This window comes from Tachypleus tridentatus, chromosome 13, assembly GCF_004210375.1.
Source record: "Tachypleus tridentatus isolate NWPU-2018 chromosome 13, ASM421037v1, whole genome shotgun sequence".
Lineage (NCBI taxonomy): Eukaryota > Metazoa > Arthropoda > Merostomata > Xiphosura > Limulidae > Tachypleus > Tachypleus tridentatus.
In genome coordinates this window covers 253,497,407-253,569,495 of record NC_134837.1, presented here as the reverse complement: position 1 = coordinate 253,569,495, position 72,089 = coordinate 253,497,407, and the positions used below count along the sequence as shown (strand labels likewise).

General features: G+C 33.1%; 1 protein-coding gene across 1 annotated transcript; it reads left to right on the top strand.

Moving 5' to 3' along the window:
- Positions 1-29,134: 29,134 nt before the first annotated feature.
- On the top strand, positions 29,135-67,839 carry Adsl (adenylosuccinate lyase). Its single transcript, XM_076484558.1, has 11 exons — positions 29,135-29,819; positions 32,586-32,789; positions 34,814-34,858; positions 38,088-38,167; positions 39,507-39,678; positions 46,298-46,344; positions 47,594-47,684; positions 51,737-51,954; positions 61,825-62,005; positions 62,616-62,792; positions 66,762-67,839. The coding sequence occupies exons 1-11, from the start codon at positions 29,685-29,687 to the stop codon at positions 66,846-66,848; spliced, it is 1,437 nt and encodes a 478-aa protein (XP_076340673.1). The 5' UTR covers positions 29,135-29,684; the 3' UTR covers positions 66,849-67,839.
- The last annotated feature ends 4,250 nt before the right edge of the window (positions 67,840-72,089 follow it).

The following is a 72,089-nucleotide window of genomic DNA, read 5'->3' as shown; positions in this document are numbered from 1 at the left end:
AAAATGGTACTTAATATTTAACCCTAAAGCTACTACCAACAAAGCAACTTTTAACTATTCAAACTACTAACATATCACAACATACAGTAATTTATTCAATTTTTTTAAAAATTATTCGAGATCTGTACAATGGACCTATAAAATTATGTCACCTCATAAAAAAATAAATTATAAATGACTAGCATAACATAACCTATAATTATGTTACCTCATAAAAAATAAATTATAAATGACTAGCATAACATAACCCATAATTATGTTACCTCATAAAAATAAATTATAAATGACAAGCATAACATAACCCATAATTATGTCACCTCATAAAAAATAAATTATAAATGACTAGCATAACATAACCTATAATTATGTTACCTCATAAAAATAAATTATAAATGACTAGCATAACATAACCCATAATTATGTTACCTCATAAAAAATAAATTATAAATGACTAGCATAACATAACCCATAATTATGTTACCTCATAAAAAATAAATTATAAATGACTAGCATAACATAACCCATAATTATGTTACCTCATAAAAATAAATTATAAATGACTAGCATAACATAACCCATAATTATGTTACCTCATAAAAATAAATTATAAACGACTAGCATAACATGACCCATAATTATGTTACCTCATAAAAATAAATTATAAATGACTAGCATAACATAACCCGTAACGATATTTTATCACGAATCAACAGATATAACAAAGTGTTTTTCTTTTCTGTCGCTACCTCAGTTCACACTAAGTTCATTAATTACATGTATCAGTTGTAGAACATGATATGAGTGTGTATATATATATATATCCAGATAATTCAGTAAAATTATATTTTTTAAAAGTTAACCTAACTACTGTGGTAAGCTCCTTTTCATAACTTTCCATTCAAAAGTCACGATTAACTGAAACCAAGTGTAATCCAGAATCGCGTACATAGACAGTATGACATACGTGCAAGAAATTTGATTAGTTTTTTGTGTTTTTTTCGAAATCTGGACCAAGTCCTAATTCTGGCATCGGGTTGATAATGCTTTGAACAACAAATTTCGTACATTCAATTCACTGCAAACGTGATGGATAGGTAACAGACCATTCACCACAGATGACACGTCACTACCTATCGCTCCGTATCCTAGGTCCCAGGCGACGGTTTGTCATATAAGTTAATCTCGACTCTGAGTCAAACATCAAATTACTTTCAGAGTGTATTGTCATTATTCTCTACTCCTAAGCCACGAACTGAGATTTGCTGTCAAAGTTGGTCTCTAATGCGATTGTTTCTGAGGTAATTATTTCTTCACTTCAATGGCCGAGCCGAATTGCATTTTTTTTCCACAGGTAGCGCTTTTCTACAATAATCATTTATATATTATTTGTCTCAAAGCAATGCTGACCCATAGGTACCTTCTTGTAATTAGTTTTTTTATTCACTAGCTAACCTAAAGTAATTATTTCTTATATTTCTATAGCCAAGCAATATTTTCATGTAAAGGTCTTCACTAAAATAACTATTTATTATATATTCTTTGTGTCTCCACAACAAGCAGTTGCCGTCCATTCTACAAAGTTTCAACTATTTATATATTTATATAGCAGAATAATGTCATTCTATATGTATCTTCACTGAAATAATTATTTCTATTTACCAAACCAATATTGTTTCACACATATCTCGTCTTTGGAAATAATAATTTATTTTTCTCTATGGAAAAGAAAACTATGCAGCACCTAGTGGTTCACTCATAAGCCTGCAAGGTTGCAATGCTAAGGTTTAGGTTTTGATATCCGTGGTGGGCAGAGCAGAGATAACCTATTATGTAGGTTCATGCTTAACAACAAACAATAGAAAATCACAATGTTCGATGTCTGCTGTTGTTTTCCAAAGTAATCATTTATGTATTTGTTTGGCAGTAAAGGCTACATCTGTCGGAGTCTAAAGTAATTACACTTTTGTGTTGTGGTTGTCCAACTACAGTGTTCCAAAAGTGCTATATACCGTAGAAATTCTTCTACTAAAGTTTGTTTTTACTACGCGTGTAATTGAATTTCTCGACTGCTAGTACTGAGGAAATAAAAGATTTTATAGAAGCTCAATAACCTGATAGAATTTTAACAAAAGACTCAGTCTCAGCAAAGATTGATTTCATGGTGTTTGATCACGTTTCGTCTAACATACTATCGCTCACGTTTCATCCAACATATCACCGCTTATATGTGTAATAGCTTGTATTTCATACTATTGGCAAAGAAGAATTTCAGAAATATTTGATTGTCTACATTAATTTAAAATGAATTCAAATATGAATTCACTGTAAGCCCATTAGTAATACGGATTTTGATGTACTATCAACAAAAGAATAAATTACAATTCTAAACTCATCAAACTGAAAGATTTTTAAACATAGGATTTCAGTCACTCCATCCGCCGTTTAGATATTTCTTCAGATAAAGTACACTATATTACAACAGCCAATAGTTTGTACCTTCGTAGAGAGTAAATACTGAAAATTCATGACAAAAATTCTGTCACACTTTTATTAAGTAAAACACAGAAGTTTATGTCAATATTCAAGGCTTGGTCTCCGAAACTTTTCGGTTCTGTAATAAATTAATAAAGCAATTGATAAATTAAAGTTATAAACATTATTATACTGTTACATTAAGAATTAACAGTAAAAACAACTATATATATGTATATATTATCAAATGAAACATAACTTACGAAACTCGTGTATGTAATACCTGCAGAGAATTGAAGGCAGTAAATACCTTTACATTAAATACTGGTGTGTATTTCTACACAGTCACTGTTTTTTAACACACTTGAGAAAAATATTTCTGCCTCCTTAATTGAGGTTCGATTCCCCTCTGTGGACTCAGTGGATAACCCAATGTGCTTTGCCATAAGAAAACACATACACGCCTCTTTAGTATCGTAAAACCTGATTCCACTGAACACCATGGGTTAAATATAATGTTGTTGTTCTTGTTTTTTGAATTAAACACAAAGCTACACAATGGGCTATCTGTACTCTGCCCACCACGGGTATCAAAACTCGGTTTTTAGCGTTGTAAGTCCGCAAACATATCGCTGAGCCACTGGGGGACATTCAATATATATAATTCTTGTCGATTATTCTCAATCTAAGTTCACGAATGTTAAATTCTAAAGACTTGGTATATAGGTTTAAATAATCCAATTTAGAAATAGATGTTTTAGTCTTCCCTTACCGTTCCGTACCTGTTGGAGGGTTACATTCTGATACTGTAGCAAACATATTCGTGAAATAGCCATTTAGGCTAAGCCACTAAAGCTCCAGTTTCAACGTCATGTCTTACCTTTTTTTAACACTCGTTCGTAATCGAGTACTGGTATAAAAGCTAAGTTCTGCTCGTGTAACGTTTTGAAATATTAAATGTTGACGTTGTCATAAACGAGGACGAAAGTAGCTTGATATACCGGATAACAATATGTATAAGTCACATTGTAAACATTAATAACTTAAAACCATTTAAAAACGGAATGTAATTATAATACAGTTATAAAATGCCTGACGGGATCTAGTGGTAAGTATTCCGGGCTGCGGGTCGGTAGGTTCAAGGTTGTTTTTTTCGCTCTTCCAGCTGCATTATTTGGTTTAAAGCTCTTGGGTGATACTTATTAGCTGCTTTATTTCTAATTAGTAGTTCGAAATTAGGGTTATCTTTACCTCAACATTAATGGCGTCTAAAAGTACATATTGCTACTAGTTTTCCGATGTTTTCTGTAAACTCAAAACATCGTTTTAATATAATTCATTTAACTTAAATTGTAATATAAAGGTTTCTGAGCGCCATTCATTATTGCTTTTTAATTACGCACGGTCATTTCAGAACAAAAGGTTAAAGTTCAAATCTTGAGTTTAAGCAGATATTATTCGACTTGTTCTGAGCGTCAAACCGAACCATAGTTTTTTTTTCTAACTGTAAATTAACTATTCTTTCGATATAATGTAATAAAGCTATGTTTTTCCTACTTCGTCACCATAAAATCTGTCTCTGTTGTTCAAAATTAGTTTGAATACGTTAATGGTGGTTCTAGACAGCCCACCAAGTGATAAAATAAAGTTGACATCCGGTCAACTAAAATGCAACTTTTCAGAACCATGCCGACAGAGGACGCTGCTACTGATAGAACGAACATAGAGAATACTTATTCCATATGTATTAAATCATTTGCAGTTTAAAAAAAAAACAGCAACAACATACATTTGAAATATATTTTAACATTACTCTGTACTCTCGTATAAAGTACTTTAATGAATGCACTTCTCACCTCATTAACTGGGCTGAGTTTCCTACGACGAAATGATGCAGTTAAGAAACAAAATCATTTATTCTGAAATAACAAGGTACATTCTGTAAATAACAGAGAGAGGTTTTGCCCATTAGAAAAATACCGGATCATCAGAGCCACCTGGAAGTTCAACACTCTACCATTCCCATACTTGATGAACAGATACTTCGCGTGAGAGGGTGGGGCTATCTCCAGTCACGTCCTGCTATCCCGGTAATTAGAAAATCCGATGAGGCCCCTGTGGAGAGCATGTGTCTGATGATGCTCTTCGAGTTTTAATCGTTACTTCTAGCTATATGTAGACACTGGACAGCAGAGGGAAAGATGAAGACGTCAAGATGATTGGCAACTGAAGACACGCCTACGTCACGTTCTGCAAATCTCACCTGTTTAGAAACTTTTAGGTATATTTCCATTCTAATTACTGCACATTACTGTTTAGACAGTTCTCAACACCTATTACGTTATTTACCTTTATATGTTTTTGTTCCTTCTCCACCCGTTAATAGCAGACACTCGTCTGTTGAAATGAGTTCTAAAATTTACCGAATAGATAAACTTTCGTTAGTGTTTTTTTTTTTTTTTTTACTTTTCACTGTTCAAATTCAAAGCAATAATATCTAATGATAATTGTTGTAGTTTATTCGTTATCCTAGTTATTACAGTTATGCTAGCCCTTCGTGGGAAAATATTTCGTATATATCCGGGCAGTTTCTCAAATATATATATATTTTTATGTGTTGTTTGTTTTTCAATTTGGCGCAAAGCCGTCTCTACTTCAGCAGTGTAAGACTAAAGTGAAGGCAGCTAGTCTTCACCACCTACTGCCAATTCTTGGGCTATTGTTTTACCAACGAATAGTGGAATTGACCGTCACATTACAACACTCCTACGCCTGAAAGGGCGAGCATGTTTGGTGTGATGGGGATTCGAACCCGCGATCCTCAGATTACGAATCGGGTGTCTTAACTACCTGGCCATGCTGGGCCTCTTATTTATGTAAACTGAACCATTTAGTTGAACGTATTCTTTAGTCTATAATTGAGTGTTAAACAAATAATTCAACTTATCAGCATGACCTCAGAACTGGCCCGGCATGGCCAGGTGATTAAGACACTCGACTGGTATTCCGAGGATCGTGGGTTCGAATCCCCGTCACACCAAACACGCTCGCCATTTCAGGCGTGGGGGCGAACAACAACAACGGTAATAAATACAAATAGTACAGAATCATGTATTCGTGTATTTTATTTTGGTATTTCTCTTGTATCAGGGCCTGGGATGGCCAGGTGGTTAAGGCACTCGACTCGTAACCTGAGGGTCGCGGGTTCAAGTCCCCGTCCCACCAAACATGTTCGCCTTTACAGCCGTGGGGACATTATAATGTGACGGTCAATGCCACTATTAGTTGGTAAAAGAGTAGCCCAAAAGTTGGCAGTGGGTGGTGATGACTAGCTGCCTTCCCTCTAGTCTTACATTGCTAAATGAGGGATGACTAGCACAGATAGCCCTCGTGTAGCTTTGAGCGAAATTCAAAAACAAACAAACCTCAGAACTAAACATTGCCAAATAACTCCAGCGTTCCTCCCATAAAATAGCAGTAGTTCTCAAAAATTAAGTAGTTTTAAATAGCAAATTAAAAATAGCTTTTACTTATGACATCATATATAGATTTGAATGCGATATGTCCATAGAGTTTGTCATTTTTATCTTATGACCCGCTTTAAAAGACAGCTGTCGCTTATCCAATACTAAAAATGAAAAATTCACAAGATATTGTATTAGGTCCCCCGCTAGTACGCTAAAAATCAGCGGTTCGATTTTCCTTGGTGAACTTAGCAGATTGCTCGATTTGGTTTTGCTACAAGAGAAAACACATATTGTATTGAAAGGTGTACATATATTTCTATCATGCCCAGAAGGAAGAGATCGTTTGTCAGAGCTAATACCATTGGATAGCCAATATTACTATGTAACACAAATTTTGTTCCTGGATAGTATGTGTCATTTCTTAATTGCTTATGTTGTAAAAGTAAAGAAAATGACCATTATTCACTTCAAATTTTGCTTTTGTGACCTGGATAACGAAATTTAGAAATTAACCTATTTGCTATGTAAAAACGGGCAAATTTGCACATTTTCATTTACATAAGGTCTGAATAAAACAACATATGAATCAAGATTTACATATATTTATACTAAAGCTATAAAAAATGTTTAGAAGTGAGCAGTTTTTCGAGATTTGCGACTGTAATGTAAATCACTTTCACGTACCAGCTCCCAAACATAGTCGTCCATCATGTTTTCCTTATACGCTTCCAAGTCACAAGCGTAAAGTTTGAAGAGCAAAATAGGCCTTTTCCATTTACTCTAGTCATAAGCGATTGGGAAATAACACTTTCTGGCCAGGAACAAGAAAAAGTAAAAAATGTTGTCACATAGTGAAGTATACAGTGCTATTATTTTTCTATTTTACTCTATATAGTTCATTTTGTGCTTGTATTTTGCTTACTTTTGTTTTTTGCAGAAAAAAATAGATTATGCTGATTTTGATTAATTTGCTAGAAAACTTAAGGCCCCTTTTTCCCTCGTGAGAAAATGAGATTTATATTAACACGTCACTCTCTCAACAGTTTGATACTGCCCACAGACTGTGGTGAGTGATACACGAAATAAAGGGAGGGTAACTATCTATATATTATCTATACGTCCAAGATCGATACTGATTTACCTGGAAACGTGTTTCAATTAGAGTAAAGCATTTAATCAATTACGAACTAATTTACAAATCTAATAGAAGCCCTTGATATAGGTTATGTGTCGTAAAACTAAGACGGCGCAATTAATTTTTGCTATCTCAAGGATTTGAAACTTATTAATCGTATTTTCAAACATTGATAAACTACATAAAAGGTTTTGTAGCTCGGGCCTCACGCGAGGACCGCCTCCTCCTATGTAATTAAACTTGCACGTGTACTTTCAAATCATAGTCAGCGAATATATGATGCTCTACAGCTGGTTGAAGAGCGGGAAGATATAGATAAGTGCGTTTTTTAAATGTAGGTTTTAGGTACGTACACGTACACCTTTATTAAGATGTATCTCAAAATTAAACGAAACCACTTTTCCGCTCCCTAAAGCAATGGAAAGTTCCCTTGAGTGGCGCCCTCTGTTGTCATCTAAGAATGGCTTATGAGAGTAAAAGCTAATCGAAATGGAATTTCCAGCTTGACCCGGTAGAAGTATTTTTAATTGCCTCAAATCAACTTATCTTTTCTTAGTTTACTAGTTCTTTGTTGTTGTTTTTTTAGTGTGACGAAATCCACAATTCTTGTTTTAGTAAACACCAGTTTATTCAGGTTAGTAAATCTTGTGTTTATTTGTTTCGAAAAATCACAACGAAACTACACAAGGTTTACCTGCGCGCTTTTGTGACAACATGACGTGATCCATTGACGTACAAATTCCTTGCCCGGTACATCAGCTGCTGGACTGCACATGGCGTTTATGTCAACTAACTTACGTAAAAAAATATGCAGTAACTATTAGAAAAATGGTTTCCATCTTGTAGTTAATATATTAAATATCTGATGCTAATAATGACTGGATTATTCTCGTAATGTAGTCCTGCTCCATGGAAAGTTTTATTTAAGAAAGCATTAGATGTATCAGTAATCTCAGCATGCTTTAAAAACCAGACAAAATATACGATACAACAAATGAGAAAAGTTACATTATGCTGTAACAACTGTTACAGCAGAAGGATATATCTCTTTATAAACTCTCTCAAAATCAGCTGATATAGTTCTCTGTAAACTCTCTCAAAATCCTCTAACATGTCTCTTTATAAAACATTTCAGAATTCTCTGATACATATTTCAATAAACTCTTTCAAAATAATTTGGTATATTTCTCTATAAATTCCTTCAAAATCCGATGAAACATCTTTACGTAAATTATCTGAGAATTCGCTGATATATATTTCTATAAACTCCCTCAAAATCCTTTGTTATATCTCTCTGTAAATTATCTCAAAATTCTCCAGTAATTCTCAATCGAATAATCTTGTCTGGTTTAAAAGATTTTGAGAAATCGATTTAAAATGAATTTTAGATTAGTGATTGGTAAAGCCAAAGAGAGTATCTTTTAATGTCAGTACTTAAGAATGACTGTTACTGTATACATTCAAGTGCTTGTATGTGATTTAGCATCCACAGTATCATATGAAATATTGAAATAAATTACTTTTAGTAATGCTTATACCTAAGAGAAGACTTAGATTTCACATTAACAAATTTGCTAAATTATAATCTCTGTACGTGCCAATTGGCTGCAGTAACAAAGCGGACCATCACAAACTGTTTCGCCGTCCAATAAGTCTTAAAAGCTTCATTTACCGTAGGTTCTCATTTGGTTTACTTTCAGCGGCACTCCCGAGTCGCTCGTTTATTTAATGGCTCATATAAGTAATAGTTTTCAATTTATTTAACTTAAGAGTTTACACTTTGTCGACTGGCATAATACGCTTAAGAGATCTCCAGAACGGTAAACGTACAACTCAATACGCAGAAACAAAGCAGTGCTTGGTTGTTTATATTGTTTATCTTAAACATTAAAACAGGGCGTTTTATGAGAAATAACCACTTTCTCCTAAATAGTCTTAAAAATGGAATCTCGAATATAAGTGTTTAGCAAATCATTCAAATAAACAAAAGAAGGATTTCGTGAAGGAAGACTCGTCATGTTTGTGTAGCAAATAAAGTCATAAAGGAAGACTCGTCATGTTTGTGTAGCAAATAAAAGTCATAAAGGAAGACTCGTCATGTTTGTGTAGCAAATAAAAGTCATAAAGGAAGACTCGTCATGTTTGTGTAGCAAATAAAAGTCATAAAGGAAGACTCGTCACATTTGTACAGCGGAAAAAACTCATGAAGGAAAACTCGTCACGTTTATGTGGAGAAAAAAGGAGTCATGAAGGAACGCTTGTCACGTTTGTGTAGCGAAAACAGTCATGAAAGAAAACTCTCCACGTTTGTGCAGTGAAACATTTGAAGAAAAACTCGTCATGCTTGCGTTTCGGAAAATAAACAACTCATGATGGAAGACTTGCCATATTTGTGTAACAAAAAAAAAAAAGAAATCATCTACAAAATACGGTGAAATAAGTGAGTAATTTTAGGAAGGTCGACAGGAAACAGCTTGTTTGTATGTAAACATATGCACCTAAACGCCTACCTATAGGTGCGTTATAAGAATGACAATCAGTTCCGCTATTCCATTCAAAAACAAGAAAAATAAAACTTGTGGTGAGAGGGACTGCTGGCTGCATACCCTCTGGTTAATAGTTAAAACCTACTAAATTTTATACCTGAACCCTAACGGTTTATTTACTACAAGGCGTCATTCAGGTTGAAAATTGCAGTTCAACAGAGTTGTTAATGTTGTTCTCCAGCTTAAACACATAGGCAAACAGATGTAATGAATGATTCTAACCCTAAATAAAAGTACGGGTTCGTAACATGATAAATGATTGCAACAACTGACCAGTCTTTTTGACTCGATTTAAAAAATTGCATATACTTTTCAAAAACGTGAATTTAACGATAATTATCATCCGAGTACCATCTCACATGAACAAACGTTGCAGCTTTTCTGTTTCAGCAACCAGTCGTTGTTTTCCCCGAAGTCTTGTTTGTTTGTTTGTTTTGAATTCGCACAAAGCTCCTCGAGGGCTATCTGTGCTAGCCGTTCCTAATTTAGCAGTGTAAGACTAGAGGGAAGGCAGCTCCGACAGCCCTTGGGCTACTCTTTTACCTACGAATAGTGGGATTGACCGTCACATTATAACGCCCCCACGGCTGAAAGGGCGAGCATGTTTGGCACGACGGGGATGCGAACCCGCGACCCTCAGATTACGAGTCGCACGCCTTAACACGCTTGGCCATGCCGGGCCACGTCGAAGTCTTGCAAACAAGGTCACAAAAAGGATATACTAGCGATTCCTTAGAAATAATTTGTTTTTGAATTTCGTGCAAAGCTACACGAGGGTTTTCTGCGCTAGCCGTCCCTTATTTAACAGTGTAAGAATAGATGGAAGGCAAGTAGTCATCGCCACCCTCCGCCAGCCCTTGGGATACTCTCTTACCAATGACTAGTGGGATTGATCGTGATATTATATCGTCTCAAAGGCTGAAAGGGCGAACATATTTGGTGCGACGGAGATTCGAACCCACGACCTTCAGATTAGAAGACGATCGTTCCTAATCCCTTAGAAACAGAAATAGCTAGCTCTTATTTTGATCCGACAATAAAGTAAATATAAAAGTGAAAATAGCCAGGGTGATACTGACCTTCGTCTTAAAATATTATAAAAAAAACAACAACAACAAGATTCTTAATTGAAATTGGCCCGGCATGGCCAGGTGGTTAAGGTACTCGACCACCAATCCAAGGGTCATAGGTTAGAATCCCGCTCGCACTAAACATACTCGCCCTTTTAGCCGTAGGGGCATTATAATATGCGGTCAATCCCACTATTCGTTGGTAAAAGAGTAGCCCAAAAGTTGGCGGTGGGTGGTGATGACTATCTGCCTTTTCTTTAGTCTTACACTGCTAAATTAAGTTCGCTTAGCGCAGATTGCTCTCGTGCAGCTTTGCGCGAAATTCAAAAAAAAAAAAAAAACAAGTTTATTTTAAAATAAAACATAAAAAATGAACGTTCACACCAATTTTTTCTCATATGATTTGCACACGTAGATGATACTGTCATTATTCAAATAAGTTATTCCTGGCCTGATTAGACCCCAGTTTCAAAACGATACTGAAATGGAACCCTGGGGTGATTTGTTGAAAGTTTTAACGGCTTGTACCTCGTCGGTAGTAAGCCACTATTACATAGATTAGTTTTGCCAACCAACTTGCATTTTTCACTTTTCACGTCGTCTGCGTGCAACTTTCGTAGCCATTCAACACCTGCAGTTGTCAAGAGTTTAAAAATATTACAGGCGTCCCAGGGTTTTCCCAAATCACCTGACGCGCTTTATTAACAATACCATACAATGTAAGCTTGTGGCGAAGAGACGTGAGAAACGTGAATTGAAAAGAAACAAAATTAATAAACGAGGAAATGTCTCAATTGGTAAACTGTGGGTGGCATCTTGGCTACTTAACGAAGACGTTTCGGTCGAACATACGATCACTTTTGTTCCGCCATGATATATACTCCACTAGATGGCAGCAGTAATCAAATTGGATTTTCAAGAAATAAAAAAATGTTATATATAATGCAGCAAAAACATGTAAATAGCATAAATTTTTAATATATTTGTTTTTGATTTTCGCAAATTTAACGCCGAATCAAGTGTAAGTCAAACAATAACGTAGTTAAAGAGAATATTCAATACCAGTTTAAAATATTAAAACTTATTACACATTTCTTTATACTCAAGGTAAACTGAATAACTAAGCCTCAGGTTACATGTCTTTACACCGATGTGATAAACACATTGCATCATATTGAACAACTTTACGTTGCAGCCGGTTACAACGGTTAGCCACAGGAAAAAAAAATGTAAATGTTCAGAGTGTTCCCATGTCTTGGTACTGTTGTGAAACAAACAATGCCATTATTATGACCTTTCATGTCGTCCTTTTTCGTACTCTTATTTTCTAAGTGAAACGTTTGTTCATACTGCTGCAAGTAATACGAAAAAAAACATTGTTTTGTATCATTCTTGTGATATTCAAACAAAACATAGTATCTCCTTCAATCCTAATTATTGAAATATTTTGTTTCATTCTTGTGATATTAAAATGTTTTGTTTCATTGTTGAGAATTGAAACATCGTTTTGTTTCATTCTTGTGATATTGAAATATTGTTTTGTTTTATTGTTGAGAATTGAAACATCGTTTTGTTTCATTCTTGTGATATTGAAATATTGTTTTGTTTTATTGTTGAGAATTGAAATATCGTTTTGTTTCATTGTTGAGAATTTAAATATCGTTTTGTTTCATTGTTGAGAATTGAAACATCGTTTTGTTTCATTGTTGAGAAATGAAACATCGTTTTATTTCACTGTTGAGAATTGAAACATCGTTTTGTTTCACTGTTGAGAATTGAAATATCGTTTTGTTTCATTGTTGAGAATTGAAACATCGTTTTGTTTCATTGTTGAGAAATGAAATATCGTTTTGTTTCATTGTTGAGAATTGAAATATCGTTTTGTTTCATTCTTGTGATATTGAAATATTGTTTTGTTTCATTGTTGAGAATTGAAATATCGTTTTGTTTCATTGTTGATTATTGAAACATCGTTTTGTTTCATTCTTGTGATATTGAAATATAGTATCTCTTTCAATCCTTATTATTGAAATGTTTTGTTTCATTCTTGTTATATTGAAATATCGTATTTATTTCAATTTCGTGATGCTGAAATATCATTTTGTTTCACTTCTGGGACATTGAAGTATCGTATTTATTTAATGAAATAGAGGATATATATATAAATAGGTGTATTGTGATTTTATATCCAAATTTTAAAAAAATATTTTCCAACCAGATCATCTAAACTTACTTTGGTATTTTGATATTTGTTCGTTACATTTCCCAAAACCACGTTTTTGCTGTTACTGTAAAAGCGATATCCTTTTCATAATGAGAAAGTAAAATATCCAGAGTGAACAGTAATGGAATGTCATTGTTTTTGGATTTTGTGTCCGTAATTCTGGAGGGAAGAGAAAACTGATCCGTTATAGAATTCTCACAAGTTTGTCCATTACGCAAACTTCATTTGGCACGAGCTAAACTGTATTTACACTCGATCGACATTTATTTAACACGCCTACGTATTTGTCTCACTTCTTTCTAACGAACTCGGACAGCTTACATTTATCAACTAATACCGGAATTGTATCCGTTATTCAGGTGTTGTCTCCGCTAGAGTGGTACTCACGATCTTTAACACAAAACTAAACACGTGTTATGCTTGATATTTATTCTTCAGATCGGTGCATTTCTGGTTTTAAAAAAAATCCTTTTGGTTATCTACTTGTATATTATTAACAAAAATTACACTTATTTAGTGTAAAAATCTGGCTAACAGTTACAATAAGTTTTAACTGCATAAATTCAGAAGAATCGCCACGTTATTTTCTTATACGATCAAAACATTTAAAGAAGAGGCCGTGATGTTCATATCCTTAAGATACATGTAAAATATCTCAGTGTATGTAGTAACTAAGGTGATCCTTGACTTGTTGTTAGAAAGTTAAATTCGAGTACAATTCGTATAAGAGCAAAGTGTGTTTAACATGTTCGCACTGTGAATCCAAGGGTTTTCGTTCTCGACCTGCTACCACCATCTTGGAGGCGTGGTTTGGTTTGTTTTGAATTTCGCGCAAAGCTACTCAAGGTCTATCTGCACTAGCTGTCCTTAATTTAGCAGTGTAAATCTAAAGGGAAGGCAGCTAGTTATCACCACCCACCACCAACTCTTGGGCTACTCTTTCACCAACGAATAGCAGGATTGACCGTCACTTTATAACGTTCCCACGGCTGAAAGGGCAAGCATGTTTGGTGTGACGGAGATTCAAACCCGCGATCCCCAAATTATAAGTCGAATGCCCTAGCCACCTGGCCATACCGGGCCAACCTGGGAGCGTGAATAACAACCAATTTCCATCACTATTCGATCACACAAAAACAACCCAACGATCGGCAATGATGCTATTGACTGGCTGCCTTCCATGTAATCTGTGTTCAGAGTGTATTGGTATAGCTCTGCGTGAATCTAAATTTTAGAATGATTGTTGATTACCGTTCTACTCTTCAGTTGTTAGTCATTTTACAAGTAAACTAATAACTTAAGTGGTTTGAGCCAAAACAAAATTGATGCTGTAAGTGATGTATTATACGTCTGTTGAATCAACAAACTACCTGTAAAAATTTCTTTGGTTTACTAACTAGAATATTTAAAAAAAACTGTTTTTATAAAGATCGATTGCTTAAAAAATAAATTTTGATTTCCATTATTATTCTAGTAATAAATTCAAAAGTACACCATTCCATTCAGTCTATTAATAAAACATATTACAACTTCAGCTTTGTTTATTAATATATATATAGCACTTTTAAGATTGTCCCCGTAACCCCAAACATGTTCGCCCTTTCAGCCGTGGGGGAGTTGTAATTTGACGGTCAATCCCACCATTCGTTGGTAAAAGAGTAGCCCAAGAGTTGTTGGTGGGTGGTGACTCTAGTCTTACACTGCTAAATTAGGGACGGCTAGTGCAGATGGCCCTTGTGTAGCTTTGCTTGAAATTAAAAAAAAAAAAAAACAAACAAACAAACAAACAAGCTTCTATAAAGTGCTACGTAAATTAATTTTCTCACATTCAACAACTCGTACATCAAATTTTGTTGTGTTTTTGGGTGTTTTTTCCATAAAAAAATCTGTCCTCATGAAATGAAGATTGGCCTTTATTTTTGACCAACTCTAAAATAAATAAATAATTTAGTGTATTAGTTTGTTGAAAGAGCTGTCCTTCAAATGTATGTTTCGATATGAAGAAACATTCACAAATTCCCATTATAATATTCTTTCTGGACCCGGCATGGCCAAGTGTGTTAAGGCATTCGACTCGTAATCCGAGGGTCACGGGTTCGCATTCCCTTCGCGCCAAACATGCTCGTCCTTTCAGCCGTGGGAGCGTTATTAATGTGACGGTCAATCCCACTATTCGTTGGTAAAAGAGTAGCCCAAGAGTTGGCGGTGGGTGGTGATGACTAGCTGCCTTCCCTCTAGTCTTACACTGCTAAATTAGGGACGGCTAGCACAGATAGCGCACGAGTAGCTTTGAGCGAAATTCAAAAACAAACTAAACAAACAAATAATTTTCCTTGCTTGTTTGTTTTGAAGTTAAGCATAAAGCAGCACAGTGGGCTGTCTATTCTTTGCCCACACAAGTATTGAAAACTGGATTCTAGCGCTGTAAGTCCACAGACATACCGTTGTGCTACTGGGAGGTGTTATTCCTAGCACTGTAGCTCAACTGTTTAAATTAACAACAACAAATGTGCAGACAGAATTCTTTAGATTGCTTATTTTATTTTTATGATGTTGGTTATTGTTGTTTTTTCAGAGCAAAGCTACATTGAGCCATCTGCTGTGTCCACCGCGAGTAATCAAACCCTGGATGTTAGCATTGCAAGTCCGATACATTTATCGTTATCCCACCAGAAGATTTTGTTTTTAATTATATTTATATTGTTAGAACCATACATATCTCATGATAAAAAGTAAATAGAAACATTACACTGCAAACAACGTAAGTGACCAACTCTAAAATCAGGGGTTCGATTCTCCTCGGTGGGTGGACTTAAGCAGGTAGTCTGATGTGGCTTTGCTATAAGAATATACACGCATGTAAGTGACTTCTGGATGGCCAAATTAATATGTGCTCTTTGCTATTAAAGCACAGTTTCGAGTGTTGGGAAGTCTGGCGACTAATCAGAAATTAACTTCAAACTGAACATGTCAAGCTTCATAGTACCAGACAAGGAAGACTCGTGCACATTTAAAATGGTTCCCTTTTCTAATGCCCCACAGGGGAGCCATATTCTTTCTCAGCTCATCTCTATAAATAAAAACTCCTTCAGAAAATGCTGCCTACAGAGTATGGAACGTCTAAAAGAGCAGGTGATTTTTATAAAGTCTTATTCTGTGTTAGAATGTATACCGATAACACTAATATCGAGATCATAAAATTAAAGACCAATCCATTCTTTCGGTGTCACGTAGCGAAGGTAAATAATAAAAGAAGTGTGTTTAAAATAAGAATTAATAAAAACACAGATTTCACAGAAGAGAAACAAACAAAAGGGTTTTAGCGTTTTATATTATTTCATTCTGAAGTAAAATTTTGCTTTCATGTATTTTATTTGTAGTATTTGTCTACATAAATTTATTTGTGTCTTCGTTTGTTCTTGTCCCCTGCTAGTACAGCGGTAAGTCTGCGGACTTACAACGCTAAAATCAGGGATTTGATTCCCCTCGATGGACTCAGCAGCTAGTCCGTTGTGGCTTTGCTATAAGAAAATACACGCGTACTCGTTTGGTCTTAAGCGCAAAAATTCACAGTGGGCTATGTGTATTATGTCCACGGCGAGTATCGAAACCTCACTTTTAGCCTCAGACTTAATATTGAGCCGCTGGGGGTCTTTTTCTTTGAAGCAAATAAAGTTATTCTTTCGTGAAATAGTTGTGTTCCTGGTTTGCTAATAACATTTTTGTAATATTTTGCTAAAATAATTGGTGCGTATAAATGAATTCTGTTTGAGACGAGTACCAACCATAAAGTGCAACGATATGTAACTTAAATAATAATATATCATAACATAATAATAACAATAATAATAACATATCATAACATAATAATAACAATAATAATAACATATCATAACATAATAATAACAATAATAACATATCATAAAATAATAATAACATATCATAACATAATAATAACATATAACCTGGTTATCATCATTTGTAAAAACAAAGTACAGTTTCTAACCTTTGCAACGGTTTGTCTCGTTTCGATTGCATATAACATTGAAATATTTATTTTCCTTATGGAGACATATGATGTGGGAATCAACTATAGTATACGATGGATAGCCAGCTACAGTATATGATGGATAACCAGCTATAGCATATGATGGATAGCCAGTTATGGTAGATGATGTGATAACCAGCTATAGTATATGATGGATAGCCAGCTATAGTATATGATGGATAGCCAGCTATAGTATATGATGTGATAACCAGCTATAGTATATGATGGATAGCCAGCTATAGTATATGATGTGATAACCAGCTATAGTATATGATGGATAGCCAGCTATAGTATATGATGTGATAACCAGCTATAGTATATGATGGATAGCCAGCTATAGTATATGATGTGATAACCAGCTATGGTATATGATGTGATAACCAGCTATAGTATATGATGTGATAACCAGCTATAGTATATGATGGATAGCCAGTTATAGCATATGATGGATAGCCAGCTATGGTATATGATGTGATAACCAGCTATAGTATATGATGTGATAACCAGCTATAGTATGTGTTTGTTTGTTTTTTGAATTTCGCACAAAGCTACTCAAGGGCTATCTGTGCTAGCCGTCCCTCATTTAGCAGTGTAAGACTAGAGGGAATGCAGCTAGTCATCACCACTCACCGCCAACTCTTGGGCTACTCTTTTACCAACGAATAATGGGATTGATCGTAACATTATAACGCCCCCAAAGCTGAAAGGGCGAGCATGTTTGGTACGACGGGGAGTATATGATGTGATAACCAGCTATAGTATACGATGGATAGCGAGCTATAATATATGATGGATAGCCAGCGATAATAAATAATGTGATAACCTTCTATAGTATATTATGGACAGCTAGCTATAGTATGTGATGGATAGCCAGTTATAGAATATATAATAGATGGCAAGCAATACTAAGTAACATTATATGGTAACCAGCGCTAGTATATAATGTAACAACCAGCTATAGTATATAATGTGATAGTTATAGCTAAATCTAACAAAGTGAGACGCGCCATTCCCAGTTTCAGTTTATGTATGTGATAACATACCAGTTGTTATGCACAGTTATTGTCGTGTTAATTTCCGGGATTTACTTTGTTTCTGCCGAGTGCTATTTCTATATCGTGTTAATTTTCATACATGATACTTTCTCAACAGTCTACCACATCGACAAAAATTGTCTACAAAGAGACAAGACAACAATTAAATATTAACCTAAAAAAGGCCTACATTATCAACAGATACAGGGAATATAAATAACTTCCTCTGTTGTCTTCCCTGTTCGTGTATACTGAAACAGAGTCAGTATTTCCTTGTAGGTGAAACCCAAGTCGTCCTAAGAATATCATTCTGAAAGGTTGTCCTGTTAATTTGTTTTATTACAAAGTCACATTCGGCTGTATTCTGTATCCATCGCAAAGAATCGAACCCCGGGTTTAGCGTTGTAAACCCGTATACTTACTGTTGTCCCACCGGGATACGTCCTAGTAAGTACGGTCCGGCATGGCCGGGTAGTTAAGGCTCTCAACTCATAATCCGAGGGTCGCAGGTTCCAATTCTCGTCACACCAAACATGCTCGCTTTTTCAGTCGTGGAGGCGTTATAATAGCGGTCAATCCCACTATTTGTAGGTAAAAGAGTAGCCCAATAGTTGGCAGTGGATAGTGATGATTAGCTGCCTTTCCTCTAGTCGTATACTGCTAAATTAGGAACGGTTAGCGCAGATAGCCCTCGTGTAGCTTTGTGCGAAATTCAAAACAAAAGAAACTAAACCTAATAAGAAACGGAATCGTAACATTTTGTAAAGTGTACTTACTATACGCGGTAATTGTCAGCTTTGTATCCAAATAATCTACTATACAGTTAATTCTGTGTATTTACAGTTCTCTCATGTAAACACTTGTCTGTGTTCTTGTCTTAAGAGTTCTGATATGTGTGACTATTTTATAAGCTTCAACCACAAGTAACAATTAACACGGAACAATATTTTACTTGTTTCTTCCTGTACTACGTTAAACTGTCTTGGTGTCAAAGATATTCGTATTATGGCCAACAGCCTTCTACAGATATTTACCATTCAATGTTGCCTTTTATTTGTATCATGAAAAGTACACAAATATGTGATTATTTCACTCTTCAATATAATAACAGATATAAATAAAAAAACATTTTTAGTTATGAGCTATAAACTCCCGATTATGTCATAAAGCGTGTTGACGGATTGGTAGGTGCTGTCAAAAATATTCACCAGATGGCGTAGTTCCAGTTCCATTAAGCCTTATCAGCATTATCATTAGATATGATCCCTTATTTCAACTAATCAACACCACAGTTTACTGTGTCATTAATGTTAAATTACATCAAATGTGCATCGTATGTGTATATTTCTTACCTCGTTCTGGATCGTCACCGAGTTTCACAACCCATATAAGTATTAACAAGCACCCTGTATCGCTACAAAATTACACAATATAATATCTGTGCTCTGTACGCTAAGTTATCGAGTTCCGATTTCTACATTTAAATGCCCTCAGACTTGCCATTTAGCTACTTATAGGACGGGTGGAGATTTAATTTAATATTTAATTATTTAGTTTACAGTTTTTAAGAAGTGTGGCGCAACGAAACATTTTGTCATCTGTCATCAGTATGGTAGATGATAGAAAAGAAAATAGTTTTTAAATTTTGTATTTTAATTATATTTGTTTGTGTGAAAGCTACACAGTAGGCCATCTGTGCTCTGCCCACCACAGACACTGAAATCCTGCTCTTTGCACTATAGCTCAGCAGACATACCGCTGTGTCACTTGGGGAAGGTAGGAGCTTCTTACTTACTCATGACTGATTGGTTCACTTTTAAGATGTTGAATTGTTTTAAAAGAAAAGGAAAAATCAACAGATTTTAGTACAAGAATATTTCATTATCCCCGTATTTTTCAGATTGGTCTTTTCAGTGATGTGGGATCTATGGTATCAACTCAGATTTCGATAGATAAATGCAGTTTGGGTTAAATATTAACAAGACATATCGATGGAAAATCACTCTTAAGATTTCATTAGAACGTACTCCCCTTTAATAAGCTGAACTTCTGTTTCATTGTGTGGGGATCCAATAACAGTTCCTCCACTGAAATTAAATATAAGTTTGTTTGTTATTAAACACAAAGTTACACAATGGGCAACTTGCGGATTACCCACCCGAAACGCCATTTTTAGAGTAATAAGCTTTTAGACTTCACGCTGAGACATCGAGGGGAGGGTCTAAAAATTTAAGAAATGAAATTTCCATAAAGTGGAAGTCACTTCAAGTATTATCTCATGCCTCAGTTAACATTAGCTTCCTTAATTTCTAATTTTTAAGGTCTGTGAATTAGAACGGCAATACTCTAAGTCCGTGTTGACAGCTGTCAACTCTCTGATGGATGATGACGGATAGAATGGCTCATACATCTTGTACACATAACCTAACTCGTGACTTTGATTGATTCAATTTAAATTGTGAATTTGGTTTAACGATATGGGGTGAAAAGATGCTAGTACAAGAGTTTCTAATTATATCCTTTTTCTCCTGATAAGTTACTCTCGTCACAGAGTGGATATATATATAATATCTATATAAAAGCCTCGAGTACTTAAAGCTGGTCAAAAACGGTATGACTCTTCAGTTATTTGTAATTAAACACAAAGCTACATAAAGGGCTATATGTGCTCTGCTCACCACAGGTAATAATTATCCAAGAGAGTATTATTATTTCTCCCATAATCTGGTGTCTTGGACCACTATATTTGAAAAAATAAAACAAACACTTTTAACATGTAAAAAAAAAAGAAATATGCATCGCAAAACGCCACCTATATTTTTCAATGATGCCATATTTTATGCTGATTCTGGTGTGAAAATAGTCGTAATTGTAAAATTTATTGTCGCAAACTATTGTTCGTTTTTATTTAAAGACAACTTTCGTTCAAAAAACGGACTTTTAGAATGTAATATGCTGTATTCTTCAGTTTTAAAAATGAAACATTTATAATGCTCTAATTATTAAAATCATAAGTAAAAGTGAAAACAATATTTCCTCTGATCCTGTACAAGATGTAATTAATGAGATTGTCATTTTTTTTTATTCCTTAGTTATATTAGACAGAGTACTTTAAGTGAGCAAACGGGAAATCCCCTTAGCTAGATGGTCAAGAGATGGCGCCATGAAATAAAAGTTTATACTTAAAAAAACAAACTCAGAGCTATTCTATAAGCCGTTATTCCTCGGCTAAAAAAAATGAATATTTTTCTTTACTCTCTGTCTCTTATCACCTCACGTCCAACCTCCCCATCCTTAAATTTTTTTGAAATTCAATTATCACCATCATAAAAAACGTGAAATCTCATTCGCCATTTTGAACAGCCTTCGAGAATTCGTTTTCAAGTGAAAACAAAATAAGTTAACAAATATATCAGGAATTCAGTTTTTGTTTTTTTATCTGACCAAACACATCCCTCTAACTATAGTTATTCTGGGTTATAAGTCAACGTACTCACTATGTTGGATTACTCTCGAAATTCATCACATATTCACCTCGTGGTTTATCACCGTTGTCTATTCCTATTAAACCTCACCATTTAAACAATTAATATTATTTTTAAATAAGACCTTATTACTAATAATTTCACGATTACTTTTGCCATATTGATATTTTCTTTAGTATTGAAAAAATTAAACCGAATTTTCTTTCGAAGTATAGCGAAAGCGCTACCATATAAGCAATACATTAAATAAACGAGACCGTCTTATAACATAAAATATGCGTGTGTGTTTATGTGTGTAAGATTTAGAGTAGTTATAAAAGTGATATAAACGTGCTTTTAAATCTGTTATATTATTTTAAGTAAATTAATATAAAATTTTATATCGAAATATACGTGTAAAATGCAATTCTTAACAGGTGTGATTAAATTTCATTTTTGTGTAACCTAAAGCATTTCTTTGGATAATCTGTTTCAATACGGCATCTGAAATCAGTCAGTAGTAAGTTTTATAGGTGTGTGTATATATACAGATTTAGTGTGGTTAATTTTGTCTTTAATTGTTACATTAGTATACAATGAATAAATACTCTAAATCTCAAAACTTTTCGATATCCGTCTTTAACCAATCAAAGAATACATACATTTTAAAAATCAAGTCTGGCTCTAGAGAAAACAGCTATTATCAACAGTTAACTAGTGTTAGAAACTTGCGTAAGCCTAGGATAAGCTGGACCCCAAATATTGAGACGTTATGATGAACAGACATGGCATTAGACTTTTTTGTAGGAGTGTGGTGGGAGCTGAGGTAGACTAAACAGAATATTGGGGATGGAGGAGGTGGGAGAGGGCTTTTCTACTAAAATATGCAGATCACCAGTGTGTTGTATACGCTGGTTCAGGTACTTAACCCACGTTTTGAGGTGGCTACAGCCCCCTCTTCCAAGTCTCCCTTTAGCAACATACCTACCTGTAAGCATTCCTGTTTATTATGGATACGATAAGCAAATTTTTAATAGAAATATAGTTAATAAATAAACATTATGAGTTGTTATTAGTATTACTTATGTGTGTAGTGAACTCGATATATGTACCTAATATGAAAACAAAATCTTCGTTTGGTGCATCGTCGACTTTGAAATGTTCTAAAAAACACACCGGAATAAAAACAAACACAAGTTGTTTTTATAACGTATTCTAACCATACTACGTTTTTTAGAATTTTCGATTTTAAAAAGTTTCTCTCTGCACTGCCATAGGTAAGAAGCCCTTCTGTTTTCAGAATTTCTACTTTCCCTGTTTTTCGACTTTGCATTTGTCATTCATCTCTCAGCACTTTTGTTCCACGAAAAACGAAGGGGGGAGTAATATTAAGATATCAAGGTTTTTGAAAGGCACTCAATCAACCTTCCCTAAAGAAACGCCCACTGTGGTTCCAGATATATATTCATCACAGTCGTTTCGTAAAGTGTACATCTTCCTAAGCTCGATAAAGACGTCATCTCCATGTTATCACAGTGTAGAAAGGATATATCACTGTGTCCATGCCTTTTCCAATATTCCAATAATAAAACACTGCACGAAAACTGCAGTGATGAGAATTATGTGCGGTAATTTTTGATTAAAGATTAAAATATTCGCTTTAATGAATACAAACACGTCTAGTGTACACAGGTGTATATCTGCATAAAAATGAGGAAAAGTGAATTAACTTCGAAAAGCGGGCCTTTGTTTCTGTTTAACTAATGCACTGTGGGAATTTTGCCAGGCGTTACCACGCCCTCTGTGCGTCGTTTATCGTTTAACAGCGGGCATCACGAGGTGGGCGGATTCTGTTCCAGTGTGGATAATGATTCCTGGATGGTAGAACGGGTTTCATGCAAATAGTTTCACATACAGAGCCTCATTTTAAATCCAGAACAGTAATTACATGAGACGTTTGTAAGAATAACTCTATAAAAATGGAAATTTGGTTGTTATTTCCAGGACAGCGTTGTGCGCAGGGAATCACCAGCTCCATAATACATGATTTAATGATTAAACTGGTTGGTAGAGAAAGTTTGAAAAATGACAGTTTATTAAGCTATTTTTAAGCCACTCATTTTCATACATGGGCATTATGGAAAAGGAATTACATTACAAGAGAAGTAACTGTATTGATAATTTAAAGAATCCTATTTTATTTACGTGAAATATGAACTTATTACACTTCATTTGTAAAAGTTTAAAGTAATAACTTGAACAAAGAGTTATAAATTTTAAATCAACTACAACATTTATTGGTCCTTGATAGATATCGAACAGGTTATAAAGGCAATTGGATAAATAAATAAAACCGCTAATGAATTTGTAACTAATATTAGCTTAGAATTTAATTATTTGATCGATAAAAATATTCGAGAATAATCTATTTATTTAAATTCTCAAATTCTAGATGGCGAGGCTGAGGAAGTCATTTGGGCCTACAGATAAAAAAGTATTTCGGTAAACCTTTGTGCTATAGTCACATCCATCGCAAACTTATATATGTTATGAATATTGAATGAATACATAGAGATAAATAACTGTAACCCACCTTCTTCAACTGTGATTTGTCGATGTTTCTAGAATTATCTTGTAAAATTTGTCAATACATTACAACTGGCAAGAAAATGGGAGAAAAAAAACAGCCAGTTGACTCTAAACCTTTGGATAGAAAGACCGACGAATTTTATACTGGTGAATGACCAACTATATTCCAAAAGAAAACGACCTCTATGTTTAACATCAATTAAATGTGAAATAAATTGTACATTCATCAGCAAAACATCTAAAAGAGTTACTGGGTAGTAGGATAGGGAGTTATAAGGAAGATTATGTGTCTTTGTCTACTGTCTACTTAAGCCTAAGAAGAACCTCAATTCGAACGACTTTTTTATTTATTCAGTTTTTATACGTAAAGTGCAAATTAGAAGACTCGGCCATATTCTACATCACATGGTTAAATAAAACACGTGCATTTTTACTGGAAAGTCTTATTGTTTATTACATCACAGTACATTACGCTCTTCTGTTAAGTTCGAGTTGAGAAAACTGTTTTAATGGTAATAAATCCGTGAAATGTGCTGATTTTGATCAGTGAACTTCCTAATTGTTTTCAGGTATTCATGACACAATTCAGTTTGTTTGTTGTGAATTCCACGCAAAGTTGCACGACAGCTATCTGCGCTAGCCTTCCCTAATTTAGTAGTGTAAGTCTGGAGAGAAGGCAGCTAGTCATCACCAGCCCCCACCAACTCTTGGTCTAATCTTTAACAACAAATAGTGGGATTGATCTTCACATAATAATGCCCCTCATGGTTGAAATGGTGAGCATATTTGGTGTGACGGGGATTTGAGTCCGCGACCGTTGGATTACGAGTCAAGCACCTTAACCACCTGGATATGCTGGGCTCCAAATGAGACCATGTCCCAATATCCTTGCTGGAGTCTTCATTTTTTTTTGTTTGTTTTTCGAATTTTGCGTAAGGCTTCATGAGGGCTACCTGCGCTAGCCATCCCTAATTTTATAATATAAGAATAGAGGAAAGGCAGCTAGTCATCACCACCCACAACCAACTCTTGGGGTACTCTTCTATCAACAAAAAGTAGGATTGACTGTAACATTATAAAGACCCCACGGTTGAAAGGGCGAACATGTTTTATGATTAAGTTCGAACTTGTAACTCAGAGGTTACGAGTCGATCGCCCTCACCAACTACTCATGTCAGGTCAACTTGTTCAGAAGATAGAGGAGCTGAGCACTGCCCAGTTATCTGGATTTTAGTGTTGATCTAAGACTTCTTGGTTTGCTTCCTGTTACCGCCAAAAATAAAATACGCTCCACACTTTGCGTCAAATGGTATGTTACATAAAAGACGATTAAACCTTACTACAGGTTTAACATGGGGCTATCTACTGTGACCATCGAGGAAATCGAACCCTCGATTTTAGCATTTTAAATTTGTAAAGAATCCCGATGCAAGTAAAATATAGTAAATCAATACGACGTGTCAGGTAAATAGCCAGTCAAGTGTCGCAGAAATCATTTTTATCTCATTTCCCATACCAAATTTATCCTAAAGTCTAAGACATCACTGACTTAATAATAACAAACTTGGTCCCAACACCCGCGTGCAAAACATTGAAGTTGATCAGAAAACAGTTCATTTACAAAATGAGTAAAATTAATGATAAAAAAACACAATATATTGACTAGTCAGTAAACAACTGCTTACGTATAAACATTAATGAACAGGTTTCATTCAGATGAAAAAAACCCAACGTTAACCATCAAATATTAACATTCAAAACATAGAAGTGAAGACAAGTTAATGAAGTAAATTTTGGAGCAAAACATATATTTTTGGGTTTAATCCGTCTTGGCATTGAATATTAAAAACTTATTGGTGTATATGTTTTACAGTTTTACGTCTTCTGCAATTATATGATCATCCAAATCACTAGATATAAAAAGCAGCAGAGAATACTGTGTACTTACATGAAACTCACAGAGTATTTCGGTGAGAATAAATATACATGACTTCTCAAATCATTTAAATCAGTAGCAACAATATTTTATGAGGAAGTATTTAAAAATTACAAAAGGAATTCCTGCACTACAAAACATAGGTTAAAGCTGAATTATTTAAGTTACTTACCGAATTATTTATGTTTTATACCATACAGCATGCTGTTCTAGATACACTAATTTCCGAAAACACAACTCAGTTTAAAGCTATAAGAGAATGAAACTGGACATAAAGGTTGTTAAGTGAAACAATCTTTGTCACAAAAAAAGCAATAAAAACAGCGGGCATACTTGCACAGACACAAGGCTACTACCTCAGTGCCGGACGTATGAAAAGATGGACAACTTCCTTCTTTCAATATACTCTTCTGTAAAATTATTTACTATGAGAGCCAAGTAAAACTGTGAAAATAGCAAAGGTCTGTATTAATATTGGTAAATTCTTTTGCTTACTTTGCAATATCATTCTCACATGACCGGGCACTTTCTCATAGTAATTCATTGGCTGTAATATAAAGACATCATCCGTTCGGCCAACGAAGGACGTTGCAGTCATTGACCATTTTCCACACTAATATGCAATTTTCTGTAGCATCCTTACGAACGCAGTATATATTGACTGTTATTAAGAACAATGGAAAAATAATGGCAACTAGAATAAAACAATTTAAACATATTTCTGGGCCATATTTTTAGGTTAGAACTGCAAAGAAACATATTGAAAAGGAAATTCCTATGTTAATAAAGGTGATAGAAAATTTATAATGTAGCTATTATTACAAAGAAAATCAATTTCTCAAGTTTATTAATTTACAATAAAATTGTTTTTCAACCTAAAGCTGATAGAGTATTTCCTAAAAGAAATTCTCCCATGTTATTTGGCTTTGTAATTATAATCTCTAATAAAGGTTTGTTTTGTTTTAAATTTCAAGCAAAGCTACGCAAGGGCTATCTGCGCTAGCCGTCCCTAATTTAGCAGTGTAAGGCTAAAAGGAAGGCAGCTAGTCGTCACCACTTACCGCCAACTCTTGGGCTTCTCTTTTACCAACGAATATAACGCCCCCACGGCTGAAAGGGTGAGCATGTTTGGTGTGAAAGGGATTCAAACCCGCGACCCTCGGATTACAAGTCGAGTGCCTAAACCACCTGGCCATGCCGGGGTATATTTAGAAGATTGTCTCATCTGCACTGAATACACCAGATACAATGTCATTAATGTATTAAGCCAAGTTAAAAAAATACATGGTTGGTGTTCTCCCACTTTTGTTTGGGCGACTTTGTTTTTTTTTGTATTATAGTTTTTGAACATACAAAGAAAACAAAGAAGACTTCTGAATAAAAAGTTAAATAACACAACTGATTTATATTGCCCTTCTTCTTTATTTGTCATAAAATATGTATCTAGGAACAGGAGCGTAGATTTTTTACACCCGATGGGGGGAGATGATTTTTGCAACCACTTGTGTGGACTGTTCAATTTGCAAGTTGGTAATCTCTGATTACGTGAACCTGAAAGCTGTAAACATGCAGTCACAGAGTAATCTTGTGGCCACGATACTTGCATGTATACTTAGGCCTACTGACTGATACTTACTAACTCTCGCTTAGATCGAAAAGCTTAGAAGCACGCCTGTATTAAAGATGTACATTTCGGCTACTGATAAAGCTTACATCTAGACCTAATTATGTAATTCGATTGGAAAGAACATGACAATCACAAGAATAAACACACAATTTGTAGGCCTGTGATGCAAGAAAACAATTCAACAGACCAAACTGTAGGGGGGATGATTATATGCCCCATACCCCCACCTAAAATGAAGGGGATGTATACCCCCATCCCCCCAGGATCTACGCCCCTGTCTAGGAAGGTTGAAACGTTGTTTTCTGCTTTATTAGTACAAGTGTTAATACCCGTACCAACAGTTCTGAGATGCATTTTTTATTTCAAGTAGGTTTCTCGTTATCAAAAATCTGTATCGTTTTGATGAAAGAAAATGATGCAAAGAAGCTTCTGTTTGGCATAAACCTTTTGAAAAGCAAGCATGATTTATGAAATCAAAGATGCTAACTTTCTTTCACGGATATAATTTAAAAAAGAGGAGCTTCTTTCTTTCTTTTTTTTCCGAAAATTACGGAGTCTCAAGATGTTTTGTCTTTTACTTGGCCTTATGATTTTATTGTTTACATTCACTCATGTTTATATTCGGAAGTAAATCTGACTGGGTATCGACGTTTTCTCTCTCTCTCTAGGTGTTTGGGTATATACATTTGTACAACCAGTAGGATCAGGCACACTAGACCTCTTCCTCCTTCCATTACTTAGTTGTAATGGACTGATTAATATATTTAAAGTAAATAAAAAGTGGCTGAAGTAACAGCATAACTTTAAATTTGGTCCTTTTGAGGGCAATGTCCATTTATATTGGTCTATCTTTTTTTTAAAAAAATAAGTCTAGAAAGTAGGTGGCTTGTTTTATTTTAGTATTATTTTATTATTATTACTTTAAATTTTATTTTATCTTAAAGATCTGATGTACAAGTTTTAACGGGAATAGGTGTTTACGTCTCTTTTCATCATATATGCAACATCTGTCTAGTTCGCATAACAACTCTTTTTTTGCCTATTTTTATCAAAATATTTTATTATACTATGTAGAAGTCCATCTGGTATTGTTTGTGTATTTGAGTATTTGTGCATGAAATTTGAGGAAGTGGTTTTAGGTACTCTATATGATGATGTAATTAGTGTGTTCTGTAATGTATTGACGCTCGCGATGTGTATTGGTTTGTTTTAAATTTCGCGCGTGGCCTGGCATGGCCTAGCGCGTTAAGGCGTGCGCTTCGTAATCTGAGGGTCACGGGTTCGCGCCCGAGTCGCGCCAAACATGCTCGCCCTCCCAGCCGTGGGGGCGTTATATTGTAACGGTCAATCCCACCATTCGTTGGTAAAAAAGTAGCCCAAGAGTTGGCGGTGGGTGGTGATGACTAGCTGCCTTCCCTCTAGTCTTACACTGCTAAATTAGGGACGGCTAGCACAGATAGCCCTCGAGTAGCTTTGTGCGAAATTCCAAAAAACAAACAAACAAATAAATTTCGCGCAAAGCTACACGAGAGCTATTTGTGCTAGCCGTTCCTAATTTAGCAGTGTGAGAATAGAAAGTAGACAGGCGGTCATCACCACCCACCACCAACTCTTGGGCTACTCTTTTACTAACATATAGTGATTAACCGTCACTCTATAACATCCCCAGGCTGAAAGGGGGGGAGCATGTTTGGTGTGGTAGGAATTGAAACCCGTGACCCTCGAGTCGAGTGCCTTACCCACCTGGTCATGTCGGGCCTTGCGATGTGTAGCTTCGTGCTTAACAATAAACTTTCATAGGTTTTTATAATGACTAAACTTTATAAATTAATATAAAACCAGGTTTACTGAAAACCCATATCAAACTAATTTAAAACATCGTTTTACTATTCTGAGCTATACTTTTCAAAACTGCATTTAGAATTATAACACCAAATTGAAAAATAATAAGAATTACTTCTAATAAAACAATATTTCCTAACTTGGTATGCTATAGATCAAAGGAATCAACCATATTTAGCGGATACGAGCCGTGTTTCGCGTGTGGTATCCCACACAGCAAACTGTTGAAAATGGAGGGATATTCACGTTATAAAACACCTCTCTCATCAAGGTATGCAAGCGAAGAAATGGCTTACAATTTCAGTGAAATGAAGAAGTATTCTACTTGGAGAAAGTTGTGGGTAAACCTCGCTGAAGCAGAACGCGTAAGTAAGATTGTTAGACCTATCTAATAATAATTATAGTCGTGCATTTATCAACTCCAGATTAACATGAAATACCACATTTACGAATGAATGTGTACCTGAAGTGGTGCAGTGGAAATATACAAGTGATGTTGTGATTGATGGAACTGTATAGTAAGTAGTATGATTAATTTTACCTCAAAATTTTGTTTGATGTCACTTCAGTAAAATATTGTTTATTGCACAAAAACAGATTCACACGCGCTAAGACTCATTGTTTTTCTCTCCTAGTTTGTTTAATGTGGCAATTTATAGTGAATATGTTTCTATACAATAATTATTATATAGCTGTTAAACGTGTGGATTTGTTTCATGAAAGTTCTATAGCCATTATTAAAAAAACTAATCAAATGGCAAGTGAAGGGCATTTTGCTTTCTTCAAGTAAAAGAAATGATTGCAAATGACAAGTTTTTTTTTAATTTTAAATTAAAAATTCGCTGCAATTTGTTTTTGACAAAAGAAAAACAAAGATCCAAAACATAAAGAAGTTAGTTTGATCATAATTATATAATAAATAAAAGTTTCATGGAGAATATTGCTCTGTTCAGTGTCAGGAACGTTTATAAAAGATTTTCTATGAATGTTGAGGTCTTTAACCCTAGGCTGCTTCATGAACCCTTGTTTTAGAACTTCTGTTTTAGTGATTATAAGTTCCATAAATTTTACTGGTTGGTTTATACTTTGGCTTCAATATGTCTGATTTGTGCTAGAGGGTTGTTTTCCTTTATTTTTCTCATAACACTTTTGTAAATCTTCCAGAACAATTAAAAGTTTCCGAATGAAGTTTCAATAGGTTTCAGTTTTTTTTTTTTTTTTTGCAGTTTTCATGTTAATTAGTTAAAAAAAAAGAGGTTTGAAATTCTGATACTTATACATAGAAATGTCAAAATAGAATTAGCTACTGGAAGTTGGGTATCAAGCAGGTGGCTTTCATTCTTCTCACATAAATCAAGTGCTTAAAAATAATGATAGAATAATTAATGGAATATAGTACTTGTGTAATACATGTGGTATGTTTTTAGTTAAATGCTAGGATTAATATACCATCAAGCTGTCGCAATGTCTGTGTTATGTAAAACACTGGACACAACATCAGCCATCAAGACTGACAGGATTCTGTTAGCTTTAATGAAACTCAGTGTGAGTGAGTTACTTAAAAGCCATTATGGACTAATTTTTCTTTAACCTGTAATTAAAATATAATTAAAAAGTACATTATGATGAGATTTTAATTATGTTATAATCATTGAAAAAATATATAGTAGGTTTTTTTTTTTACCAGTTTTAGTTAGGTTCATAAAAATAGGAATTACTGGTTCAATTTTTGGGAGGTGTCATAAGTTTAATTTACTCCAAGAGATAATCTCCATGATGAAGTGTAGGTGCAAATTAACAGTTAAGAAGTTTTCTATTTAGGTGTCTAATGAAGATGTCTTTCCCATACCCCATACAGGTTAATTAATACTGCTTAGGTTTGTACATGGTAATAGAATATACTTTGTAACAGCAAAACAATTTTAATGGTTTTACCAAAGAAAATAATGTTAAGTTTAACATGGAGGTTTACTTTGAAACTCTAAGACACTTTAATGAAGGAATTATTGATTGTACCATACTTTTAAGGAAAATTTTATTTTTTAAAAATCACATTTTTATTTGTTATGAACTTTCAAGTTATTTTGTTAACACACATTTGAATAACTTAGATTTTAAATCTATGTGTATGAACTTAAATCGTGATGATAAAAAAAAAGCAAATGGTTTTTACAAATAGAGTTCAGCCAAACTGAATTAGTTTGTCACAAATGGGATATTTCAGGGCTCAGTCTTAAGACCTTTATTCTTTTTGATTTACATTAATGACATAGATGAAGAAATGGTCAATAAGTTACTTAAAGTTGCAGATAATATTAAGGTCTTAGGTGTTACTACCTGTGAACAGGATTTTCCTGATTTACAAAGTGATACAGATCATTTAGTGAGTTGGGCAAATAAATGGTAGGTGGGTTTTAATTGTAATAAATGCAATATAATTCATGTATGTTATCACAGTTTAAATTATGACTTTGATGGCAATAACCATAACAGTATAATGAAAGAAAGGAATCATAATGTAGTAGTCGATCAATCTGTAAAGCCATCCAAGCAGTGTGTTGTTGCTAGTTGTAGGGCAAATGTGAGTTTAGATTGTATCTACAAAAATATAGAATATAATTCTAAAGAGGTTACAATTTCAATGTACATGTCTGGTTAGGCCATATTTGGAACATTGTGTTCATTCTTGGGCCTCTTATCTTAGGAAAGACATTGAATTGTTGAAAAAGTTTAGAGAAGGGTTACTAGAAGTGTGTTTACACCATCACAAGAACAAAAAGCTGGAACATTAATTTATTTCACACAGAAGGCATATTTTATTCCATTGTTAACTGTTTAGCTATCTGATACTGATATAATATTGGATATTGAGCAATAAATCTTCCCAAATAATATTAACAACTTCCCACCTATCACTGTTTACTTGAAGTGTTTTTTATAATATTTGGTTATGAATCGAGAACAATAAATCTTTGAAATACTTTGTAGATGGGCTTTACTTAACAGCTACAAAACATTTCCACTTTGCTTTGTGACATAAATGTGTGCATTACTTATACTCAGGCTGAATTAACAATATGGATTATTTTATGTGAAAATATTATTTGCAATATATTGTTTCACTTTTGCAGGCTCTTGGCCTTAACATCTCTGATGAACAGATTGAGGAAATGAAAGCTAACATTGACAATATTGACTTTGATATGGCAGCAAAAGAGGAAAAGGCAACACGTCATGACGTCATGGCTCATGTTCACACGTTTGCTGCATGTTGTCCCAAAGCTGCTCCAATAATTCATTTGGGAGCAACATCTTGTTACGTTGGTGATAATACTGTAAGTTGAGATGCTTTTAATTTGAAAAGGAAGTAATTGTGTTATGAAAAAGTAAAAATTATGCAGAATATTAAGGTGTGAATAATTTACTGGGTGAATGGTTCATTAGAAAGCATCAGTTTGAACAGAATGAGATATGAAAAGTAAAATTTCTATTAATTATTGTTCTTGAAACGTGGTTTGCTTTGTATGGGACACAACATCATTGAAACTTTTAACCAAACTTGTGAATCATACATGTGACTGCATCATTTTCACGTTGTACAGTTTCCTAATTTTCCTTTGACATAAATTACTTGACAATGTGTTTATCTGTTTTTTTGTTAACCATAAATGTTAAATCAACTTGATTTCTCTGTTTGTTGTTCCCCAAGAATAACTTGCTGAATTTCATATTTATTTTAATCTTCAACACTTAAATTAAATACAGAGATATATGTTAAACACTATAAAAAGGAATAGCTTGAGAAAGCTTCCTGCTTTTCAACTCAAAACAAAAAGTATTTCTCTGTTTCTTTTTGTGAAACCTTCCCATAACAAATTTTTAACTTGATAGTTTTTGTTTTTCTCTTGTTTAATGATTAAGTGTGTGGACAGCAAATTTCTATAATCTTCATGTCTATACGTTTAAGAACCTGAAACACCTCAAACTGAGCAAAAGGGAGAAAACGTCTACATGTAGTTTATATGAAAAAATAGTTTTGAAAAATATGAGGAACTTTGTGTAATCTCAGCCAATCACAAAGAAAGAAATTTGACAAATCAGTTACAATATCTTAAATGTTATAATTGCAGATACTAAGGGATATTTGTTAATTTTAAATGGACTTAAAATTGGAACCTTTTTGCATACATTACCATTTTGCTACTTAATGAACATATGTTTCATTCAGTTTATTCAGATAGTGGAAAACTTGTCTGATAAAGCAGAATGAGCCTTTATTTGCTGTTTTTCATTTTCCTCAGTGCATATGTAAGGTGAGGGGTGCTTCTGCCCCCAGTTGTGGACATACATTCTGGTGTGACAGAAAACATCATGTATCCATAACATGTTAAACACACAAAATTACATCTAGAAAGGGAAGGCACAGAAACACAAATTACAATGAACTTTCTTTTTTGGTATATCTGTCTTTTACTATTAGGAAATTACTAGAAAAGTCAGTGACACCTGAAAAGCCCAATACATTACAGATCATAACATTCTAACAGATTTGAAGATTTCTATTCTGTCAGCAAAGCAAGTTTGTGTTATGACTTTTTCTGTTTTTCTCTTTCAATTTTTGAAATTATTTATACTTCAATTTGTTAATAATTCAAGCTAAATATTTAATAATTATCTCACTTTTATCAGTTCATTTGAATAAATAATATGATTTTATTTCAATTAAAAATATATTTTTAAAAATTTTTTTTTGCATTAAAATGATTTATCCATAGCTTAACTGGATATGGTTCAGTGTTTGAGTAATTTGGCTTTGTTATGATCTAGTGTTGAAAGTTGGTTGACTTTAAAGCAGATTGCTATTTTCTTCAGTATTGAGAGTAATCCGTTAACAAAAGCTACTTTGAATGTGTTTGATTGTTTGTTTTTAACATCAATTCTTTATTCATTTCTTATAACTACTGCTGTGTTTTTTATGAATTTCAAAACTTGTATATAATTGATTCCTAACATCGTGTTAACTTTTTCACTGCCATGTTTATAAAAAAAAACTCTTCAAGTGCCAAGTTTATTTTACACACACACACACAAAATTAAAAAACAAGAAGCAGACATTTTAATTTTTCATTATTTATAAGAAGTTTAATACTCATAAACTTTGGGAATTTTGAATAAAATAACCTTTCTTCTTGGTTGTACAAAATCCAAAACTCCCATGGCAGTGATCTAGAGAGAGATGTGTGTGCCCATGGTAATGAAACAATTAAATGAATGGTACAGTTTACTGACAGAAACTGTAACCTTTAACATTTGAAAGAAATTAAGTTTTTTGTTAATGTCTTATTGAATTTTTTTACAGGATCTCATAATGTTACGAGATGGTTTTAACATCCTTCTGTCAAAGGTAAGAGTTTATTGTTTCTTTCATTTTATGTTTTCATAAGACTTAATTTTATTAGTTATTTATAAACTTTTTAATCAAAATGTTCACTATAACAGCCATGATTAATCACTGAATATTTTGAGTTTAATGTTTTGAATTTCACGTAAAGCTACACGAGGGCTATCTGCACATTTTGCATTTAAAGACAAGCATTTAAATTCAATTTTTATTACTTCTATATTCTTTGAGCCCTAATACAAATAAAAAAAATAGAAATAATTTTCCTATTAAATAATTTTAGTATTTACATCTAGAGAAACCATGACCTTTAGTTTCCTTTGGTTGTAATTTATTGAAAAAAGGTCAGGAAATCAAGTATAAGAGTAGCTAAGCAGTTAGACTATAGGCCAGTATTAGATCTGTAGTAACAAAATATTTGCAAATACAGATTTTATGTAAAATGTTAACAGACTTTTTGAGTAGATATGCATTAATATGCAAATAGTATACAATTCCATGGAACTATCATAAGTACTCCCTTTGCCTCTCCCTTGCATCTGCCCATGTAACTGCATTTTGATACCAAGTTTATTTGAATATAATGATCATAAAGTAGTTTAATTAAATTTTGTATGTAATTCTCTAAAAGTTGGGACGTGCACTTTGATCTATCCATAGTAAGGGTGGGATACCAAGAATATGCAGTCTGTGGCAGTATTACTCAGATCACCAATTTGAAGCTGTTTACAAGAGAATAAGAAATCAGACTTGTAATGATTAAATAAAATGCAAAATTATCAACATACAATGTTATTTTAGTTCTTTTGTTGTTTTAAATGTAAAGTAATTAATGACTTGATTTTGATAAATTTCATTTCTTCTAATATTTAAAACTAAAAAATAATGTTTCCGGTTTTTTTAAACATTAGTTCACATGTCTGGAGTGAAATTTTAAAAGAAAATAAACTTTAACTAAACCATGTGTAAACTTACGAATTTGCAGAAGTAATTATATTTTTCTTGTCTGTGATAATTTTCTCTTGGATTAACGTTTGTTGCCAAATGTTTATAGTTCTTGTTAGAAGTGCATTCTTTGTGTTAACAACTATTTTTCTATGTTCAATTTAATGAACATAGAATAATTAATAATTTTTTATTATTCATTGAGCAACTTACCTTTGAGGAAGGCTTAATTTAAAAGAAAATTTGCTTGGAAATGCAGCATACTTACTAAACATTTTAACATGGTATAACAACATTCTAAGATCTACCATTTTCTATGATATCTAATTTTTCTTCTCTAATTTACTTGCACCTTAAATCAATTATACTAAAAACACAAACTACATTATTAGGCCATAGAAAAACTCTCATCCATTTTGACTACTTTTTAGCCTGTATGTTGCAATTTATTTATTGAATATCCATTTTTTTCTGTATTTGATAATGTTTAGAATTGTTTTTGTTTTTTAAAGATTATTTTTCCTTTTACAAAATTTCTTTCAGTAGAAAGTTTTGTTAAAGTATTCCAGCTGATCGTGTTACTCGGTTAATAATCAACAATAATTATTCTACTCTTAGATATAAAATTTCATTTTGTCTGCTTCATCACAATTTTTGTTCATGCATGTGTTTGCATATAAGCATGCCTAATGTTTGTTAGAAGGAAAACAAATTAATAGAAAACAAAACTTGCACTGGTAGCATTTAAAGGAAGAAAACTGAACCTTTCAAACACTTTAATTTCCTTAAACTTTTGCTCTCGAATTTCATTTTCAAGAATAAAAGCTCAGCCGGTGTTGCATTTTATTAAATAATGAACTGTTCAACTACGGTGTGTCACAGTTGTCCTATATACATACAACACCACTCATTAGTGCATGGTTTCATAAACCCATACACAATGATACATATAAAATTGGATATATATGTGGAGTTCTTACACTTCACATGACACTGTTGCTTTTAGTCAGTTTGTTACTTTTTCTCTCATACTTGAGTTAGCAATAGACCAGCCAGAACTGTGAATGGACCATTTGAGTTAGAGTCAAGGTTGTAGCTGGGGTGAATGGAGCCACCCAGTACTAAAGTACAGAATGATTACTGGTGCTCAGAACTTCTTGTCACTGATTGGACATCCAATTTAAGACTAAATATTTCTTTTTCAATATCACAATACAATTTACTTTGTAATTAGCTTGTTAGAAACACTATTCCAGAAAAGTTACAAAGCAACTAACATTCATGTTAAGAAAGTCCATAGAAACAATCTACACGTGAAACTGAATAAAAGACTCTCCCCACATTAATTTTATAATTAGCACATCAATCTACAGTGGCTACCATATGTAGCCTTTTTTTTCTTCATTAAAAAAAGTTTCTTTGGTGCATAAAAGTGTGTTCAGACTTTTAAGTAAATTAAAATATGAAAATATATGAATGTTTTTTGCATAAAATCTTTTTTTAAATTTTATTGTGATTATTTTATATCAGTTAGCTGCTGTTAAAGATAGACTAATGAGAAAAATAAAACTCAGCCTAGAGCAAAAGTCGATTAGGCCTTTATTCTTCAGACTTATCTTTCACCTTGTAACACATATTTGCCTAGTGGCTGCAGTATTTTATCATTATCACATTTTCTTTAGGAATTTACAGATTTTCAAAGTAATTCAGGTTATGACACCTTATAATCATAAACATGAAGTTGTTTTTCTTTTTGCATGGCCAAATGCAGCTATAGGCTACACTGGTTTTTACCACACACCACTCAAATCATACCACTTACAATCCTGGTTGGAATGCATCAGTAATCTGTGTACAAAATTTTTTTTATTGTCTTGTTTGTTCCTAAGCTCATATGTGAGAATTGTAGTTGGTCATGCATTCATGGTATATATTTTTCAGAAATCCTACATGAATTTGGCAGCCACACCATAAACCTACATTATTGGCAACATTCATTGTCATTTTAGCATAAATTTGAAAACTTCACCTCTAAGAACCTTGAAATCAAGACCTAAATTTAGAAATATGGATGGAGCACAGTTTGACAGTCTTAGGAATTGTGCTAAAAGGAACTGACCCCTCATGTGGAGATCTGTTTTATCTAGTAGAATAAATTCCTTCACTGATGTTACAAGTAGATTTTGGGCTGTATGTTGTTCTGTTTATTGGTGGCATATTATTTTATCTAGTGTATTGTGCATTGCACTTTTATAATATATCTTTATTTTCTTTTATATTTTATTAGCTAGCTCGATGTATTCATCATCTTGGGAAATTTGCAGAAACCTATCGTTTTCTTCCAACTCTGGGTTTCACCCACATGCAGTAAGTATTTCTCATCTTGTTTGTGAAGTTTTCAGGGCTAACTCTGAAGTCCATGTATATTTCATCCATTTTATCATAAATTGTTTTAATGGTACAGAAAAAAGCCTATAATGTACATTTTTGGCTCCAATGTTGTCATCTATACAGCAATGAAAATAAAAATTATATTTTATGGGGGCCACAGCTCATAAAAAAGTATAATTTTAGGGGTTTTTGGTTGATTACTTGGTGTATTTTGACAATCTTACATGGGATATTGTATAAAGATACTTTTCTAGAGGTTCCTCATTGATGGATGAAAATGGTGTACTTGGACATTTTTAAGGATTTTACAAGTTCAAAGTCAAAACCCTAAAGTATATATTTTGGGCTCTTGTATAGTCATCTATACAGCAATTAAAATTTATATATATGTGTGTGTTTGTATGTATTCATGTGCTCAACACATTGACCTGGGAAAAATTAGATTTGTCCATTTTTAGCCTTTTTATGGGAGTCATAGCTCACAAAAAAAGTATAATTTTATGGGTGTTTGATTAATTACTTGGCTGTATTTTGACAAATTTACATCCAACCTTATGAATGAAAATTGTGCACTTATCCATTTTAAATAATTATAGTGAGATTTAGATGTCACAGGAAGTATAATTTTAGGATTTTTTGTGACATTTACCTTATTTTGACTAATTTCCCTAGGACTTGGTACAAAGAAACCTTCTTGCAAGTCCCAAGCAGTGATATAGAAAGTATTTTTATTTTCATCGTGTCAGAATTGGCTGTGTTGATATTGTATGGCACAGCCATATTGCATTATCCTTCAATTGTTGGCCTTTTACTTATAATAGTATCATTCCAAGTTTTAAAATGGTTTAAAATGTTTAATATTGTTAGTATTTTTCAGTAATGAGATAAGAAAAAAAGGCTTAAAATACAGAAGATCAATTTCATCCAACTGTTGTGTGTGTGTGTATATATAGTTCATAATTTTTTATTCAGGACTAGGCCTAACCAAGTGGTTAGAATGCACAGAATGTAAATCTGAAAATTTAAGCTTAACGATCTGTTACTATAAAAAAAAAAGGGTTATAGTTTAACAGCCTTTTACAATGATTGTTATGTATGTAAATGCATGCAATTCAAAAAGAATGAAATTGCAATCTTGCATTTCAAGAAATTATCCAATAATTCCCCAAATTAACAACACTTTCTTAAGCCTAACACTCATCTGTTTAAATACACTAATATTTTTTGTCCCTTCTATTAGCCATAGTTAGAAACCTTGTGTTCTTGCGTAAGTGTAAATTCATTCCATTTTTCTAAGTTATTATTATCTCCAAAGACCAGCACAGCTAACTACAGTTGGAAAACGAGCATGCCTGTGGGTTGCAGACCTGCTAACTGATTTGAGAAACTTGGAAAGAGCTAGAAATAATCTGAAATTTAGAGGTGTCAAAGGAACCACTGGGACACAGGCCAGTTTTTTGCAGTTGTTTGAAGGAAATCAAGAAAAGGTATAGAAAAAAAATGGTCACAAAATAGTTTAGGCATAAAAATTTGTAGGGTATTAAAAATTATGAGTTAAGTAACTTCAAAAAAGACCTGGAAATATGATACCGTGTTAGATAATATTTAGTTTAACATTGTATACAAAAAATTTCATACTTTACCGCAAGCCAAGTGTGTGAAAAACTAAAGATACATAAATTTAATTTTGATTTCTTCTTTCTTTCTTCTTTTGAGAGACATATTATAAACAAATAGTTGGAAATTGCTAAAGCAAATAATGTTAAAAGAAATGGACAGTTCTCCCATGAAACTTATTGTTGACCAGATTCTTAACTATGTGTTTGATACAAAAGATAGTAGATTATGTGAGGAACATTTTCAGGGTGGATTAACTATAGAACTGACTAAACACAAAAGTCTGAAATAGGCTTAATACAAGATAAACCTTTTAATGTTATATAAATGTTCCTGGTGTATTTGTAAAAAATATTGTGTTTTTTTCTGCAGGTTTGTTATTTAGTTCACATTGTTTCAAATGGAAATGATTCCATTTTAGTCTGATTTCTTATTGCAAGACCGTTGTCATAGAAATGATTTTGATGTGTTAAACAATAATTATCTTTATCAAATATTAGAGTGCATTCAAGAATAAAGACAGTTGAAAGCTAAGCATTCACAATTTTATTTTTTATTTAATTTTGAATCAACTTGAGGGTATAATAATTAACTTGGATGAGTTTACTTAGAATGTCTTATTTTTACACTAAAATAGGCTTAAATTTGTTTGCTCTCTTAGTATAGAGTTAAGTAAATACATTAGGTAGTAAATAAGTAGGATTGTTTGTTAACTGTTAAAACACTAATGTCTGGGAAGATGGTAAAATTGAACAAAAGCATTAGGCTCAATTACTGTTTAGCACCTTAAAAGAAACTATTGAACATTAAGAAGGTAAGAAGTGTCCAACTTAACTAAGCCTTTACAGTTTTTGTCCTCAATGTGTGTAATAAAAGTATTAATATTTTTCTTCATTTCTTATGAGAGTTTTAATCACTGTATTCCCAAAATAATTCAAAATTGATTAGAACTTATATAAGAAACAAAGAAAAATATTAATACTTTAACTCCAATTTATGATTAACTCCAATTTACTTGTGTAGCTGTATACAAGATTAATACTTGACTAGGTTTGCACTCATTTCCTCTAATTCTATAGCATTAGACATCATTCAACAGTCCTTATTTCCACTTTATATTAAAATAGTAAACCTTCTTTATCTGTACTACAGACTTTCAAGTGTTCCTAAAATTCCCATATTTATTTAGGAATTTGCCAAAATCTCTGAAGGTGGTAACAAAAAGGTAGTTTTCTAAAAAAAATAAATTAGTATTTTTTAACAATTCCTAAGTTTTGCATGTCTCTTACCAAAAAACTGAACTGCATAAAGCAAATCAAAGATTGTCCATGACATGTTTCTCTTTAAATATCTATAAAATCAATGTCTTCTAGCAGATATCTGTTTCCAGCCAATAATTCCAAATAATTCTCATTTTTGCTTTGGTGATTGGCATGCTTCAGTAGTTACACGTTTACTCTTTAAATGTGGTAAGTAATAATTAAATAGAAATGTTTCTGTTGTATTCACAGCGAAGAATAACTGAGGTAACATAGTGGTGTTTCATTAACTCGTGCTTAGATGTAAGTAACAAAGTTGTAACATTTTGCCTCACTAGTTTAATAGTAAAATCTCTTAAAAACAGTCTCGTCTATGACTAAGATTTTAATGTGCTGCTTACTGAGAGAATAGAGATACTTAACTGTATGTTAAAGTAAGGTACTGTTCATGAGATTAGTTACAGTTTGGATGTTGGAATGTATTCATGCAAAATCCCACATTGACAAATAAAGTTTAATGCTAGTTGGATAAAACAAAATGGTTCACAGAGTTTTAAAGTTGAGAATACACGTCTTCAGTTAAAAGATTTTCATATTCCTAAAAAAAATCATATCTTGTTGTAAAAGATATTTAAATATGTTATTATGCACATTAAAAGATTCAAATGCCAAACTTTGGCACATTTCATTGTGAAAACTATCTTGTATTTCCAGTAGTGGGCATACTAATGTTAGTGAGATACAAATCACAATAGCTATGTCAGAAGGAGAATAAAACAATAAGGCATGTTCTCTAGATGTTGATCAAAATATCAAAAAGTTTGTGGCACAAACAAATGTTCTTTGAAACATGAAAGTTGCTTACAGCATTTATTCCTACTCTTTGTTTAACGGCATTGCATAGCTGTTCCAAAAAATGTTTCCACAGAGAACTTTAAGATGGGTAGAACTAAGTATCCAAAATTACATCACACAGACAAATGTGAAAGTTGTTTGAAGCTTTTGTGTATCTGCTTTTCATATAATGCCATTGTATATTTGTTCCTGAAAATGTTTCTGTAGAGGTCTTTAAGGTGTGTAGAAACAATATATCTTATACTGGATATGAATTTCTCATCAAATTAGAGATGGGATGTACTTACTCAATCCTTGAGGCACTGATGTTTGGTCTTGCAAAGGGTGTAGATGTTTAGAAGGGAATTACAGACACATTACAAACCAGTATTTTCCAGATTCCACATATTAAATTGGTTAACCTGGGAACAGTTTATCCTAATGTAAATTAAGACATTTGGGAACTAGGCCAGTGAGGAAATAAAATCATCAGGCATTCCAGATTTAATGCCATTCTTTTTGTTTTGTATGGGTCCAAAAGTGAATGATGAAAATGGAGTGCAATTAGAGATTTATCTTAACTACTTCTTTAAGTCATCACTTTGCAAAAGAGGAAATTCAACTTGATAACTGTATAAATAACTTGGAATGTATACTTGAATATTTATTGACAGTCCTGCCAATTAAATCTCAGGGCAATGAAACGACCAAATTTATTAGCAAAAATGAACAGTATCTTTGTATAAGTTAACTGATGAAGACACTATTAACACTGGTATAGATTAATTTTCTTCTGAGTTTGAATTCTCTTTCTCTTTGAAAGATTTATGAAAATATTTCAGCAAGAGTACTTTGTATTTAGAAATGTCAGGTGTGTTCAAGTGTTTCATGTACAGAATTTTGAAAACCTGTATGATATCAGTGCTTGATGTTGAAAAGCAGACAATCAGTTAGTTACCATATAAATTGAGGAATCTACTCAGTCATTGTTCCAAAAGAAATTTGAACTTCAAAATCTTTCGTTGTTGAAAATTTTTTCAGACTGTCCATGTATCTCCAGAAGAAAGTGCCTCTTAATGATATGTTGAAAAATGTGCCAGACTTTTGCCATTGAACATAGAATGGTATTAGAATAAACAGGAACATTTCATCAAATGTACTGCAGGTAGTTTAGGAATACAAAAATGCACAGTTGGTAGAAGAGTGGGAAAAATATAACACTTAGAAGGTGTTTCTTAATGCTTGAAAAGAAAACCAGAAAGTGGATCACTAATGGTATTAAGTTTTACAAAGCAAAATTGTTTTGGATATAAGAAATATAACATTTGGGCCAAGCTTGTGAAGACATCATATTTTGCCCAAGGCCATGTTGAAGTTGAAAGAAACTTGTTTCAAACAAAAAAAAATGCTTATGAATGAAAGTACACTTAGATCAGATATTTCTGTCAACAAATTTACAAGACTGTAAAGTGTAGTAAAACTTGTGAGAGCTAAAGTTTCAGAAATGTCTCTAACAAATGTTTGAAGACATGTTTGTGTATAAACAAAAGTTTAATTATGAACAAAAAGAATTTGAAAAGATCAGAACTCAGAAAGTTAAACAAGGGACAGACTATGAGCAAATGGATCTTCAAGAAGGTAGCAGAAAGATAGACAAAAGAAATTGGGAGACAATGAAAAATCTGTGGCAAAAGAGGATAGATAATTGGCAAAGGAACAATAGTCTACAGGATAGTTGTCTAAAGAAGATGATGAAAGACTAAAAGACAAGTTGGATAAAAAAAAAAAGGTGTTTCTTGGGAACTTATCTCGGTAGCAAACACAATAATAGAAAATGTTAACATGCAGTTAGACATTCAACTTTTCACAGTTCTTGTTATTGTCTGTGTTATTATTTCAGTTCATATTTTATTTTGAAGGGAGTTCAATTGGTTGCCCTTTTTTAAGTTTGCTAGACAAAATATTTCCCTAGTTTTCACATTTCTTGACTTCAAATCAAAATTGGATTTTAACACTTTATTTATCAAAATGCAATGGTGAATTTATCAATTTACTATACTTAATAAAGCTATGGTGCATAAGATTTACAGCAATATAACCTGGAATGTTTTGAAATAAGGTGATAGCTGTTCTACTTGAATAACAGTTTATGTACAGTAAACAAATAGATTCTTCTGAAGCCATTTGCTTTGTACAAATGACTAGTTGGGTGTTTCCTTTTCAAGTTATATTTTTTAACTTTTGTAATATACAAAGTTTTTAATTATTAAGATAGAAGCAGTATGCATTTCGACATATATAGTTTTCATTCATTAAAGTGTAATAAAAAAAATGGTTCTAATAAGTTCTTTCTTGTAATGTTTTTCAAGTATGAAGTATGCAATAGTAACCAATGCTGAAGATTAGGATTCAGAGGAAAAATGTTTGAGAAATAAATTCAGTCATGTCTGTGAGTTTATTTAGTGCTATTTTTTAAAACATGGTACATTTCTAATTTGGTTCTTTTGAAAAGAATACTCTTAGAAAATCTTAAATGTCCCAAAACGTCCTAAATTTAACCTATAATAATTTAAAATTAGTCCTAAATGTTTGATTAAACGTTCTTTAAAGCCTGGACACCTGGCATAAAATTCGTAATTGGCTACTGCCTACTGGTTTCTTCTGTGTGGGATGGCAGCACATGACCTTCATAATGCACTGACAAATGTACTGTGACAAGACTCCATAACTGAGGAGAGAAGAGTCTGTGCTTTGACTGATACTAAAATCTCTTCTGTTATGTAACCATAAAATGTTTACAACAGTATGTGCGAGTTCATATTTCAATAAATTTAACTGTTCATTGTTATGACACAAGTCTGCTCTTATTAAATCTTTTCTGTTTTCTTTGTATCACAAAGTACATAGAAATTATGTTTAATAAATGTTGTTATAGTGTGCATATATACTGTAAATAAATTTTGGATAAGAAATTTCATTAAGCCTAAAATATAGAGTTTGTGATCTTGAACCTTCTTAAAAAGCATTAATCATATGATGATCTAAAATTCCAAACCCAGCCAAACATATGAAAGAGTAGGTAAGTGGTGATTGAATCAACATTCTTATAGTCACTGTCTTGAAAATTGAATTACAAACATTTCAGACAAATTGAGGATTTTCACTGTTTACTGAAAGGACAGCAGCGAACAGAAATACATAAGAGATCATAATGATGCAAGATATAAGCATCAACTTTGGACCACAAATACATTTTTATATGATATAACATTTAGCTAAAAAATATGATGTTGGTTGCATGAGATCATGTGTTAACACCTGCAGAAAGATGTCAGTACTAACTTGTTCATTTTAGTTTTGACTCTGGTTAAATAACTGTCACTTACACAAGATGTATAGTTGTTATTGTCTGGAAGATTCCCTCAGATGTAGGCCTATGAGTAGGCTTGAAGGTGGACAGTTGTAGACTTAAATGACTTCATGGTTAAATCTAAATAAAAATGTTGTTCCAGTCAAGATGATGAATTACATGTACTTACTTGACCACAAACAGAAACAGTAGCATTTGAAGTGATGTGTGGTATTTCTTGGATACCATATCAGTAGATTTAAGTTCCTTTTAAAGATGAGTCGAGACACAACCTACAGTTTAACTCATTGGAAGGAATACAGATGGTGAGATCCTAGCTCCTTTGTGTTAGAAATTTTGCAAGTGCAATGAGAAATAACTCTTGTAATAAACAGTAATACTTATCTATATGGGATGTCTTATCATCAAACATCTGATTGAATTGGCCACCATCTGACTCTTGTTTAGGATGCTCCAGGAAGATGTGTAACCTCTCTCCAAGAATGCTCCAATATATAAAAATTGCTTTTATATGTCAGTGTGCTCTCTCTCTCTTTTTTTTAATAGATTATCTTATAAAGAGTTTGAAAATATATTGTAATGCATGTATGTCTGTCAGGAGTATTACACTCCTTTGAATATTACTTGCTTCATGTTTTCAGTTCTTCATTTTCATGGGTCTTACTTTTCTCTGTGGACATTCAATCTATATTTGTGTTGTTTCAAATTCCATCATATTGGTATGGACATATTATCCAAATGGTAACTACATCTTTCACCATTATTCTTATTTTAGATTTATTGCATAACTTATGATGGAAACTAGTGTAGAGATCTGTGGCCTTTGGTTGTTCTTTGCTGTTTAAGATGCTAGACCTCAAAATATCTTGATGAAATTGCACAAGTACCAAAGGATATTGGCAATATAAGGCCATCATTGTTTTTGAGATTCAAAAACTGTATATATTTATATATTGTTACCATGTGAATTTTCTTTTCTAATATTGAAAATGTATTTTAGTGAAGTTGTGCAAATATGTATTTTAGGTGAAACAGCTTGATGAGATGGTTACAGAGATGAGTGGTTTTGAAAGGTGAGCTCAGTTACTGTGTCAGGAATGTAACACCAAAGGTTGTATGTGCTATTTTTTATTATATAGCTATGTCTAAGGTTCTTTTTGCAACAGTATAACTATTTTTTATTCTTTTCCTCTATCTGAATAATTTGGAATTAAATCATGTGAAATTAAAGCAAAAACATCATTTTAATTAAAGTTGTTTATCTGACATTTTGTGTACATAGAATTGAATATCTTTTTGAGCATCTTTCACACAAATCTTTGTAATTATTTGAAAAAAGGGTTAAAGTGAAATACTTGTTTATATACTATTATCTGTGGTTATGTTTGAACTCAGTTCTTTATTTTTTGTTTTTTTTTATTATTATTGATTTTGTTTTGAACACTTCTAGGAACTTAGCTTTATAAGTTGGACAAATACATGTAAAAACTAATTAATACATGTTTTAATCTGTTTTGAGGCCCAAGAAAATTAAAATAGATTTTAGTAACTTTTGTAAACAAAAGCTGAACGATATATTGTAAAAACAAATAATCTTATTTAATAATTAACTGGTACCTTCTATTGTTAGAGAATGATAAAACTTAATCTCCTGTAGTCATGAAGTAACTTCTCTTTATGTTAATGTTTAGGTATTGAAGAATGTGTAATGATGGTGATATTTATTACTGATGATGAAAAATAAAATCTGTTTAGACAGTTTCCCAATAGGGACATTCTCTGTGTGTGTCTCAAAACCTTAAGAACAAGAGGAAATTGAAATGTGACATGTTGTACTATAAAGATGTTTTGGGACTTCTTGAAAAAAAAATTACCCATACAATGCAAAGGTGGTTTCCAACCCCACTAGTCCACAAGTAGATTCCAAATGGTTGAAAAAATATGCATTTTAAACTATAATTTCTGAAGTATGCTGTTTCACAATGTAATTGAAAAGTAATTTAAAACTTTAATGTTATATGAAGAGGTCAGTAGGTTTTGGTTCAGAAGTAGAAAATTCTCAGTTGGGAACCACTAATGTGTATTATATTACCATAGGAGTCCATAAAACAAAGCACAAATAACATATGTTTGTTGAGGCACATGCTAATTAATTCATTAAAAAAAGATAGTATTTTATTCTGCAATAGTCTTTAATTAATTGTTTTTTACTAGGATATGTATGATATATAATTTTGTAATGTTTAAAGAATTTGTTTCCCCAATATTATGAAGAAACTAAACATGATTATCTCAGTGTTTGTTTTTCTTTCCCACTGTTAGTACTTACCTTATTTGTGGTCAGACGTACAGCAGAAAAGTTGATGTGGATTGCCTTTGTGTGTTAGCTAGCCTTGGGGCATCTGCACATAAGGTTTGTTTTCTTGAATGTTGTATCATGGCATATTTTGTTGTTGTCCTTGTAAGAAAGATTCATCTCTCCTGTAGTCCTTTTGTTTTTTGTTTAAGTTTTAGGTATGTTAATATGTTTGTATATGGATGTTAAGTTTATATGCTGTAAGTTACTTGTCTAAGTATACTTTCATTTTAATCTAGGCTATGCATATTTGTGAAGGTAAAAACTAGTATTTAAGTAGCATTCTATCACTCTATACTTATTTGTGTGTGTGACTATCTTTGAAAAATTGAGTACTTCTTTATGGTTAGGTAGATGAAAGTAAAAGTGTAGATTTGGTGTATATAGATTTTCGAAAAGCATTTGACAAGATGCCACATGAAAGGCTTGTAAAAATATTCTCTAGATAACAAATTGGATAGATAATTGGTTGGATGGTAAAAAGTAGAGGATTGCTACAAATGGAGTTCAGTCAAATTGGATTAACCTTTTCATGCTGGGTCAGGGGTCAGAGGCTATGTCATCATATTTCTTGACTTGCATCGAAAATGTTATTGAACTATTATTTTATGAATTTATGCTAATTGGTTTGGAATTGCATTAAAGATTATTATTCAAACTTTAATATTATACATGAATTAATTTGTAATTTAGAAGTAAATATTAAAAGAATACACCTAAATAGAGATTTTAGTGAGTCACATGGTATGTTGAATGCGGTACTGTTTAAGATTAGATGTTTGTGATAACAAAATACTAAATTTATAGTTTTGACAGATTAGGAACTCAAATTACCAATATCAACAAGCTAGAATATAACATAAAAACCTATCTTTTTATTTTGCCAGGATATGGCTTATGTACCAAATCAAACACAGTGACCCATTCACCTTTATAATTTTGAAGACGGTCCCTTATATACACTTACTTCAATATATGACACGTGAATAACCAATCAACAGCTTAAAATGTCCCATGACTGGTTTTCTGAGCTATATTAATCTGTGAAAAGCATAATTTATATTTATTTCCTCTTTTTATAATGATTACGAGGTTGGTCAGATGATGCACTGCATGTAGTTAGGGTATAGAAAATAAAATATAAAGTCTTACTTAAAACAAACATTTGAAATATATTTAAGAGGTGTTAGTGATTACACAAATAATATTTGAGATTTTTGGAATGAAGAATAGTTTCTAATCATAACTTGAAATCACCTTGTACTCGGACTAGTAATGAAACAGTCTCAGTTTTCTGAAACAAATCTTTGGTAAAAATATTTCATTAAAAATCTGATTTTTTTGTGTGTACAAAACCTAATCTCTACTAGAAGTTTACCAAATTTTATGAAGATAGACATGTTGTTTTAAAAATTATAGTGCAAATATTTAACATGCAAATGTATAGGTAAACTCATGTATATTGTACTGAGCCTGATGCAAAAGGTTAATAATGCCACGAGTGAGGAACCTCAGGGATCAATTTTAGCCTTTGTTCTTATTGACTTACATCAATGACATAGATGAAGAAATGGGCAATAAGTTACTTAAAGTTGCAGATAATATTAAGGTCTTAGGTGTTACTACCTGTGAAGAGGATTGTCCTGATTTACAAAGTGATGCAGATCATCTAGTGAGTTGGGCAAATAAATGGCAGGTGGGTTTTAATTGTAATAAATTGAATATAATTCATGTAGGTTATTACAGTTTGAATTATAAGTATAACTTGAATGGTAATAACCTTAACTATATTATGATGGAAAGTGATCTTGGTGTAATAGTCGATCAGTCTCTAAAGCTATCCAAGCAGTGTGCTGTTTATAGTGGTATTTTAGGTTGTAGCTACAGGAATATTGTATACAAGTCTAAACAGGCTATAATGTCATTGTATAGGTCAGTGGTTAGGCCACATTTGGACTATTGTTTCCAGTCTTTGGGTCCTTACCTTAGGAAAGACATTTAACTCTTGGAAGGGGTTACCAGTGTGGTGTTTGGGATGGAGAGATTTTCATATGAAGAGTGGCTGAAATCTCTCAAATTATTTTCTCTTGAAAAAAGAAAGAGTTGGAGAGGATCTGATTGAGGTGTTTCTAATTAATTAATTAATTGATAGTGTTGATGCATCATCTTTTTTCATGCTTAACAATGAGAAATGTAGGACTAGGGGACAAAAATACAAATGTTGGTAGGGTAGGAGTCATTTCCAGCTTTTTTTCTAACAGGGTGGGTGGCCTGTAGATATTGTGGAAGAAGTAGATTATATGAGTGATAAGGGCTGGCTTTAAATTTTTTTTTCAATAACTTTAGTTTAGTTTAGAGGATTGAACAGTCCCAAAACATTGCTAGTTTGATGAATGTTGAAAGTTTCTAGGCTGGATATTTAGGTGACACATCCTTGATGTAATATTTTATCTTCAACTTCCATTCCTCTCCTTGAGGGTCTTCATAGTTGTTTTTTTTATCGTGTTTCAAGTAGAACTTGGCATGTTAAACCAGTTATGTTTTGTCACTCTCAGCTGTTGATTCAAGAACTTTTAACTGAAACTAAGTCACATACAGCAAGTAATTATATTCATATTTACCTGTGTTATTTATCACATACTCTGTTTAAACCGTGCACTGACTGTTAAGGTTGGTATCATGAGTAGAGAAACACAAAAATTGAGAACTCTGACACCTTAACTGTGTTTGCATTAAAATGCAAGTTCCCTACTGGAACAGCAGTAAGTTTACAGATTCACAACATTAAAATCAGGGGTTCAATTGCCCTCAGTGGACTCAGCAGATAGCCCAATGTGGCTGTGCTATATGAAAACACACACTTACTAACATGTGCAGCAATAAACAAAGGTGGAAAGCAAAAACTGTGTGAAAATTAAATATTAAATTCGAAACATGGAATAAGGGTATATTCTTTTGTCCAGTGGTACAACATGTCTTTTAGTTAGGGATTTCCTTGTTTCATTTTAGATGCAAACAATTTCTGAGCCAGCTTTGCATTTTCTTGTAACTTGTAGTGTTTTCCTGTTTTTGTATTGTCTCAACTATGTGGTTTTTGCAACTTGTTAGAATAGAGATGCCTTTCACTGAATTATATTTTTAAGTCATTGAGCTGTATTTGGTTGAACCCTGTAAAATAACACATTAATACTGTTAAATGTTATCATTGTTGTAAATGGTGTTACATCAAGCCTTATGTTCTTTGTAAATCTCTTGTCAGAGTTGGTTTGAGACTGAAGAAAAACCAGCTGTATACAGAATATTGTTTAAATAAACATACAATATCTTTTTACCTCAGTGTTTACAACTTTATTTTTGAGTACCATGTTTCTACAGAAGTATACATAAATTAAACTGTGGTCAAGCATCATACAGACTTTAATTACGCATTCAGTTTGTCCAGTAATGATGTCAGGTTAAACAGTTTATTTAACCAAATGCAGAATTTTTATTCTTGAGAATGTTCCAGAATTGCATGTATTAGTAGAAAACTTTGGCATCTGGTTGAAACATGAAACTTGATTTTCATTTAACACGTGTTTAAGTAATTGTGATATTATCAGTAACGTTTGATCAAAACAAGTTACCTACATAAGTCTGAACTAAAAGTGAGCAAGAAAATAATGAAGTGAATTTAAAATACTACTCTTAACTATAAGTATGCAAATTCCAAAAACATAAACTTACAAAACATTAAAATGCTTTGATTAATCAGTTGGGCACTCTCATTGCTAGCAATATTTTATTCTACATAATTACTCCCAGTGGTTTAGAAGTATGTTTTGAAAGTTTATAACTAAAAACTAGGTTTCAGTACCTGTGATGGCCACAGCATAGATAGTCCATTTTGTAAATTTGTGCTTAACAACAAACAGTCTTTCATAATTGGTAAATTTGAAAATGCATACAAGATTATCATTTATTTATTTTTTTACTTCAAATAAGTGCATTGATGAAGAAATTGATGATGTGTTTTTTTTTGGGGGGGGTGACTATTCATCTCAGTTAAAGTATTTTTATGAACTGGTGGGTTTTTTAGTGAATACCATTTTGATATCTCTTTTTTTCAGATTTGTACAGATGTTCGTCTCCTAGCTAGCCTAAAAGAAGTGGAAGAGCCCTTTGAAAAATCACAGATAGGTTCCAGTGCCATGCCATATAAAAGAAATCCAATGAGGAGTGAGCGGTGCTGCTCTCTGTCTCGACATTTGATGACTTTAGTGACAGATTCTTTACACACTGCCTCTGTACAGTGGATGGAAAGAACATTAGATGATAGTGCCAATAGGTACAACCACTTTTCCATGAAGATGAGTCATCTCAAGCACCTTCTTGCTCTTAATTTGACACTAAGGATAGTTAGTGTAAACTCTTTGTAATAATCACACATGAAGTGAAGTGTTTAGTCTCAGTATTGTTTGGTTCCATAATTAACATAACATTTTAAGACAACATGGGACCAATTGTTCTGTCTCGACTGGCCCTTGGTGGATTCGTGTATGTGGTAAAGAGATCTTCCAGGGAAGGTTCTGTATTTTTAGTTTTCTTTTTCTTGGCTCTAAACATTCACCCGTGTGTTTGCTGTGCAGGGTGACTCATGAAAGAGAGGAAAGGATCCTGGTGGTTGAGGGTTCCAACTCCAACCCACCACTTTGGTCTTGAATTTCTGTAGATGAGTGGCCCTCCTAGGGTCAACTGGCTGGTCCTATTGGGCTACAGGCAACTGAGTACCAATTTTCTTATCCTGCATTTTTTATATGGCAAAAATTTAGGGCAAATTTCACCCTTTTTTACTTCAAAGGGATTAGAGGGGCTTACTGGCTCTGCAAAGTCAGTTAAAAAGCTATGTTCTGGGAACATCTTGGTGGAAACTCCTATCCCAAAACACAATGAAGTCCTCTTGAATTTGAAAGCCATTGGGGATATACCCATTAAGGTTATTATTCATGCTACTTTGAATTTTTCACAAGGAGTTATTGTTGATAGGGATTTGAAGAACATCCTTGAGTTGGAAATCCTCACTAGTTCTTCCAACCAAGGAGTTTCTGTGATGCTATATATCTTCACTCCTTATAGGAATTATATTGCCTACCAGTGTTATAATTTTGATGTTTACATCACCACTTCCACCTGCTTCTGTCAAGACAGGTTATCTGAACTGTAAGGTATAGCTATATATTCCCAACCCTATCTGATGTTTCCAGTGGCAGTGGTTTGGTTGTTCAAAGGGATCTTGTCATGGTTCTGTGATGTGTGCTTGTTGTGGTGGCAGATATCTTAATATCTACAAGTGCAAACTGGATCCTCAATTTGTTAATTGTAGTGGCTCCCACCCCCTCTGTATTTCTTTCTTTTGTCTGCTCAGGTTCTACTATGTAGAACAATTATTTATTCATGCCCACCATTGCTGGATTTTATATCTACTGACAGAGACTTAACCACATGACTTAAGACAGGATCCATGGAGGTCAACAGACCTCCTGCTACTAAAGAAAACAGCATGGTCAAAAACAGAAGAGTTTTTCACCACATAAGTAAAAATGGCCATTTTGATACAGTAAAACTTGAGGTTTTCATTCTAATTTGGATGACATTAAGGCCTTGATTGATTCCTATCATTCTCTGTGTGTCTTTCCTTACGGGAAATGTTTCTAAAACCTACTGATACAATCAGCTTTCGGCAGTTTTTGTTATACAGAAATAAGAGGTTGCATGATAGACAATTGCATGGAGGGGTGGCGCTAATGGTTGATCAATTCCCCTGAGGTGGTAGTGGTATTTTTGGAAGGGTTGTTCCATTGAGTATATGCTCTCAGATCACAACTTTTTCTCTTTAATACTGATTCTTGTGTTGCCATTAATCTCTTTCTGCTCCCTTTAACTCTTCTCTCACTTTTATGAATGGTTGCAGGGATAATTATCCTATTGTTTTGAGGGAAATTGGCCATGGCCAATGTCACCTGACACATATTCCTCAGTGGAAGTTGGAGATGGATCATTTTCATTTCTCTTTCATTCAGAACTTAATCCTGCTGTTTTCTGTATACCATTAATAGACAGCTGCATAGCATCATGTATGACTGTCTGTATTATCCAGGCAGCTGCTCAGTCTATACCTAGATCTAGACACGTTTTTCACAGTATCATCATCCACGGTGGAGTCTTGGCATGCCAGGAGGCATGTAAGGTGCAAAAACGGGCCTAGAATACTTTTCACAGGTATTCTACTTTTTCAAACTGTAATGTTTTACAGCAAGCCCATGCCTATGTTCAACAGGTTATATGTCAAAGCCAAAATGAATCTTGGATTATGCTCCCAAATAGGATCTCTTCTACTAGTAACTCCACAATTATATGGAACATGATTTGGAAGTTTAATTGGAGGTATACTTCCCATTACCTTTCTGACTTGCTCTCCAATGGCCAGGAATTCCAGAGTATTGCTGATACTCTTGCTGAGACCTCTTTTTGTGCATCCAGCATTTCTGTTTCTTCTCCTGCCTTCTTAGCCATCAAGTGTTGGGTAGAACAGTCACCTCTTTCCTTTCGAATTGATCATCTCTAAGACTACAATTGCCCCTTTGTGTTTGTGGAACCCAAACTCTCTCTTCACTGGTCTGGTAGTACATCAGTTGGACATGATGATATTTGCTATGTGATGCTGCTCCATCTCTCTCCTGCCACTCTTGCTATTCTTCTAGTTATTTTTAACTGTATCTGACAGGAGAATGTTTTTCATGATTTTTGGCACTGGGCTATTGTTCTCCCTTTCTCTAATTTGAGGAAGGATCCCAAGATTTCTAATTATTATCCAATGACTTTGACCAGTTGTCTCTATAAAGTCTTGGACCTGATGGTTAATAATCATCGTATTTGATTCCTCAAATGAAACATCCTCCTCCTCCTCCTCCTCCTCTGACCTACCCAATGTGGGTTCCATTCATAGTGTTCTACCTTGGACTATCTGGTTCATCTTGAAACTTTGATCAGAAAAACCTTCTTGAAGAAGAAATCTCTTCTTTCTGTATTTTTTTTACTTTGAGTGGGCTTATAACACTACATGGAAGTATGGTAGTTTTGCTGCATTTCCACTCATTTGGGTTGTGTGGCCATTTACCCATTTTTCTTTGGAACTTTTTATTAGACAGGTGATTCCAAGTCTCTGTGGATTTGACACATTCCTGTTTTTTCTTCTGAAAATTGAAGTCCCTTAGAGCTGTGTCTTGAGTATCACACTTTTTAGTGTCAAGATTAATGTTATCAAAACATAACTTCCTCCTACTGTTGCAAACAGGCTTTATGTCAACGTCTTCCACTTCTCATGTCAGTTGTCGAACATGAACTTTCTTAAGCTACAACTTCAGACTACCCTCATTCATTTGTTGAAGTGGACCATAGCAAATGGTCTTACCTCTTCTTTCTCCAAAACCGTTTGCATGCAATTTTGCTACCAATGGGGTATATACCCTGATCCCAAGCTCTGTCTTGGTCATGTTTTTCTTCCCCTGATTCCTGCATTCTTGGGGCTTATCTTTGACTGTAAGTTTACATTAATACCTCAACTCAAGCAACTACTTTTCAAGTGTACGAGGGCACTAAACATCCTCCATGTCCTCTCTTCAACCTCATGGGGAGCAGACTGATGGGCTGTGCTCAAGATCCATCATGCTCTCATTCTGTCAAAACTGGACTATGGATCTCTGGTCTATGGTTCTGCCAGTACCTCGGCTTTGAAGATACTGGACCCCATTCACCATCTGAGTCTTCAGCTCTGCATGGGGATTTTCTGTGCTTCTCCAGTCCAGAATTTTATGCCGAGTCCCATGAATCTATGCCACTTACACATTTTTTTGCAGTATGCTTCTAAACTTCAGACCCTACCACAAGTAGGGTCATGTCTTCCATCCTTTTTCAGAATAGACAGTGTGCCATTCTTAATTTTTGGCCTTCTTATCCAAGTGAAACTGGCTTAATTGGGTCTGTTCTTGCATGATGTTGCTGTCTCCACTGACCAGCCCATTCCACCCTGGCTTATTACCATTCCCACCTGTAACCTTTCTTAAAGACATCTGAAGAAGATGGATGCTCTCAATTTGAAGTACCTTCTTCTATTTGTCAAACATCTTTTGCAACATGATTTGTTGTGGCTCAGTGGCAGATAACAGGATCTTCTCTACAGTTTCTGTGTTCACTGAATAATATGCTATTTTGTTTGCCCTGGATAATGTAGAAGCTATGCAGTACACCAACTATACTATTTACACTGACTCTCTTAACTGTCTACTGCACATTAGTTTTGACCCTTATCTCATTGATATTCAAAAAGGATTGGCCCTTTCTTTATATTCTGTTTCTATTCAGTTTTTCTGAATACCTGGTCACATTGGTATTCACAGAAACAAGTTCATTGACATTGCAGCTTAGTCCATCTGTTGTGGTGCTGTTATGGCTGTGCCTGTTCCATATATGGGCTACTGTCCTGTGTTGAAGGCTCAGCTTTGCACCAATTGACTTGAAGTGAGCAATATCATAACCTTTTCCAGATCAAACCATCTGTTGTTCTATGACCACCTTGTTTCTGTTAGGATCAGAAAGAGTACTGGCTAGGATATGCATTTCTCTCAGTTTTTTTAACTCATCATTTTCTTTTATCTTGGGACTGTTCCACCAATGTGTAGCCTTTGTGACACTCAAGTCACAATAGCCCATATTTTATTGTCATGTTGTTACAGCTGTGATCAGCAGCACGATCTTAGACATGTCTTACTAGGGGTTTATCCCTGATGATGGACAGTGCCATTAGTGATGGTAACACTGTCCAACTTGTATTTTTAAGTTTTTATGAGCCATTGGCATTTTAAATTCTAATTAAAACTTATACCTTAATTTTGGACATTGTTTCATTTCACCTCGATTTATTTTTATGTTTTACAACTATTTTACTTTTATGCTTTTTACCAGTTTGGCACAGATAGCCTAGTTGCGTTGTGCCAATAAACACCAAACAAACAAACAACCATTTTGACTGTTCCATCCTCTTAACTATTGATATGTAATTTTTTTTTTTCAAATTTTAAAGCCAACCCTTATCATAAATATACTTATCAAGCTTTTGTTTTAAATTAATTTAAATTTACTGCACAACATCTGAAGACAATCCATTACAGTTACCTACCACCATGTTAGAAAAATAAACCTCTTAGGTAAAGATGACTCCTAACCTGCTAAAATTTATATTTGTGTCCCCTAGTTCCACTGTTATTACAGTTAATTATGAAAAAGATAATGCATCAACACTATCCATTTCTTTCTACAATCTTAAACACCTCAAGCAGTTCTCCCAACACTTGGTTTTTTTTTCAAGAGAAGATAATTTGGAAAGATTTGAGCCTCTTCTCATATGTCAACCCCCTCCATCCTAAACACCATACTAGTAGCTCTTTCCAACAATTCAATGTCTTTCCTGAGGTAAGAGGTCCAAGACTGAATAAAATATTCCAAATGTGGCCTAACTAGTGACCTGTACATTAAAATTGTAACCTCTTTAGACTTGGATTCAATATTTCTGTAGATACAACCTAAAATACCAGTAGAGACAGCACACTGCTTGGATGGCTTTAAGAGCTGATCAGCTATCGTACCAAGGTTCCTCTTCTTTCATGACACTTTTAAGGTTGTTCTTATACAAATTACACATATAATACAAATTACGATAACTCATGTGCATTTATTTTAATTAAAACTCACTTGCCATTAATTTGTCCAGCTCACTATATCATCCAAATCCTTTTGTAATTCAGTAGCATCCTCTTCACAGCTAGCAACACCAAAGACCTTAATATTATCTTCAAATTTAATAATTTATTGACCATTTCTTCATCTATGCCACTGATGTAAATTAAAAAAACAACAACAAAGGTCCAAGATCCTAGGATTGAACCCTGAGATATCCCACTTGTGACATTGACCTGATCTGACTGAACTTCATCTGTAACAACCCTCTGCTTTTTTTCATCTAGCCATTCTTTTATCCAATTTGCTAACTTATTCCCTATGCCTACAGAGATATTTTTTTACAAGTGTAACATGTATCACTTTTCAAATGCTTTCTGGAAGTCCAGCTACACCAAATATACACCTTTATCGTCATTTATGTATGGTCTAGCATTTTCAAAGAATTTCAAAAGATTTAAAAGCAAGATTTTCCTTTTGTGGAACCATGTTGACAATCCAATAAAATTTTAAACTTTTTTAAATGACTTTGGAAAGCATCTTTTGAAAGACTTTTTAAAACTTTTTCCCAAAACAGATATAAGACAAATGGGTTGATAATTACTGGGACAATTTTTATCATTTCCCTTTAAAATAGAAGTTATACTAGCTAACTTCCAATCCTCTGGTACCTGCCTCCTATTCAAAGACTGACAAAAAGTAGTAGTGAGTGACTCACATATCCAGTCTTTAACCTTCTTCAAAATCTTTGTGAAAAAAATTATCTGGTCATTCTTTGAATTTCCCAATTTTTTCTTCACCAGCTCAGAATTAATGCAGTCATCTTGTTCTCTTATCTTTTGGACATTATGGTAATTTTTGTGTACTTAGTTATTGTTAACAACATTAGCACTCAGTGTGTTTGGAACGAAAAGAAGTTGAAAAATATTTAAGAAAAACAACTGTTTATTTTCAGCAAAAAGGGTAAACAGAAGTTTTTATTAATTCTACAGGCAGCATTTTCTGTATTTAATGCAGAATAAAAGAATTATATATAAGTAAATAACTAAAATACATTACTGCAAAAATGATAATTTAATTAAAACTATAACATACAGAAGGTGATTGAGTAATAAACAAAACACTGTACATGTTAAAAAAAGATTGCATGTTATTCAGTGTTGGTGAAAGTCATTTGATGTGGAGGATTTCTTTGATTAGTAACTCTAGGTCAATGTTGGCCTTGCAAAAGGTATTAAAATTTGATAAGTTAAGTTCATGACCAGTTTTGTTATATGTTGGCATATATAGGAAACACAGGGGTTACATAACTTTTTGTTTTTTTTCATGGAAACTCCATGTTCATTGGTTCTAACTAGTAGACAGCATTTGGTTTTGCTGGTGTAGGGGGCCCTTACACTCTCCACGTATATATTCAAGCAATGAAGAAAGAGAAATTGGAAGAAGGTCTTTAGTATGGAAAAATCATGTGTTTTAAACAGATTTGAAGTCAACTTGGTGCTAATAACAATGTATTATGCATTTAATTTGATTTTTTCAAGTTGGGCTTTCTTTATGAGTGTGTGGAAGACAAGACTACATGTTAAGTTTGGGTGCAGTTGGTAATTTGAATGGATTATATAGTTTCTTAGTCAAAAAGATATTAATAATTTTGCACCCCAGTTGCACAACAGTATGTTTGCAGACTTGCAACATTATAAACCAGGTTTCAGTTCCTGTGGTGGGTTAAGAGCATAGATAGCCCATTGTATAGTATTGTTCTTAATTCCAAAATAAACAAAAAAATTTTATTTTTTTTAATAGTTGTGGTAGCCATTATGTTTTAGGGAGAAATGGCGTGAAAGAAAGCTCTGAGTTTAAGTTAAGGTATGTGGAACATAGGTTATAAGTTCAGTTTAATAAAAACGTTACAAGATTTATTTTGTACATGAATGGGATAAAACTGTCAAAATGTAAACATCTATTTGTTGTATATTGATGTACCAAAGGCCACTAGTATAATGAATAATGAGTAGGTTAAAAAAGGTAAAATATTATTATTTTCAACCTTGCAAGTGAATTTAACAACAGGATGTTGTAAGTTAAAAAATGTTCAACACTGAACCTCATTGTGAAAATGAATAACGTATCATCTACTTGTCTTCTGTAAAGGAGAGAACTGAAATCAGTAAGGCAGATGTTGCTTGCCTTCTGTGAAGGAGAGGACTGAAGTCAGTAAGGAAGATGTTGAGATACAGGAGAAATATGTTAGCTGATGTTGAATATAGTAAGAAGCTTGCTGCTCTGTCATCTGTTTGTTTAAAGAGAGTTTTGTTGTTTAAAGAGAGTTTTGTTGATTAGAAAATCTGAATTCTTGGTTGTAAGATCTAACATGGTGTTAATTAAGTTGAGATATGCAAGTATGAATGGTTTCATTCAGAGGTATATTTATAAAGAGAGAGGTAACATCAAAGTTAACCAGTTTTTGTAAGTTGATTTAATTCACATGTAAACTGGAAAGAACCAGAAACAGTGAATTCATTGAGAGTGAGTGGCTATACTATAGGTCCCAGGAATTTTGCAAGTTTTTATGTAAGTATGCATGCCTAAGACTGAAAGAATTGGTTGGAAGGGGATGCCTGCTTTGTGAAATTTTAGGAAGACCGTATAAAGTACCAGAGCAAGAACCTGTTGGATACAATGAGGCAGCAACATATTTAGTTCTGATATTTTGTTTTGAAGTTCTATCAGATATTATTGGATTTTTTTCACATTGAACAGTAAGTAATAAAAGGTTAGTGTTAAGAATTACAAGTTTGATAGAGTCATCAAAAATAACTGACAGTTTGTTCAAGCAGTGTTTTTGTTGAGAAATCATGTAACATGCTTATTAAACAGAGCTTATAACCTGTGTTCCACATTCCTTAACTTGCAGTTGGAAATTTCTCTTGTACAGGATGCTCTACAATGAAACAGCTACCCAGAACATTTATTTTAAGAACATTACTAATAAATTTCTAACTAATATACTGTTAAGTCCACCCAGACTACAAATTGTACCCAACTTGCTATATAGTCTTGTCTTGTGCACCTTTGTAAACAGAGCTTAACTTTACAAATTCAAATTAAATAGGTGTTGCATATTTACTACCCCTAAGCTGATTTTCATGAAAACATGAAAAAGGTTAACTAACCCCTGTGCTTCTCTTATATGCTAACATATAAAGAAATTGGTCATGAAATTAACCTATCAAATTTCAATGTCCTTTGCAAAGTCACCACTGAGCTACAGTTATTAATTAAAGAAATATACATCAAAAAAGATAATGTGTGGTCATTTATTAAACTGCACATTTTTTTAATATGTACAGTATTTTTCTTTATTACTCCTTCACTTTTATGTTTTAGTTTTGATTAAATTATAATTACTGCAGCAAATTATATTAGCTATTTACCTAGAAAGGAATTATGTAATTCTTTTTATTTTGCATTAGATACTTGAAATGGAGTCTATAGGATTCCAAAAAGTTTGTGTCCACTTCTGCTCTAAATAAACAATGTAGTTTATCTTAAGTGTTGTTGTCCTTTTCATTGTAATTAACATTAAATTTATAAATGTGTTTTTGTATGTAGATTTTTTTTATGAATGTAGTATACATAAATCATTCATTTAAGTAGGCTAATTGTCTGAACCAAAATGAATATATGTAAAGAATGCATTTAATACATTGCTAGTTGTAATTGTTTACATTCAGTCAAGATAAATAATGTTTATGATAAAAACTTGTTATTTAGAATAGCTACCAAAACTGTCTGTTAAGACCAGATGTTTTAGAAACCTTTTTTCTATTAATATCTTTCTGAACTACTTCAAGAAACTTCTTTTTATCTGATGTGTTTTACAAAACTTTAAGATTGTGTTTAAATTAGAAGTATAAGTAACAGACCTGGCTGTGCACTTTTAGGGTAATGGAATTATTTTCATCTTGATTGAAGGTTACTAAGGAATAAACTGTTAGAAATACAAGGAAGCCTTAGTGTGTGAGGATACTAGCATCTTTTTCATCATCATTAATCAGTAAAAACTGTTACTTAAATCTTTATTGAATAAGAGTTGTAATATCTTTCCTACAGCTTTCAATGAGTTAAAAATATATATGTAAAAATGGCTGGTTTGGGTTGAGAAAATTTTCAATCAGTTGCTTAATTATAACTAGAACATGGCAGTTAGTTGAACTTAATAATCAGTTACATCCAACTAATTGATTCTTCTCACATGAGACCTGGATGGTTGGAATAATTTAAGATTTAAATTGGTTGAGTATCTTTGTAAGCTGTGACACTAAATGATTATTTAATTGCTGTAAATAATCTTTATGATAAAATATTTACACCAAGGACAGATAAACATGAATTTTTCAGAATGTGTTTTCTCTCTCTTCAACAGAAGAATCTGTTTAGCTGAAGCTTTCCTAACGGCTGACATTGTATTGAATTTGTTACAAAACATATGTGAAGGGCTGGTGGTATATCCAAAGGTAATAGAACGTCACATCCAACAAGAACTTCCCTTTATGGCTTCAGAAAACATCATTATGGAAATGGTGAAATCTGGAGGAAATCGTCAGGTGAACCTTTGTTATTTAGGGTTATGATTTCATACTTAGTTTGTTTTTTTTATGAATGTTCTGCTTTGAAATGTAGTATAAGTGAAAAATGCATATTTGCCAATGTCTTCAAAGATTTCATTCCAAAGAAATCATGTTTGTGACATAGTATTATTTTTGTTTGTTTGTTTGAATTTTGCAGAAAGCTACTTGAGGGCTATCTTCAAATAATCGTAGTTTGTTCCTGTCATTTGAGTACCATAATTTTTCTACAGAATATTTTTGATCCTGTGAAGCTAGGAATACATAAGACTTAATCTGTTTACTTAGACTCTAAAAAATATTGATAGTAGTGTTAAAATAAACTTAAAAGTGTGTTTTTGGTATTCATAATTAATCTGACTTGCTAAAAACAGATCAGATGGAATGTTAGCTTAAGCTGTAATTGGGAAATAAACAATGGCTTTACAGTGGTCACACATTTTGGTTGCAGATAAAACAAAATCCAACATGAAATATTTTTAAAGTTTAAAGATCTTCCATGAACGTAATACATCAATAAAGAAATCAAAAGTAAATGTAAAACAAATGGAATTGTGAATAGGGAGTTAAAAAAAAATTTATTTTCTAGGAGTGCCATGAGAAAATTCGAGTTCTTTCACAGCTAGCTGCTGCAGTTGTAAAGGAAAGTGGTGGAGACAATGACTTAGTTCATAGAATTAAAGAAGACTCGTATTTTTCACCTATTCATAGTGTGTTAGATAAGCTGTTAGATCCAATCTCATTTGTAGGCCGAGCTCCTCAACAGGTGAGGAAAATAGAAGTAGATTAATTTATTCTTTATTATTATTTTCATTGCTAAATATATATATATATATATATATATATATATCAAAACAAACATTAGCAAAGTTCCTTCTTTATTGAAAAAATAAGTTTATAAATCCACTTCATTCTGCATTTACTGGATATTTTCCTAATGTGAGTGTTAGAGTTATTTCACGTACGAGCAGTGTGGTCATCTTCATTTTCTCAACATTGTACAACTTCAACTAAGTCTAGGTTACTGGTTATCATTCTTTCTGAATGAATATGCAATAGAAAAGAAACTTTTAATTGTGAAAATAATATCACAGAATGGCATCTGAATAAAGGTTTTGGTTTGTTTTGAATTTTGTGTAAAGCTACACAAAGGCTGCCTGTGCTAGCCGTCCCTAATTTAGCAGTGTAAGACTAGAGGGAAGGCAGCTAGTCATCACCACCCACCACCAACTCTTGGGCTACTCTTTTACCAACGAATAGTGGGATTGACTGTCATGTTAGCTGAAAGGGTGAGCATATTTGGTGTGACGAGGATTCAAACTCACGACCCTCAGATTATGAGTTGAGTACCTTAACCACCTGGCCGTGCCAGGCCAGTTTTGTGCATTACTCCCCATAGGGGCCAGTAAAAGTTTTTTTTCTATTGTATACTTATTAGGAAAGAATGATGACCAGTAACCTAGACTTAGTTGTAAATATTGTAAATATTCTCAGATTAAACTACAGTAGAAATGTAACATTTTTAGTAGTTTTGTTTATAAGCACACAACATGCTCATATTTATAGGGATGTTTCTATTATTAACATATTTTTATTAACAAAATTAATTTTGAGCATCTTACACCAAGTGGCTAAAGCTTGAAACAGATTAGTAGGGCTGTATTATGGTAGTATCTTAATACAGTAACATTAAATGTGTGATTAAATTTCTTCATTGATTAATAAGCTTTCTCTTCATTATGCTTGCAAACCGTAGTGCTAAAAATAATTTACACGTTACTTTCAAATCTAGTAAAATTATCTGAAGTTGGCTTTTGGCTCTATCACTTAAAGTACTGTTTTTATAGAATTTACACCAAAATTGCACATAATAAAAGTTTATAAAACATCTTTAATTGTAAATTGTTACCCAAATTGATAGTGGTTTCAGTTTCTTAAATATTTTACAGTAGAAATAAGATAAGAGTATATGAACTATGTATTATGGTTCTTCTCTATCCAAGATGACCACTCTGACAGTAAGGGGATTTCATTGATGGGATCCAAATTACATTTTTTGAACAGTGTATATTAAGCTTGAAATAACCGTACTAAGTGTATAAGATATTTAGGTGGGAAAATATTAGTTATGTCCAAAATTATTTCTGATGCCATCAGAAAGTTGTTTTCTTCGTTATTTATTGTGAATCAGTAGAAATAAATTTGTTAATAATTTTATCCTCAGATCCTAAAAGTTTTTGTCATTACACAGGCTTTCCTTGGCATCTTTATTTTTAGAAGGATGTCGTGAATAAACTTTGGTTTACATTTTTTAATGGTGAAAGTTCATTTCTGATATTTTCCTCACTGTAGAAATTACATATTATTTCAAAGTTATTTTCATCTGCATTTCTCTCACTTTTTTGGTCTGGGTGTTTGTAGGAACACCAAATATAGACTTCATATAATCTTTTATACACTACTCTAAACAACATGTGGTTGTCCTCTTTTACTTTGAAAACAGACATAACATTTTCATGTTGTTTATTTTTGAAGTTTAATTTTATCTCATATTTAGAAAAGTTCTCTGTTGTTAACCCTAATTTTAAAACTACACATACAGAAATTTGTGGGTAGTTTTATTTAAAGTTCTTTCTTTTTTTTTTATCTCAAAATATTACTCTTTTATCCAAAAATGAAAGACTTGGGTAAAAATACTATATTGTGGTGGAACATACTACATCATTTCTCATGTTTCGACAGAACATTTATCTTTCTTCTTCATGTCTGAAGCCTACTTACATCAGTATAATGTAATTCCTCATTTATCATTTTAAAATGATACATAGTTATGAATGTAATCCATATCTGAACAGAACTTGCTTCACACTTTTTAATTCTTTATGAAATTAAAGATAGCTACTGTGATATTGTCAGAAAAAATAAATATGTAATTATGAATAATTTTGAGGTTTATGAACATTAGCTCTATAAAATGAAATTTATGAAATTGATCTTCTATTTAAGAGTTGTAGAATTAGTATGATTACACAGTACCATGTACAGTGGTGTATGTTAATTTTCTATTTCTAAATGACTATAAAAGGTGTTAATATCAAGATACAAAAAAGACACATTTCAAATATTTTTTTATCAGAAGTCATTCATCTAAGGATGTTGATTTAAATGTTCTTAGAACGAAAGCTAAAGTGTCACGAACATTCTTTTTCACAATGACTTAAAAAACAAAAAAGTTTGCTAGTTAAAGTGCTAATTTTATGAGCTTATACCAGTGCCATCTGTTGTCAAAATAGTAGGTACTGTTGTCAAAATGAAAATGAAATTTACTATTTGTATTATTTAGTATAATAGACTAGATTTTGACTTTATGAATGAATGTAGAAAATTGAAAGTAACACTAAAGGTTCTTCTATTTAAAACGTGTCATAAAAAATTAAAGAATAGTACCTTAAGTATCACTGTAAAGCACTACAAAAGTGTTTGAATAATGAAACAAAATATAAAAGTAGGCAAAAGAAAAGTCGGAACAGAAATGTTCGTTTACTTAGGAGAGATATTGCAAGCCTTAATATTGTGGTTAGATTTTGCACTCTTTGAACTTAGTCTAGAGACAACAACCAATCAATAACTATGATAAATTATTTTGAAATGTTGAAAGAAGGAAGGGAGGATAGCTTTAAATTCACATTGATAATAACAGAATTAATATAGTTGAAAGAAGGAAGGGGGGAGAGCTTTAAATTCACATTGATAATAACAGAATTAATATAGTTCAAAGAAAGAAGGGGGATAGCTTTAAATTCACACTGATAATAACAGAATTAATATAGTTCAAAGAAAGAAGGGGGGATGGCTTTAAATTCACATTGATAATAACAGAATTAATATAGTTCAAAGAAAGAAGGGGGATAGCTTTAAATTCACATTGATAATAACAGAATTAATATAGTTCAAAGAAAGAAGAAGGGATAGCTTTAAATTCACACTGATAATAACAGAATTAATATAGTTCAAAGAAAGAAGGGGGTTAGCTTTAAATTCACACTGATAATAACAGAATTAATATAGTTCAAAGAAAGAAGGGGGATAGCTTTAAATTCACGTTGATAATAACAGAATTAATAAAGTTTAAAGAAAGAAGGGGGATAGCTTTAAATTCACGTTGATAATAACAGAATTAATAAAGTTCAAAGTTGTTACATTATTTGTTATATATCTGTTCTTCACATGGACAAAATTATGTGGAATTAAACACACATCAGATAGAGCAGTGTATAAAAGAGTAGCCTAAGCCTAACATTTGCAATTCTCCAAACATCCAGACTGAAAATGTGATGGGACTTGAGATAAACATAATTTTAAGAAATAAAGGTCTTTTGCCATATTATAATTTTTTAAAAATCTTTTTAAAAGTATTACTTGTTGTTGTTGATTTTTTTTTAGAAGTTTTATTTTTAACTTTATAACATGTAAATTCACAAATTGTGAGTAGAGATTAACATTAAAAAGCTTCATCATATAAAAGCTAAATAACAGGATATTGAATGTTTTGGTGGCACTTAATTAAGGTTATCCATGTTTGTTGGCAGGATGTCTTTATGGAATGTTTTCTTCTGATGAAATGTTACAGCAGTACAGAGATACTATTGTATAAGATTTATGTAAGGATTTTGTATTATCTCAACAGTAATGACAACCGTTTCAAATTGTGTTTTTTTCTATACTTTTAACACAGGTTAAAGAGTTCCTTGAGCAAGAAATCAAACCAGCCTTAGAACCCTATAGAGAAGAACTGACCAAAGAATCCATTCTTAATGTATAACTGAAAGTTACAATTCATAACATATCGGGTGTTACAACTATTTTCTCACAATGCCCTCACTTAACCTTAACAGCTGGTGTATTCCATGACAGAGTGCATGTTTTACTAGTCGTTATTTGTGTTGCCCTAACTTTACCTTACCTGGTATTCTATTTCAAGATATTTGTAGTTTTACAGTCAACAATTTGAAAAGTAATAATTAGCAGTAACTGTTAATATAAAAATATTAAATAAATAAAGGAACGTACAAAGTTTAATGTTAGTGTCAGCATTGTTTTAGGTTATTTTCAAATTAATTCCCACAATTTAAAAAAAAAACAGATTTTGGGAAAACGCCAGATTTAAAAAAGCATGTAAAACATTTTAAACTCCAAGTTAAATGTGACGTACTTATTCAAACGTATTTTTTTTCTTTTCTCTCTCTGTTTCAAAATCTGAGAAATTAACAACCTTTGAGTAGAAAAGGAATCGCTACTTTTGAATGTATACAATAATAGATTATTTTTCTTAGTAATGTTTGTATCCCCGTCGTGCCAAACGTGCTCGCCCTTTCAGCCATGGGGGCGTTATAATGTGACGGTCAATCCCACTATTCGTTGGTAAAAGAGTAGCCCAAGAGTTGGCGGTGGGTGGTGATGACTAGCTGCCTTCCCTCTAGTCTTACACTGCTAAATTAGGGACGGCTAGCACAGATAGCCCTTGAGTAGCTTTGTGCGAAATTGAAAAACAAAAAACAAACAAGTAATGTTTGTTTAACTAATACATTTAGACTTTAAATGCTCTTTCATTTCTTTTTATATACATATGTGCTGTTCTAAATGAAGTGATTCATATTGCACAAACGTATAAATTAACAGTTTGAACTTCAGTTTTGTCCTTTGTTTATAAAATGTTCTCGGTTGTTAACACTGATTTTAAAATTTGTTTTATTTTGTAACTAAATATTGTTTGTATGTTTTGTAGGTTCGGTAATAAAATCTTCTATTTGATAGAATTGTTCACGTTTCATAAACTTTTTAATCTCCAGATGATCAGAAGAGAAAATCTAAGGAAGCAAAGCTAAGTAGGCCTGGTTGTCAGGGGTCTCTATTCACAATCTATGGCTCACAAATTCCAATCATTCTCTCAAACATACTCATCCTTTTAGCCATGAGGGCATTATAAAGTTACAGCCAATTCCACTTTTCGTTAGTAAGAATTGGTGGTGGGTGGGGTTGACTAGCTGCCTTCTCTCTCGTCTTATTACTTCCAGATTAGACATGGCTAGAGTAGATAGTCCTGAAGCCCCAGTAAAACATAGGGTAATTAGAGTGTTGAACTTGGAAAATGTTGCCCATGTTAAGCCTGCAGCTATTCCTTATTATAGTAGATAGCCCTCAAGCCCCAGTAAAACATAGGGTAATTAGAGTGTTAAACTTGGAAAATGTTGCCCATGTTAAGCCTGCAGCTATTCCTTATTATAGTAGATAGCCCTCAAGCCCTAGTAAAACATAGGGTAATTAGAGTGTTGAACTTGGAAAATGTTGCCCATGTTAAGCCTGCAGCTATTCCTTATTATAGTAGATAGCTCTCAAGCCCCAGTAAAACAAAGGGTAATTAGAGTGTTAAACTTGGAAAATGTTGCCCATGTTAAGCCTGCAGCTATTCCTTATTATAGTAGATAGCCCTCAAGCCCTAGTAAAACATAGGGTAATTAGAGTGTTAAACTTGGAAAATGTTGCCCATGTTAAGCCTGCAGCTATTCCTTATTATAGTAGATAGCCCTCAAGCCCCAGTAAAACATAGGGTAATTAGAGTGTTGAACTTGGAAAATGTTGCCCATGTTAAGCCTGCAGGTATTCCTTATTATAGTAGATAGCCCTCAAGCCCCAGTAAAACATAGGGTAATTAGAGTGTTAAACTTGGAAAATGTTGCCCATGTTAAGCCTGCAGCTATTCCTTATTATAGTAGATAGCCCTCAAGCCCTAGTAAAACATAGGGTAATTAGAGTGTTGAACTTGGAAAATGTTGCCCATGTTAAGCCTGCAGCTATTCCTTATTATAGTAGATAGCCCTCAAGCCCCAGTAAAACAAAGGGTAATTAGAGTGTTAAACTTGGAAAATGTTGTCCAGTTAAGCCTGCAGCTATTCCTTATTATTTAACCGTATCACTAAGAATTATATTTGAAATTTTTCAATTTATAAAATTTGTTTATTACAATTACTCATTGTAATAATGTTCCTCCTTTTTGTATCTAATATATATATGCGATAATTATTGTAGGATTGGTATTTTGAACGTGTTTAAGAGTTGCAAATGTGTGTTGTTTCTTTTCAGTAAAATGTAGTTCATTAGCTCAAGATTACATTTTATGACGTAACTCCCAAATTATCCAGTTGTTCACTCGCCATACCCTATCGGAAGAGTCAACATGTTTGTGTCATAATGAATAATTTTATGTTCTCACCTGCCCCAACATACATTATAAAGAATAGACCCAAATGTTGAGTAAAAACACTCATTTTCCTTGTGTAAAATACATATGAACACGTGTGTGTGTGTGTCTAACTGGCTAATGTGTTATTTGGTACCTTGCAACGAACATTATCATAGGCTTACAAGTGACAGACCTATAATAAAAACATATCAAATAAATTTGATTTACGAGTCTACGAACCTTTAGAATCAAGTGGAATCTTGAAGACTTAATAAGAAAACTGCGCGTGGTCTTCGTATTTATTTATGAAAATTACTGACAGTAAGTTGAAAACGCAGCGACAATAAAGTATTTGTCGTCATAGGAGAAACGTGGTGGCGCTCTTGCTGATTAATTTTTGATAGGAATTTCTTTCGTGATATATTTATTATTTTTTACCCTCTTAAATAGATAAATAAATATACCTCCCCCTTTTAATTCCCAGTGTCTCAGCAGGGAAATCTAAGGACGCAAACTGCTAAAAATTGGGTTAAATTTGCAACTCGTGTGGATACAACACATAAACACCAAACAAGCATTTTTTAAAACATTCAAATGTAACTGAAATCAAACATCGCCATGTGGGGAATAGTATTGAACTGTTTTTCTTTTTAACAGAATATTTATTTGTTATTATTAAAAAGTTATTTCTGCCAATCGTTAAAGTAAAAAGTTATTTTATGCTGTTTTTATTTATAATTTTCGCGCAAAGCTACACGAGGACTAACTACTTATGACCCTTAGTTCCAAACTGATATGCTATGGGGAAGGCAGTTAGTCAGCCTTGCACCCTAACAACACTCTTGTCTGACGATATTAACAGCACAACCACTACTCGAGTAGTTTTCTTGAAAAGTAGACAAACTTTTAAAGGATATAAAATAAGTAAATAAATAATGTAACTTGTATAAAGCATACAAAAATTATTAAAAGTTCCGAAGTTACTTTGGGCCTCGGAACTTTGCATTTTTTTTCAACAAATTTTAAAGATTTAACAATATCGAACACACTTTAAGAAATTACTTTATTAATTTATGTACAATAAAGCCTTTGTTTAATTGACCATCTGTGTTAATAGTCAAAAAATTGCAAAACTAGAAACACAAATTAGATGTGGTAAAATATTTTATCGATGTTTATACCTAATTTTATAAACGTATCTGTTAGTTGACGTGACTCATGACAACCACAGTACTTTCGATCAAATTACAGTGGTGTTTACATATTTTAAGCAAAAGTTCTCACTGTATTTATTCAAGGAGTGTTTTGTCTCTTACAGGGCAGTATTTGTTCCCAAATCATAGACAAACCTTCAATGGTTCTGTTCATAGTCCAAGAAAAACAGTTTGGGATTTCAATTAACATCCGCGTTATTCAATCCGAGTGTTATTGTTTGCAGGGAAATAACAGCATAAAATGTGTAAAAGTGTGTTCCGAGAATACACACTGTGTAACTTCCCACAGACCGTGTGGTTTCCGATTACTTTGAACCGATGCAGGTTAGATACACGATCTTGTGACAAATGTGAACCGTTGTTTCAAAAGCGTGTCACCTCCTGATACGAGAGTTTGGTTTGGTTTGGTTTGAATTTCGCGTAAAGCTACTCGAGGGTTATCTACGCTAGTCGTCCTTAATTTAGCAGTGTAAGATTAGAGGGAAGGCAGCTAGTCATCACCACCCACCGCCAACTCTTGGACTACTATTTTACCAACGAATATTGGAATTGACCGTCACATTATAATGCCACCACGAGTGAAAAGGACGAGCATATTTGGTGGGACTGGGACTTGAACACGCGACCCTCAGGTTACGAGTCGAGTGCCTTAACCACCTGGCCATCCCGGGCCCTGATACAAGATAAATACCAAAATAAAATACACGAATACATGATTCTGTACTGTTTGTATTTATTATCGTTGTTTCTGACACTCGAGTTTTCATAGACAGATTGATAATACTATGTATTCTTGCTCCACAGTGATTAAAACCTGTATCTTTGCAATGCTAAAAAGCAACAAACAAACTGGTTTAGATACCCATGGTGGGAAGAGCATATAGATAGCCCATTGTGTAACTTTGTGCTAAAGAACAAACACAAACAAAATCCTCACATTTTTTACAACGATTAATAAAATTCTAATGTTGCTTATCCATTACAACGGATGATTTAAAAAATAATAATATATTATTAATTTATGATTAATAACCACACGAAAAATCGATAATTTTAAGTACCGTTATCCTTTTGAAACATTCTAGAAACGCTCAATCACATTTATTCAGGAGTTAAATTTAAACAAAATTGTGAAGTGCCAGTATACTGGTAACGAGAGTAATGTTTGTTTTTCATGATGGCTACCTTCCTTTAATACATCTCGCATAAACAATCTTCTAACCACCAAAATCACAGCGGTTTGGCTGTGGATTTACAACGCTAGAAACTGGGTTTGAATATCGGTGGTGTATAGAGTGCAGATAAGCCATTCTGTAGCTTCGTGCTTTATTTTCAACAAACGAACTGAATTTTCTAAATAACTATTTGAACGTAATTTACACACGTGATAAAAGGGGAATCACGTATGATAATTCTATGAAATGTTTGTTTTAACTTTCACGCAACGTTACACGAGGGTCACATGCGCTAGCCATCCCTAATTTAGCAGTGTTAGACTGGAGGGATGGCAGCTAGTCATCACTGCTTACCGCCAACTCTGGGACTATTTTACCAACGAATAGTGGGTTTGACCGTTATATCATAACGCCCCCAAACAGAAAGGGCAAGC

Coding starts and splice junctions, on each gene's coding strand:
- Adsl (XM_076484558.1), top strand. CDS start 29,685: ATGGAGGGATATTCACGTTATAAAACACCTCTCTCATCAAGGTATGCA. Junction 29,820..32,585: donor ACCTCGCTGAAGCAGAACGC/GTAAGTAAGATT, acceptor TCACTTTTGCAG/GCTCTTGGCCTTAACATCTC. Junction 38,168..39,506: donor CTGGGTTTCACCCACATGCA/GTAAGTATTTCT, acceptor TTATCTCCAAAG/ACCAGCACAGCTAACTACAG.